Source organism: Pelmatolapia mariae, linkage group LG16_19 (genome assembly GCF_036321145.2).
Source record: "Pelmatolapia mariae isolate MD_Pm_ZW linkage group LG16_19, Pm_UMD_F_2, whole genome shotgun sequence".
NCBI classification, from domain to species: Eukaryota; Metazoa; Chordata; class Actinopteri; order Cichliformes; family Cichlidae; genus Pelmatolapia; species Pelmatolapia mariae.
In genome coordinates, this window is record NC_086241.1 from 27918272 (window position 1) to 27982500 (window position 64229).

At 39.5% G+C, this 64229-nt stretch overlaps 2 protein-coding genes across 2 annotated transcripts; one reads left to right on the plus strand and one right to left on the minus strand.

Annotated features, from left to right (window-relative positions):
* Nucleotides 1-6547: 6547 nt before the first annotated feature.
* wdr3 (WD repeat domain 3) lies at nt 6548-20922 on the minus strand. Its single transcript, XM_063498106.1, has 27 exons — nt 20862-20922; nt 19362-19563; nt 19045-19254; nt 18714-18832; nt 18537-18615; nt 17108-17203; nt 16651-16752; nt 16274-16375; nt 15601-15701; nt 15139-15243; nt 13935-14165; nt 13712-13805; nt 13377-13478; nt 13155-13237; nt 11610-11748; nt 11449-11505; nt 11240-11340; nt 10712-10823; nt 9449-9583; nt 9313-9363; nt 9167-9232; nt 8713-8805; nt 8106-8156; nt 7956-7999; nt 7699-7827; nt 6996-7089; nt 6548-6896 (listed from the first exon to the last, which is right to left on the minus strand). Exons 2-27 carry the CDS (start codon nt 19533-19535, stop codon nt 6741-6743), a joined length of 2826 nt encoding a protein of 941 aa, XP_063354176.1. The 5' UTR covers nt 19536-19563; nt 20862-20922; the 3' UTR covers nt 6548-6740.
* A 1147-nt stretch (nt 20923-22069) lies between these two features.
* gdap2 (ganglioside induced differentiation associated protein 2) lies at nt 22070-51377 on the plus strand. The gene is made up of 14 exons (XM_063499764.1): nt 22070-22291; nt 24030-24254; nt 28028-28167; nt 29101-29254; nt 31352-31440; nt 32136-32212; nt 32354-32513; nt 34075-34225; nt 34659-34735; nt 35670-35746; nt 36097-36236; nt 40409-40463; nt 41461-41604; nt 47912-51377. Exons 2-14 carry the CDS (start codon nt 24070-24072, stop codon nt 47951-47953), a joined length of 1491 nt encoding a protein of 496 aa, XP_063355834.1. The 5' UTR covers nt 22070-22291; nt 24030-24069; the 3' UTR covers nt 47954-51377.
* Nucleotides 51378-64229: the final 12852 nt, after the last annotated feature.

The following is a 64229-nucleotide window of genomic DNA, read 5'->3' on the forward strand; positions in this document are numbered from 1 at the left end:
ATGTGAACGGACATTATAATTGGCTGTGTGTTTGGGTTTCTGCTGAATTACCAAGGAATACAACATGTGGTCCACTCAGTGAAACAAAGAGTGATTTTTGTGGACAGGTGGGATTTTTAAAACAGGTGTATCAAGTGCTGAAAGAATGCTTGCACACAACGGCAACAGCGCCGACAGGCCGTTTATCCTCCCTGCCGTTAAATCGTTTCTCATTTTGTATTTTTAGCCTCCGGTTGTGTGTATGCACACGCTCAAACTGGTTGTTTGAAATGGATGCACTTCAGTGAGTTGTTCAAACGGCAGATAACTCTTGCTTGTGTTATACAGGAAGCTAAAAAAAGATTTATTGCCAGTTTTCCCTCGGGAAGAATAAGAAAGAAAATGTTGCCCGTGTTTGTTTGCACTCAAAACACCATTGTGGTTTTCTGAGATGCTAATGGCTCAGACCAGCCGCTCGCATCTTGGCTCATGCGATTTAAACCGTACTGCTTCAAACCTCATAAAGTATTTTGTAAAATTATTTTCTGGAAGAGCTCTGGAAGAGTATTTATGATGTGTGCCACCAGATTTGTGGAATTACATAAATTGAGTGAAGTTTGCGGGCTAATTGTGCTGTTGGTGTTTATGGATTTTTCTCAGGAAATACAGTAAAAGAATATAGTCAGAGTTTTCGTAGGAAAATATGAGCTGAAGCTCTTAAGTGCCCAGCGACAGACCCACACTGTCTCGTCTAGCATTCCCTGCTAGCGGTTTGACTGTTTTTCATGTACAAATAGTTTCTGTCCGTGGCTCTTTTTTTTTTTTTTTTACCTTATGGATTAAGTTAGTGTTTTCTCACACAGGAAATTGCATGTCTGTCGGGAGGATTGTGGGTCAGCGTCCTCTTCATAAATCATCTCTCTAACAGTGACCACATACTAACTTCAAGTTACACAAAATCACTCTGCTGCCCTCAATTTGTACCTAAACTCTCATTTTCAGCAAATGGTGCCATATTTGATTTAAAAACTCTCTGAACTTATTTCCAGCAACATTCACGGTTAGCCCGAGCTGCTTAGCTTACCTGCTGTTTACAGCTCTCCTGTGAATAGGACATGTTGGATTTTCACTGGATTTAGGCTTTTCGTGTGAAATTGAACAACAAAATTCCTCTAGGCCTTTCCGATTCAGCAGACAATCTGTGTTTTGCTTTGCTTTATCCACATTCATGCCACCGTATACTAAGATAATAACGCAGATTAAGCCTTCTGCAAACACTCTGCTCCGTGTCATTCCATCGATCAGCCAGCACCACCCCGTAAATCCCCCAGCAGAGTGAAAGTATTGTTAAACTATTTTTGGAGCGGAATCGGGGTAGAACGAGTTGGCTGGACTTTTTTTTTTCTTATTATTTATTTTCTGTGTTTAATTGGACAAATGAATAGCATTCCAGCCTAAAAGCATAGTAGCATTATTGTTCTCTGAGAATAAACACAGAGGGGTCCTGTGTGGACTATAAAACTCCAGAATAAACAGCACTCTCAAAGCCCAGTATTGAATGTCTGTTTATGACTTGTAATATGAAGTGCAGAGCTCTAAAATCACTAATTACATCAGCTATGTGGATTTCTGGGGAGAGTTCTTAAAGAGCGGCTGTGCACATGTGTGTGTGTGTGTGTGTGTGTGTGTGTGTGTGTGTGTGTGTGTGTGTGTGTGTGTGTGTGGGCGCTTAAAATTAAGTCCAATGAGTTCTGTGGGCCAATGGCTGCCTCGTGCCTTTAGTGAAAACTCTGGCCTTTTCTAAAAGACATAGATCCGTTTGTTGAGTTTCGGCTCTGTGCCTGTGTGTGCGCTCCAGTATTACGAGCTTGTTACGTGTGTTCTACAGAAGGTTGTGCGTTTGTGTGTGGTTTGGTAAGGGCATTCGGAGGGCTGACCTCGATGCAGGGTGGGAGGAAAAAAACGGTTTCCTTTCCCCTGATCTCTGCAGACTCTGGTTATTAAAACATGTTTCCCCCTTCCGCTGAGATGAAGGAAGGTGAGCTGCCGACCCCATCAACATGTGCAGCACCATTAAAACCTGGAGGCAGAAAGGAGAGCACACTTAAACAGGAATGGATAAAGCCATTTTTATTGATAACTTGATGGATTTATTATTGATCCCACTTTGTGGATTTGATTAGAAGTAGTTTTTTAAATCCTACAGTTGCATTTTTTTTATTTTTTAACTTTCTTGTTATTAATAATAATTATTAACAATATATCAATTACTTAATGCATTTTTTTTGCTACATATTACAGTTGTGCTGCACATATTAAAAGATCTGCTGCAAGAGAAGAGACACCCAGACATGCAAGCATCAAGGAAAGAAGTGTAGAGAGTCTGAGGACAGCTGAGGGATGAGGGGGGGAGCCGAGAGGATGCAAAGAAAGGAAACATTCATGGCTGTATGTGCACAGCTATGCAGTTAGTGGCCGGTTGGCCCTGTTGGCCACCTCTGCATGCACCATCACCTCATCACTCAGCAGCCTGCCTGGACGCTCAGCGGCCGCCGCCCAGTCCTCCCCTCCTGCTGCTGCTGCTGCTGAAGCAGCCACATTACAACTGCGTCCCAGCAGAATGAGCCGTCACCTCATATCTCAGTGCAGGTATGGGCTCATTCATGAGTGCTGGACACAGATTTAACACGAGGCCAGTCGCTGGGATGACTGGTGGCCTGGCAGGCTGATGGATGGCCTGTCTGTAAGGTTGAAGTTGTGCTGCTGTCTGACTGGACGCCACGATGACTGTGCTGAGGTCATTGCAGACGGATGAACCAAAACAGGCTGCGGGTGAATCGTTTTAGACAGCAGATATTATAATAATGAGCTAGCTGGCTTGTTTAATTAGAAACAAAACAAAATGAAATCACATTTGGAGTTGCAAAGTTTGTGTAAACGTTACATGGTCTGCAGGTCAGTAACTGCTCTATACCTCAGTGGTTCCACAAAATGCCTGGAGTGTTTCATGTATTCACTCACACACACACCTAACACAGCAGAGGGCAATGCAATGTGATTAACCTTTAAAGAAGCAGACCAAAGTGGCTTCAGACTGTAAATATTTTTAATAAAACAATAAACTGCTACTCAAAAACTTTTTGCAACCTATGTTTTTTTTTTTTTTTTAAATGTTACCTACTCTTGTCAGGTCTCATATCTCCAGAAGTACATTAGTTAGAGACTCTCAAAAATCTGCTATAAACATACTCAATAATAATCATCTAAAGGATAAAAAGGCCAGTGAAACAACTGAAACAATTCAGTTTTATTTATATAGCACCATATCACAACAACAGTCCCCTCAAGGTGCTCAAAATCCTACAATTAGATGATCCCCTATGAGCAAGGACTTGGAGACAGTGGGAAGGAAAATCTTCCTTTTAACAGGAAGAAACCTCGAGCAGAACCAGGCTTGGAGGTGGATATCTGCTATATCTGTGGAAATCATTTATGCCAAAAAATAACAAAAATTACTCTAAAAAATATTTGCAAACAGATTACAAATGTAAAAAAAAAAAATAAATAAATTAAAATCTCAGGAATTTCCTATTGAGCCGGCTACTGCAGTTTTTGAATTGTAGCTTTTGGTTTGGATTACTTTCAGCAGTGGATCATTATGTACTTGGTACCTTATGAGTACTTAGAATGAAAAATACACTTCTCCTTTAATATCTATAGAAGACTTTGTAATACATGGAAAATACATTTTAGCAACATCTTGCTGAAAAAGGTCTTTCCTGAAAAAGATGTCATCTGAGTGTCCTTCATACGTCGTGCCATCCACACCACATTCACCAGTGTATCATTGTCAGGTTTTCTAATAAGAATGTTAGATTGTGACTCTGTGTTCTGGATGTTGTGTTACTAATTTACCTGATTAGCTGTCAGTGACGTTGCACCAGGGTTTTATTTTCAGTGCATTTGTGGCATAAGATTTGCAATAATCATACAATTTTTTTAAATGTAGGCACACTTTATTTTTATCTATATTTTAACAATTTATTTTAATTAAATTCAGGGAGAAAATCCTTTGTAAATTATTTGTTTTGCTTTTTTGTTCATTTAAATTTTACACAGTCACACTCATTTACACTTTACTGTAGCACAGCATGTAATTACACTAGACAAAAATGTAATTTCTTTTCCTGGCTATGTTTCACTTTAAAAGCATTACCTGATCAAATTAAATACATTAATAAAGAACGGACACAAAGAAAACATTCAAGTGCCAACATTTCAAGCTTGTTATGCTCTTCTTCTTCAGTCACACTGTTCAAGAGTTGCTGTGTGAACTGTTCAATAGAGGAGCAGTGCTGCTGTAACAGGAGGCCTGTCACTGCCGACAGCACCTATCTCAACTATGGGTCATACACATTTATAGCTCATATCACATTCACTGGCTATAGACAGCAGCAGATCAAGTCAGCATTTGTGAGTAGATCGTATCCTGCTGTACATAATGTCATGCAGAGTATACAATGACAGACTATAGCAATGTAGACCGCATAAAGTAACAAAATCTCATGTCCATCAATTTCTAATGTAAATACAGACTATTAAAGAACACATAGTGTTAGAGAGCTAATACTCACTGCCTGGAAGAAAGGAAAAATAATAAGTTACAGAGGAAGAAACGCTGTTTAGACATCACTTTAGATTACAGAAGAACTAAGTAGAGAAGTGGATCACCTGAGAAAACTAAAGCTCAGCATCTAATCCAACACTAATCCAGAGTTTTTTGTGCTTCTTTCACTAACAGATGGGTGTCGCAAATGTGTACGAGGACCAATGAAGCTGCTTAGCCTGAATATCTCAGATCTGCGGCCACTGCTTTAGTTTTATTCAGCTATCTACCATTATGGCCTGAGCTGCAACAGGAGTTGTGAGATATCCTAACATGGACTAACGCATTAGATCAGACACCAAAACGGGCGCGCTAAAGCCAGTTTAAGCAAAGCCAAGACTGCCATCTAGTGAATGAAACATGTCATTCTGTTCCCTGGGCTTTCATCCATTAAAAAAGGAGTCACTGCTGCCTTTTTAGGGATATTCAAGGTTGTAAGGCAAAAAGAATACAAAAGTGACATCATAGTGGCAAAAAAGATTGATGTACCTTCTTGTTCCACACCAATGACAATAAACTTACAGATTATCGTGAGGGCAGGACCCAAATAAATCTTTGGATTAATTTTTTGGATCCTCCTGCAAACACTGTATACTGACTTTGAGATCACAAGGCTGAACATGAGCTTTGGAATAATCGGCTTGCAGGTACACGGGGATGCAAAGTGCTGTAATAAAGGCTCTAATAAACAATAAAGCCAGGCTTGCTTGCAGGAACAGTGAGGATGAGTGAAGAAAGAGGGAGAAAGTCAGCAGAACATTCTGTTACTGAGGAAGAAAAAAAGGAAAAATGGTGCTTTGGGGTTTCATATTCTGAACAGACCATTAAAACTCTATTTTATACTGTTACCTCACTGTAGGTTCAGTGAAATGTCACACACTTTGGCACAGTTTGAGGCGAAAGATGCTTGTAGATTTAAGGCCTTTGAATTTTTCCCATTTTAATCAGTCTGCGATGATTAATCTAAACCACAGTTGGGTGCTAATGCGCTGCCGGTGTCGTTTGAGTGCAGCCTGGGATTTTCCTGAAGAATTTTTAATTTTGGTAGGTGAGATATTTACAGCTTTGAGACCAAATCCAGACCCATAAAAACACACACACTTTTTTTTTTTTTTTTTTTTTACATGCCTCTAAATACAGAGTTAATTTGCTTTTTTTGTCCACTGTGACATTAGTACATGAACAGTGAGTGTGAGGTGTTTTAAAGGGTTCATTTCATTATTCCAAAAAGCACCCTACGGTCAGGAAATAAACACACTTGTGGAAAATGAAGTGTCTGATGTGGGTGTGAAACTTTTCTAAAGGCCAGAAGATTAGAAAGCATTCAACAAACCTACGCTGTTCACATTTGTGCAGCTCACAGAGCTGGAAACCAAGATTTTTCTCCCAATGCTATGAATTATACTTACCCCATCTACCAGGCATTGGGGTAATAAATCCAGGATAGGTTACTGGGGCTATAAAGTCAAGCCACATCTCCCTAATTTCAGTAGTGGCTGGCTGCACTGAGGCCAACTGGAATCAGGGGACTTGCTCTGTGGGGCAGGGTGGTAACACCCAGGTGGTCTAGAGCTCAGGTAGTCTCTGACATCTTTCAAACCGACTGCCACGTCCAGACAATCTTTGGCCTTGGTTTGGCTCCGGGCCTGAATTGCTCCCTTTGGGCTTGTAGATCAGAAACCAGCTTAAATCATACATGTCCTTTTGTGTTTGTGGCGAGCATGAATGGAGTACTAGTGCTACTTTAAACCTGTATCTATTTAAAGTTTAACTATATTTGAATGAATTTTATAGAAACCTGAGGAAACACAGGGAAATGCTGAGAATCCACGCTACATTTCTCTTTGCCACCAAGGATTTATTTGTTTTGAAAGCCCCCCCGCCCATAAAACTTCCAAGTACTGTGAGAAAACCTCAGACGCAGTTTATTTGGGAAAAGAAGCTTGCCACTGAATAACACTTTGTTACATTAGTTCAGGATTTAATAACATATAAAAAGCAACAGTGTGAGGCATCTGGTCCACTCCTGGAATAAAGCAGAATGGGGTGGAGAGTGGACGTTTATACGAAAACAATCCAAAATGTTCATTATAATTCAAGCAATGGTCAAGACGGCCCTCTCCCTCTTCCTCCTCTTTTTCTTCTTCTCCTCCAGGCGACCTGTAGCGTCGGCAAAGAACAAGACGTCCTCTTTGCTCTCGATCTCCCGCTGGAGGAACTGCAGGGCTGCACTGTTAAAACCCATCACATCCTGAAAGAAGGAAAGTAAAAGTGGAGAGAGAAGCAACAATTGGTTAAACACCAAAAAGCTTTGCTCGGTCCCGCTCCCTTCCCCTCAGATGTCACTTACTCTGATTTCCCGCACTTTTGAGAGTGTATTGGTCCGTAGCTCATCGATGACAGACAGCAGCATCTGGTTACTGGAGATCTGACCAAAATGGATCCTAGAAATAAACAACACTTTTATTAGGTGCACCTTGCTCATGTTATTCATGGTGTGTTATCCTGCTGGAAGCAGCCATCAGAAGATCATCACTTGCAGTCATAAAGTGATGCTAACGGTGAGCAACAATACTCAGGTAGGCTGTGCTTTTAAGTGTGCTATCCTCCATCCACTACCTGCAGCAACCTGAACTGTTGAAAAAAGGACATATCGATCCACGTTTTCATGTCCGTTTCACCAACTCTGACCCTGGCATCCAGAAGAAATCGATCCTCATCTCATCGGGCGATGTTTTCCAATCTTTAATTATTCATTTTTGTTGAGCCCATGCAATTTGTAGCCTCAGCTTCCTGTTCTTATAGCGCCTTTGAATAATCTGTATTTTCTCAACCTTTTAGTTTCGTTAAAACATTTGATCATTGAAATGAGCTTCATAACACCTAAAAAACCCACCATTCTTATGTTAATTAGTTTTTTAAATTTATGTTTTAAATCTTTTGTTGTTTAAATTTTTCATGCAGATCCCAGACTCCTGAGTCACCACTCAACTGCCCAAAGATTAAATCTGACTATAAAACAGACAACCCTTCCATAATAAAGCACGTCTTACTTGAGAAGGAAAAACAGGCAGCGGCAGACCAGCTCCACCTCCAGGCCCTGCTGGATGTAACTGTTGAAGAGTTTCAGGAGCTCGGGGACATAAGGAAAAGGAAGCACCAGCAGAGAAACCTCCAGCTCACTGATGATCACAAAAAAACGTAAAAAAGAAAAAAACCTGAGTGTATTTAAATGCACAGGACAGTGTAGGCAGATGGTAATCAGCTTCACAGGCAACTATTTGGTGAGTGCACTTTGCTTGAATCTTACCTCGATCTGACCTTCTTTATTACATCTAAAACGTAGCGGGAGGGCTTAAAGAGGGACAAACAGATTGAGTTTATAGCTTGAGCTGAAAACAAGGTTTATTTGTGATCTCAGTATGAAGACATTTATTGTTCATAACTCTGTTTCTCTTACCGAAACATTTCCAAAGGCCACAAGGATAGGGTTGGGTTGCGGTGGAGGAAGCTGCAAAAGAGGATGAACTGTTTAATGTGACCTGTGATGCTTTTTAAAAAACAAAAAACCTGATTTAAACTTCTCTGATGTGCCCTTTAATCTTCTTCTGCACATCTGGACCCAAGTCTGTGCTTCTGCCAGTATTTACATGACTCCCTGAAAGTCATTGTGGATCTGCCACAGGTGCCCGGTCACAACTAAGTTTACTCATCAATTTAAACTACACTCTGATAAGCGCACAGAGCTAAATTTAGCAAGTAGGGTAGTTTCCGTGGTGATTTTTCAAATGCCCTATTGTAAGTGAACAGAGCAGGACTTCCAGTGGAGCCTTCCAAAAACAGCATCACCACTCATGGTGGTCCAGAGGTGCACAGGAAGATGACCTTGAAGGGAAGAACTTAAAAACTAAGGTAATGGTGTTTGACCTTTGCCTCACATCAGTGCATTTGCAGCTGCTGGAAAAATTATTTCGGCTCAGAATCAGCTGAGTATTGATAAAACAAAAAATGCCTTTTTACTGCACTACCCCAGAGCAAAAGTAGATTAACTGAAATCATGACTCAACCTCTTTGCCTGCGCTCTCACAGGCATATCTGTGCTCTTCCATCTTCCTCGTTTCCCCTTTATAAAGCTCCAGAGCCTCCATGATTCGCTCTGCCTGCAAAAAAAAATATCGCACAAACAGGAAAAAGATCAATAAAGAAGGCTTCTGATTTTTGGCCCTCATAAATATGAAGAATAATTCTTAGTAAAAGGCAACTGAAATATAGAAAATCATCAAGGATTTATTCAATTAATTAATTATTAAAGAAAATATGCTTGATAAAAACTGAATGTGTACCAATCAAGTAAATTTCATTTGACCAAAGTCCATTAAATTGAACACTTTACAATCCTACTTATGAAATACAATTACACAGAAAATTTACATGTAATCAGATTACTTAAAGTTTTCATTTTGGCCATAAGTACTTTTTGAGTGCAGATAATAACTCAGCTAATTACTGAAGAGAACTCACAGCTTTGACTGTCTCCACAGTCTTCTTGCCAGCAGGTGCTGCCTCTCCTTGCGTTTCTCCCGGTACCTGAGAAGTAGAACGTATAAATGCATCACTCATCCAACATAACAGCAACTAGGTGTAGAAGCTGAAAACTAAGCACTCACCACAGGTGCATTTCCTTTAGCCAAGCTCTCCTCAAACTCTGCCTCTCGCTCCTATTGACACAAAAAGGAGGCGGTGTTTAGGTGTTTATGTCAGCCACTGTAACATCATCTATGTGGGCCCTGTCCTCCACCTCACCATCTCCCTTTCTTCCTCCAGGATGATGGGCTCCCTCGTCCTCTCCCAGAGACGTAGGGACTTGTCATGAGATGACGACACGAGGTGGTCACCGTTTGGGCTGATGGCCAGACACCAAACCTCCCGATGGTGGCCCTGTGATTTAAAGAGGACGTTCACAGTGTTAAAATGTAGCGAAGTGGCAATGTTCAAAATGTAAAATAAAGAAGCTGGGCAGTAAGAAATGTGGTGCAGCTACAAAAAAAAAAATCAAATAGGAAAGACCAAGTATCAACAGCTACTGGGTGGAGTGCTATAAAATTTAGATTATGAACTAATTCCTGATTTAAGATAAAACCCCTTTGAACCCTACGGCGTAACCTTCCAAGCCAATCAGTCGTCTGCGTTGCTGCATTGACCTGACGTGAAATTACACTTCTTGTCTGGTTACGGCGTAGGGTTATAACCAGTTTCCGGTTACAACGTAGGTTACAAATTAGATTTCCAGCTGAAGTCTAAATCAGGTATAAGAAGTGTGAACTTAATCTAAGAAGACAACTGATCACCCAGAATTGATCTGTGTGTTTCTGTGAGGAATAAATCCAATGACATTCTCTGCGTAGCTCATGAATGAGGTGTAGTTTGGATTAGTTACCCTAGTTACACAAGCACTCCCTACCATCCCAGCGCATCCTCTGTTTCCTCATGCACACCTTCTTCCAACCCCTACATCAGTTTACAGAATCATCTTCCCAATCAACCCATCTTCCCCAAACTGTATTTCTATCATTCATACAAACGTTACACTCAGCAGCACGACTGAGACATTGTTTTGCTGTCTCCTATTTCCCCACCAGATGTCACTGAAACAAAGCTTTGAATGAATTAACCCATTTTTAAAACAGCTGATGAAATGGTTAAACACTGCTTCATTTGCCACTCGATGTGGCATCCTGGAGGATCTGATAGGGTCCAGGTATCACCTCATGCTACCGGCAGTGACACTGACAACCAGCCAAATGCAAAACTAGTGAAAAAAAAACAGTCAGAAAAGATGAAAAGGGAAACATGTGAGCGGCCTCCACCTGCCAAACCATTCCTGTTTTGGGGACAGTCTCATTGTTACCCCTCTAGTCCATCTGTTGTTAATTTCATTAACACCAAAGGAGCTGAAACTAATTAACAATTAACTTAACTGACCAGATTAATATCGTAGAAGTTTAACTGACTTCACTCTGAATAAAAAATGTTCTTTTCATTTTTTGAGCGGTGGGCACTTGTTACCTCAAGTGTCTGGATGTGCTCAAACTTGTCTGCGTCCCACTGTTTGATCTTCTTGTCCTTCCCTGCTGTGAAGAACAGATGAGTCTTGGGAACAAACTGGAGGAACATGACGCTGCAAAGAGAAAACAGAGGAAAGAAAGAATGAGACAAAGCAGACTTAGATCAATTTCAAACAAGGAGACAAAAAAGAATATTACACAACGACACATTTAAAAGGAAATTAGAAAAAAAAGTGAAAGAAACATTACATTTAATCAAAAATTAATTAACGAAACAAAAGAAATCATCAAGGACAGAAACTGAGATGGTCCATGAGAAACCAGAGGAGCGTGCAGATGAAAGAGCAGCTGGTGTGAAATCACGGGTCAGTGTGAGTTAACAGGACACAGATCAGAGTCTCTAACCACAGAGATGAAGTCAGGGTTGGAAGCTAAACTGCCCAGTAGATGACTTCATCACTGAGTAAAAAACTCTTTTATTTCCAGTTAAACCTCTGACTGTTTGGTTTGGGTCTGTGCTGGGCAGTACCTGTCGTCATGAGCAAACATGGAGCGGTGACAGTCGCCAAAATCCAAACCCCAGATCTTCACGTTTCTGTCGGCGGAGCCGGTGGCAATAATTGTGCCATCCTGGTTAGGAGACACACAAGGTCAGAGTCAGGAAGACTGTGGGCTGAGGTGATTGTTCTTGAGTCTGAGGCTTGCAGCTAATTATTTTAATATCTCAACAGTACTCACGTGTGAGATGTCCAGACAAAGTACAGGCAGCTTATGTCCATACAGAGACAAGAAGAACTGGAGCAGCAAAAGGAAGAATGTGTAGATATGATGTAAACAGTGTCATAAAGCCAGTGTGCGGTAAATATAAATTTAAGTCGAATCTTATATGTCGAGCGTACCTTAAGTGTGTCTGTGTAGAAGATCTTGACTGTGCAGTCTAATAAAGAGGCTGCCAGCAGTCTGTGGTCAGGAGAAAACTTCACACAGAGAACGTCTTCCTCCAACTGCAGAGTGCGTTTGTGCTTCACTGTCAGCCGTCTGTGTCACAAACACACACACACACACACACACACACACACAAACACAAAAACAACTCTGCAGGTAAGTCGTGATGCAATATCAACACCATTTTCAACATTACTGCCTTCACCGTATTTAGCAATGTTTCATATTGCACCTACTGTGGGTAACAGGAATAGTAAATTAGGTAGTTAGGGCCAGATATTACTGGACACTGACACATTCTTATTGTTTTACATGCACACCGTCCAAAAGAGCATCTCCAGGTTACAGCAGGAGTCTTGAGTTGAAGAAAACTATTGCATTAACTGTGTGTCAGCTATGTTGACACACTGTTTAATGCAATTAGATAATTCACTCAAGAATACTTTGGGCTCTTCCCTTACTTTCCAAGGGCTCAACGCAGCAGATGGATCTGCGTACTTGAATTGAAACTGATTTAGACGGGACGCCTTTTCTGATACAACTCTTCCCATTTATCTGAGCCTGGGACCTCCTGAGTCTGCGAAACTATACATTCACTCATCCATCCCCTCTTCAGCTCCCAAATGTGAACTTTTTTTCCTCCTTTTAAAAACTGAAAATATTAATTTAATATACATGAACACAAATCAGACCTGATAAGAGTGGACATGACGAGAAGTCGTGTTCAGAGACATGAAAAAAAATGTAAAATTTGTGTCCAGCAACATTAAGCAGTAGCATGAAGGCCGTGGCTATGATACAAACTGCTGTGAGATTATGTTGATCTTCCACAAAGAGAAGACTTCATGAAAAAAAAGAAGAAAAACAAAACACACACACAGCACACAAAGTCTATTTAAATATTAAGATCAACCAGATTGACAATATAGAGAAGAGTGTGAGCGATGGTTTGATTGACACAGAGGCCGTGTAATGTATGGGAATATTTCCACTAGGACCGGGACTCTAGTGTACCGATCAGGTCTGCTCAGACTCAGTCTATTCCTACAAAGATGACTGGATAATGCATCACAGTATAGATGGAAATGACCTAAAATACACAGCGAAAGCATCCCAGGAGTTTTTGTGGAACACTTTACAATGACAGATTCAGTCTGATCTCAACCCAATCCAGCTGCATCTCAAAAGCCAAACACAACCACAGGCAGTTGTGTTAATAGCGCTGACAAAGTATTTCAAAGGGATAAACCAATTTTTGTTTGGTGAGTTTTGGCCATGAGGCAGTCACTGTCTGCAAACTCTTAAAAAATATAAAACTTAAGCATTTTATTTTTTTATGTTAATTGATCCTATATATACTATATACACAATTGGCTGTAGCTCCGTAGTAGTTTCAAGCTTATACTGAACCTGACCACTTTATCCCAGTTGTTAAGGGTCATATGAGATCATTGAAAATCTACCACATCGATCCTGAACATTGAACAAAATAAACTCACTTCTGGCTGGTCTCCTTGTCCTTTACCAGCTCAAACTCCCAGAACTTCACAGTCTTATCTGCACTTCCTGAGATAATCCCCCTCTACAGGAAACACACACAAATAAAAAACAAATCAAATCAGTCTTTGGACTTTGATTTTTTTTTAAAAATCCGTTTATGGAAAGGATAAGTTGGATGTGAAAAACACTCAGACACACAAGCTGAGTACAGTGAGGTTTACCTGATCTGGGGCCAGGCAAATTGACCACACAGCTCCATCATGGGCATCTACAGTTTCCAGAAGGCTTCCTGAGCCCAGCTCAAAGATCTGCAGCTTCCCACTCTAATAAGGACAAAACACATTCTTGACTACAAGAAAGTCTACAACTTTGTAAGGAGCGCTATTCTCTCTTCCAAATGGTTGCCATTAGATTACAGGATTCAGAAAGAAATACACTCTACACGCTCAAATCCACTAAATCACCGATGACATCAATAACTTATAGAGAACAGTGGTTGAAACTGACTGTAAGCCTTGGACAGAGTGTCTGAATGACTCAGTGTGTGTCCACATACCTTCGTTCCCAGGATTATCTGTCGGTCTCCAGGCACAAAGAGGGAGCAGAGGGCGTATTCGCAGGCCATGGTGCGAATCACCTGCAGAGTGGATCTGTCACAGTGGGCAGGACAGTTAGAAGACCAATGACTTTTTCACTGACAGAGCTTTTTCACTGAATGCAGCAAAATGAATCTAATTATAAGACCCTTTCAGGACCTGCTGCATCTAAACTGGTGTTACCTGTTCCAAACTTTGACGGTGTCTCCGGAGGCGGAGAGGACAGCCAGGTTGTCTGAGCTGAAGGCCAGTGTGCGCACATCTGTGCGGTGTCCACCGAGTGTGAGGCGAGCCGTTTTATCGGCTACGGGGGTCTTGAGTGAGGTCTTCAGGCTGTAGGTCTCAACTGTGTTATTCTGGAGCAGCAGAACCACCTTCAGCTCACCACCTGCACATGACAGGCAGTCCACCCACCTGAGAGGGAACAGAGGACATGGATGGGGAGTCAGAGAATGGTGTGTACATGTGAACAGACCCCTGATTCGGAAGAGTGTGGCTAGCGAAGATCCCTGACTTGTGACACAAGTACCTGGGAGGGATGCATCAGGTCAAATATGTGGTTCCATTTATTGTGGCGCCCCCTTGTGTAAATAAGAGAGGAGCCAGACACAACCTTTCTAATTCTGGAAAGTGCCATCCTACATAATAGGCACAATTTCAGGTACTTCAGATATATTTAGATCAACAACTTGTACACAATTTGAGCTATTTACATATAAGGACAAAATTATGTTGATGTTTGAAAAAGCTATGTTAAATACTCCTTGCCCTGTTTAACTTAAAAACTTGCTGTTTTCATAGGGGGGTTATAATTGTGTCCTGATCTGTACTTACTTGAATAAGAAGTCTAAATGTTATTTTTTTTTCCTCTTTGCAAAATTTATATTTTATATTTATTTCTATTTGTAAATCTTGTGCAGCACCACTATTCTCAGGTGGTAAGAACTTGTGCTTTTAAATGACATGAATCTTCACTTTGTTATTTTTCTACATGAATTTGCCTTATTTCATCCTATGAAATTATTCAAGGAACTAAAGACTGTTAGTTGTCTGGAATTGTACTGCAATGTAAGGCGGATTAGAGCAGTTTATAATACTTCACTCCTGCATGCTCCACTTTTAGTTCAATGTCCAGCAGGTGGTGACAATGCACACAACAACCATGACCAGAGGAAATTCATGATCTCCTACAGGTAATTGTGGCTTAATGTTTAGAAATAGGGTCACTGGATCAACACTGATAAAGAGACAAGCAGCGGCAGCAAAGTGAATTCAAAATGTCTGAAAAGTTAGATTTGAAACAAGAAAATTCATTTTAACATTTATTCGGATGCTATCTGGACCTAAGTTTCAGAATTTTCGGGAGAGCATAATTCGCTGCACTGACCTGATCTTGGAAGATGCCTTGATGTTTGTTAGTCTGATGATCTCGTCCTTCAGCATCCTCTTCACCACGGGCTCCTCTGTCTCCTCACCTGAAGCTTCCTGAGCTCTGCAGAGAGCAGGGATAATAATCATCAGTTCAAAGGGAGTGCAACAATAACAAAAAGCTGAAACTAATCATTTAGGCAGCAGCACTAGCACTTGTCCTTCCACCTCCACTGACATCAATGTGTTAGAAGTAGTCAAGATAGGTGGTGTCAGTACTAGAGTTATATTAGCGACATTCATATGAAGCTTTCTCAGAAGAGAGCAGAAATACACGGGTTTAATTGTCATTGGTAAATTTGTCCACCTCAGTATCTGAATGTCTATACATCTGGCTAACAAAACTAGCGCTGGTTGTGTGGTGGTAACAGTAACAGTCAATGTGCAAATATTCCAAAGAACAGAATACATGTGTGCTTACTTGGTGGCCTTCTTTTTGGCTTTCTTCAGCTTCTTTGTCATTTTTTTCTGCACTTCTTCCTCTGACAGTACAGTGAAGAGCTCCAGGACTGAGTCGTTGCCCTGAAAGACATAGAAGGAATAATGTGTATCATCAATCGCTTTTAGCTAGAAAATTAGTTTACAAACACAAAGGAAATGGAAGGCATTTAAAACTAGTATGTGTAATGTTTAAATTACAGCTGTTTGTCAGGCGAATGCTGACAGGCAGTGTGACTGTACAGGAGGAAATAACTCAGCAATCAGTCTGTGTTCCTGTTGAAGGAAAGACCAACAAAACAAAACCATTTAAACTATTCTTAATCGCATTTAACCATCAGGTCATGTGGTCAGAAGACAAATGAATATACAGACAATTACAGCAGGGTGTGAACTGACATACATTAGTGATGTCAGACTGATCTCTTTCATATTACATTAGCGACACTGACTAAAAGCCACAAGACTACCTTACTACTGATGAGTGCCTAAAAGCTACCAGTGAAAGAAGAAACACATACTACAGCATGACTACAGCAAATCTCAGTGGGCTCAAACTGCACCGAGCAAGCATTACATTCAACCCAGATATAAATACTGTGTATTCCAGACATCATGCCGAGTCACAAGGGGCTGTAAGATGCTTCAGTACTAACGTGGCAGGCGATGACTCTGGTGTGGCGGTCTGTTGTCAGTGAGACGACGCGATCTCTAGCTTCTCTCAGGATGGAGCCGGCCTTTTCACAAGATAGGATGCGCTGCCCAAAAAGAAAAAGAAAGAATAAAGGTTAAAGAGAGAATTTGGTTTAATTTACAAACATACTCTAGTTGAAGATGGTGTTGAATAATTGGAACTATTAACAACTGTGAAACATTAGAAAAAAAAGAATCAACAGCACAAAAATGAGGCAGTGCACTGACTTTATCCTTCTGAGACATACACTGCTTAATAAAGAATGACGTTCCACTACAAAGTTGATACATGGAGAGCATTTGAATCATTTTACCCTCACTGTAATGAATGCTACTTTACCTCTTCAAGGCTTTCATCCACTTCTTCTTTATTGTCTTCTTCATCATCATCAACCAACAGAGTTTTTCCCTTCTTCACCTTAGGCTCACCCTCAGCTTTTGCCTGCGCAGAACGCGAGCAGACAGAGTTTTACAACCTTACAACAACTCCATTAATATCATTTTTAGAGCCAAAAACTACAGTTAATAAGGATCTGATTAACTTCAATAACAAATTTAATGTAATTGAAAAAAAGTGCCCGTGTTGTGTAAAATTGCAGGCAAAATAATGCAAAAGGGAAATGAAAGACTACTAAAAACAAAACATGACATCTTCATAGAAAGTAAAGCATCGCACATTAGGGGAGAGACTCCAGGATCTCAAGAAAACCTGTTTGCTTTCTCTCTGATTGTCTTTTTTCAGTAAAGGGCAGTTGGGGGAGGAAGAGAAAAAAGTGCTCAGCTGTGTCCTTTCTCACCTCCTCCAGGTAGTTGATGTCCCAGGCTCGAAGCTCACTGTCTGCAGAGCCCGTCAACAGCCTACTCTCCTGGCTCAGCAACACCATACCCCAAACCTAACATACACACACACATTTAAAAAATAAAAAACATTGAGTCATCTTAATAATCCAGGAAAAACATTAAAATTCCAGTGGAAAGTCTCTTATAATCCCCATTTCCTTCCAGTGAAAGCAGCTAGTCACAACAGCTCCACTATATGGACCAAAGTACTGCACAGTACACCAACAGGAACTGCTTGGCCATGGAAAATCCTGCCATGAAGCTCCCAGTGCACAGTTTTTGTCCTGAGGTTAATGCCAGGGCAGGTTTGGAACTACACTGTGCGCTTCAGCTTCAGTGTGGATGATATTACCTCAAAATTCTATCACAAGATGTCAAGGAAATGTGCAATAATGATATTTCTGACAAGAAAGAACAAAAAACACTCAATAAATGCTGTATCAATGAGTGCAGCTTACAGCCAGCAGTGTTTATTAGTGCAAACAAAATAAAAGGTATTAAACATGCTGTTCTTGTGATGAGTTACTGTCATTAGAGATAGACTACCCAATTGAAAATGTGAATCTACTGCCAGCAGCAGCCACATTATAGTCCAATAGCAGTGACACAGCATTACATGCACACAGCATAAGTCAAATGTAAGCACAAAAGCAGGCCAGCTAGTGTTTTCTCTGGTACTATGTGGTCGACCTTTTTAACCAGTTACTTAAATTCCTCCTTTACCACCATGAGATTGCATCAGTAATTTCCATCCACTGTTTGTGCTTCTTGTTATATGGAGTGTAAGTAGCGAGTGCTCCAGTGTTGCTCAGGTGAGTCATTTGTTTAATGTTGGGTTGCACATCATCGGCTGTTAGCATCTCCTCCTTCGTAGCCTGGTTGTACTTGATGGTGTGTTTTTGCCTCAAGGGGTGAAACAAGTTTGTTGTTTCCATCGTCACCAGGAAGCGTTTTCTTGCATATTTTGTAAAGCATCACACTTTGTTGAAGGTTGCTGAAGTAGCTCCCTTTTACTAAATCTTAATTGTGGCAGAAGGCTATCCCTCCCTGAATATGATTCTGCTGCAACCTTCTTCCTATTAAAAGGGAGTTTTTTCTTTCCATTCTCGCCAAGTTTATAGGAGGTTTTCTGATTGTTGGGGTTCTCTATCTAATATTGTAGGGTTTTTACCCTCTCACTGTCAGACATGTCTGGGCTTGTCTTGTTGTTGTGTGCGCTAAAGAAGTGAATACATGATATGATACTTTTATATCGCTGAAAAATTTCTACCGGTATTATTGTGAACAATATCTGGCCCAGCCCTAGCCATACATGTGTGGAATATCTAGAAGGGAAGAAATTCCACAAACGGACTTGGACTAAATGCAGAGAAAGAAGCATCTCACCTCACTGCGATGGCCCACCATAGTCTTAAAGCAGTGCTGTGTGTCCAAGTCCCACCACTTGACAAAACTGTCTTTGGAGCTATACAGTGGGCAGAGCACACAATTAGCTTTTCAAACCTCCATTTCAAATATACAATCCAGTAGACAAGACACAATGTAAACATCACGGTGTCCTACCAAGTGACAAGGAGGTTCTTGTCTCTCAGGAACAGGGCCTGCGTGATGACATCTTTATGGCCTCTCAGCCTGTACAGCCCACACTCATTGATGATGTCCCACACGATCACATCTGTGTCCTAAGAGAGGAGTAAACAGTTAATTGAGGTGATTCCTTGCAACTCACAGTCCATCTTGTAAAATAAAAAAGCATTTTTAAAGTAAACCACTCAACAAACAAACCTCCAATTTATCTTCCACCTTTATTTTCATGTAACTGTTGTCACTTTGAAGTTGAGTTTAGAATCATGTCAACACTTAACAAAACCAAGGAACAACCTGCCACACTCACCTTTGAGCCAGTAACAAGTCTCGCCCCGAGTGCATCATAGTGTATGACGCTGACTGCAGACTTGTGGCCGTTGAAGGAGACGTTGCTCTCACCGTTCAGCAGGCTGAAGATTCTTACTGCACCATCTTCGTAACCCACGGCAATATGAACTCCATCAGGTGAAGGGCAGAGAAAGGTCACCTCATGTTTCTGACCCTGCAGGATCAGGACCTACACACACAGAGATGACAAGAATAAAGATAAGAACAGATAGAATCTGAAGGGAAATGTACCTGGATATGAGTTGTCGCATTGTTATAATCACACTTGAACCTCACCTTCTCTCCTTTTCGAACATCCCAGATGAAAACATGTTCACATGCAGCCACAGCCACATAGCGCCCCTTCTCCCCTCCTCGAAGGGTCACATACGTGATGTTGGCTTTTTGGCTGCCAATGACCCCAAAAACGGCGCTGGCAACATAGCGCAGGTACTGCTTGGTCAAACCCATGACCAGCAGCCTAAGGTGATGCTGAATCCTGTTTCACACCAGAGCACAGGAGAAAAATTTACTGCGCACACCTTTTACGGAAGAAAAACAAAGACTCAGTCCTTGATTGGCTCCACCTGATTCTACATAATGTCTGAAGAAATTTAAGACAAGTTCAGAGTTCAGTATGTTCTGCTAGATATTGAAGTCTACATTTTCATACAGAAAACTGTCTTCATTCTTTTTATAACACTGTTTGAAAAGTTGAACATTACACCCACATGTTATTAGTTATCATGTCATCCTAAAGTGGCTTTGATGCCTCCTGTGCTAAATGTTCCAATATAGTGTGGGGAAGATCGTGAATAGTTTTTGTATGAAAAACCAGTTTCCCTGATACAACAGAAGGCATAAACACATAAACACTGCTGAAAACATTAACCACTTTAAACTTTGGTACTAAACCGCATTGGCACAATCAGGGCATCCCTCTCTTTTTTAACGCCTGGCTTTCTGGTTGTGCAACTGTTGGCAAATGTTGCCACAAAAATGGAAACATCATTGACAATGCATGTTTTCCATCATGACAACAAAGATGAAATACACTGTATATCAAATGCACCCAAGTGTCCACATATTAATAGATATTTATAGGAATAAAAGGACGAATCTTTATCTATATAGCATAGTTTCATTTGTGCTGTAATTTGTCCCTGCTATCTAGAATCTACCACGTATATTATGATGCGTATTAAATATATCACAGTTTTAAAAAGTAAGCTTTTCTGCTTTATACCAGCACAAGAAACTACATACTTAATACATGTCTGATCTTAGTGTGCTATTCCGTATTAATGAGGTGTAAAGTATTTTCGAATTGTTTATAATGTGTCGAACTACGGCCTTTATTTCTGCAGTGTCGATTCAATGTTGTTGGTCTATTCCTTCATTTTATGTTCTTTCCTCATAATTTGCAAACCCTGCTTTAATATAATACGCCAAAAATACGTTCTACTTAGTAAACGTGTAGCAAAGTATAGCATATTAGTTCTCGCAGATACGGGTACGTTCGTTTTAGTACACAAAACTGCAGGCAGAGTTGGCGGTTTACCCTCTGGCATTTGACTCAACATGACAACGTTAATCTCCGCCCGCCCGGAGACAAATTTGACCCAAATCGAGTGTGCCTAAGCACGACAACCCTGTTACTAGACCCACGTGGTAAAACAATTCTTGGATAATTGCACTTAATAAAAGTAACCATAACATAAATTTATATCTCTAAACGTTATATACAACATTTGCGTTTGTTTCGTCAATGTAAAGCGTCTATGTTGGTCCTCTTACCTCTGAAGTGTGGCAACTAGCAACTACCTTGAAGTGCCTGACTTCGGCTGCTATTTCAGACCCAACCAATCTATCACAAATCGTTACTAAAAAAATACCATGCAGTGCTAGTTTGCCTATAAAACTATGCACACAGCTACAGTCTATTGGAAATATATATTTTTTTAAATATTTAGATAGGATTTTAGCAGTGAAGTGCGAGTCAAGGAAACTTTTCTGTTTCTTTGTTTTCTCGATTGCGCTCCTTCTATTGCTTTTGACTGCAATACCAAAAAATACATTTTATACATTTTTGAATGTACAGTCCAAAATAAAATAATATATTAGCACTTTACAGATACTCGTTTTTGTTTGTTTTATTTTTGGCCAGAGACGTCTGGCTTAGAGCCAATGACTTTTGCGGTTTACAACAATAAAGTGATTCCACAGTGATCCCTAAGCAATCATACCGGAAGTGTTTTTTTAAGTCAGCTGACTAGTACCGGAAAAATAAAATGATCTCGTGAATAGAACCGGAAAGGTGTTTGTCTAACCTATACAAAACAAAAGCGTGTGCTATTTTAATAGGAGAGTATGGACATGACAGAAAACTATAAAGGACAGAGTAAAAGTACATTAAACATACTCTAAAAATAGTTGAAAGGCCAGAATAATCATACTCACATGGCATTGTATTTCGTTTGTAATTCCAACATGTAACACATACATGGGACCGCCACTGTAGAGAGAGGGAGAACAGACTTTCACTAACTACTTGATAATGATAAAATTAATGAAACACATAATTAATGGAGTCCTAACTGGCTTTTTCTAAAGGAGGGACTAAAACAGAAGAAATTCTTTAACAAGGTGCATTTGTACCCTATTAAAGGAAAGGTACATGTATATGTTTTGGGTGTTTTTTAAATGCAGGAGGTCACTCGATTCGTTTAATCCAAGCACCTAGCAGAAACGTTTTTTAATCATCCACAGCACTTTATTAATGAAACTTGAGAAATAAATGTAATAAGTGAGATCAAAAAGATGCAAGCAGACAGGTTTATGTTTAGAAATGAACGAATTAGGTCAAAGAAAATGGGAAAATGTAGTTGTCATATTTATATGAAATGTAGTTTTTGAAATGTAGTTAAATGAAAAAAATTCTAGAAGTTTATTTTGAAATGCTTAACGGGATGTTGATTTTTTTAATACTCCAGACTTTACGCCGCAACAATCAGCTCTTAGCATGGTTGCTAAATGTGGAAATCCTTGTAATTGGCACTTTGAAACTTACTTTTTGACTGCATTTGCAGTATTTGTGCTTGTTAGTATGAGGACCCTGAGGATGAACATCACGTCTTGATTTTATATGGTGTCGTGTCAAGATTTATTAATTGTTCCTTTTATAATTTTGGCGTGACATCACCCCTGTAAAGGAAATACATTGCTAGGTGGGTAACTGTCTGTTTGGTTTCCGAAACACTCTGAACAAAGTGCACTATTTATCGATTTATAAAGAGACTATTGCTTTTCTGGCCTGACATAGAAATGCTTCGGAAGAGAAAGAAGTTTACCTAGTAAGAGACAGATGATTAATTTCTTGTGACGGATGCTTATCACACATGTGTTTGATTATTTTAATGAAATGCAGCTGTTACAGAGCTAATGGAGTAGTAACATGCCAAATGCCATGTCTTCAAACTGCTTATTTAATTTACAAAGCTCTAAAAAGTAAGTAAAAGTATCCAATTTGCCACAATTTAACACCAAGAAAAGCAGACAATTACAAACAAAACCAGCTCAACCAGCTTACTAAAAATAACTTTCTGCGTTACACTGAACTTATTTAAGGCTTACGAGTTTTGTCGTGCTCATGACATGGTTTTATCTCGAGCTGGGGTTTATATGGTGTTACATGTGTGAACAAAGGGACTACTGTCATACGTGTATTCAATGAAGCGCCCAGCTTTTATCTGGTGATAATGTTATTACATGAAGGTTTCTTGTTGAGTCTGCCGCTGTAAATCAGAGACAGTCTGATATGTGTGGCTGGAATCAGACTGGTGGCAGCCGTGCATGTAGTTTGAAAGGTCCGTCTTTACTCTAGGTCGTTATTAGGAATGGGAATCGACAGCTGGTTTTCTACTCTCTAATCCGTAGACCTGCTTCATGACAAACATCTTGACTTTTCATTAAAGCTTATTTGTAATAATGATTCCTGAGTTCCTTTAAGTGTTTCAGTAAGCCAGGCTGAAATGTGTGCCGTTAAAAAGGCTGGCCGAGCTCATCAGTGCTGTCTGTCTGACAGTTGTGTATTGCAAACGGTGAGGCTGAACTCAGAGTCACGTTAATATTTTGCACTTCTTCCAAACTGTCTGAAGACTTGGAGATAAGTAAAATCTATGTAGGTCACTGACATAGTAAAAATATGGCTCCATTACAGACTCCTACAGATCAGTTTATTAGATAGATTAACAGGATGCATGTTACATATGTATTTGCATAGAAAAAAAAAACATCTCAGTCCTATAGGTTTGAATTTTTAAACACTTCTTTATTCTAAACAGTTTATTTCAGACCTGAATTTATTTTTCATATGCTAAGTAACTGCTCTGTTAAGTGATCTTATTAGGTCTTCTTGATGCTGTAATGTCCTCTTCATAGCCACCAAACAGGTCTCTGGAGGCTAGAGCCACCTCCAGGAGACTGGAACACCCTTGAATTGGGTTTTGCACAAAGATCCAATCCTTGAAACATGTTTAACAAAATCATAGGTTTTGTTTTTACCCTTCAAGTTTTCAAAGATAATGTCTTTTTTGCCAGTTAGTTCTCCCTGCCTGCACCTTTCTGTACATGTTCTCCTTATGTTTGTGTGGGTGCTCCAGCTTCCTCCCTGAGTCATTTATGGGGTTAAGGCCAATCAGTGATTCTAACATTGCCATAGGTGTGAATGTGAACATAAATGGGTTGTCAGGTTTTCTGTGTTAGCCTTGCAACATTCTGGTGACCTGTGGCCCAATCACAGCTAGGATAGACTGATTACCTGTAAAAATAAACCAAAATGCAGATCTTCTCAAAAGCACAGCAAATGAGCACTGTTCATTTCCACAATCATTTAGATTTTTTTTTTTTGTCAAAGCCACAGGGAGACACTGGAAATAGGCAAATGACTTTATCTTGTACTTGCAGCCCAGCTAGTTGGTGATCCTCTCGAGGCTTGTAGTGCCAGATGGGGATGGATCCTCTGGGTGCTCGCTCCCAGTTTGTGGATATCCAGACTCTTCCCACATGGCAGCAGCAGCTGGACAATGATGGCGAGGAGAAACGGCTGGTCCGAAGCAACAGCATGCTCAGCCAGAGTTTCCCCTCACCCTTCCCCTACAGACCGGATATCAACCGCAAGATCATCCTCTTGTGAGTCACGCTGTTTCTTCACATTGTTGCTGCTCTGTAGAAATCTGTCGTCTTCAAACTGTTAACTTTATAAGAGGTCACAACGTCAGCCACAGTTTCTTCCTACACATTTAGTGAGTGCTTAACAAAGATAGACACAGAATCATATAGTCATTCAAGTAAAAATGTCACAATGAAATAACTAAAGTTTGAAAGTATATTTACCTTGTAGCTTTAACTGGTTTTGGTGGTCTATATGGTGTATTTTTTGTAACTATTTCATACTAAATTTCTTCTTTTTTTTAACACAGTGATGAAAATCTGCTCTTTGCAGTAAGATAAAGCTGCTGTGTGTGTCATTGCTTTTGAGAAAGTGACCAATCATACCGAAACTATCAGTAAATCAGATCAATGCCCACAAAAGTTTCACTTTGAGTGGGAGTTACCTGTCAGAGTGTGTATTCCCACCGACCTTAACCAAAGAGAACCCCACTCACAGTGGTTGACTTTGAGCACTTGGCTGCTTAATCCACACACACTTTTGGATGAGCAGAAGAAAGAAATAAAAGGCAGGGTTTATTTTTACTTTGCATATTTGTGTATTCTGGTAATCGCTATCAATCATCTGTCATTTAAGCAAAGCGTGGGATCCTAGATACATCCTAAAAAAGGGCAGTAATATTAATGTATTGATATTAGCAGTATCATATAGTAGTAGTAGTAAATGCTGCTTGTGTGTCCATGTGCTCATACAAACCTGTTCAGAGTCCATAACCTTGTAAATCTTCTTTGTAGAGAAACGCATGACTATGTGGAGCCTGACTTGGCAGCAGTTTTTCTTTAGGAGCCTTGTTGTGGTACCAGTCTTCCCCTGAGCAGTCATCAAGAGCACGCACATTCCTGCCACAATAGCATGACCAGGATTTGAGAGCAATTGACCCTCGAGCAGTGGTGCTTTTAAACCTTCCAGCAGCTAGAATGACAAAGGGGTCTATTTTTGAGCTAATATCAGAGGTTCCATATGACTATAGCTTAGATTTTCATTCTTTCACTACTTTCTCAGACTTACTTTTAAACCCATGGTGGTTAAAAAGTAAAGTCCAAGAAAGGTATCTGAAGGTATTGAAAGTCTTAATAGTGTCTAATTAAATAGATAAAGAGCTGTTGGGTCATTTCTTTTGACAGAAAGTCATTTATAGAATAATTAAATACAAATAATTAAATTTTATTTACTTTATGGTTGTTTTAAATGTCAGAGTCAATGTCATTGGACCTCAAAGCATCATCACACTGAAGTTCTTCACAGAATCTTGTAGCAATGTTACTCTTCCTGTAAGTAATGTTTGTTGATTTATGTCATAGTCATGATATAACTCTGTCAATGTGTTGCTATTTTTATTGTTTTAAAATGAACTTGTGCTTTTCATGGATACTCTGATAGCGCACACCTGGTACTATATGTTGTTAAATGACTTTGTTCATAAATGGGGAGAGGCTGTTTCATTAGTTTAGGATATATCTGCTCTACGACTTAATACAGAAGCTAGCATTTGATAAAACAGGAACAGGGAATTCGCACGAGATCTGTTTCACTGTTGTTTGCAGGCATCCTGCTTGACTTTATTTCGTGACTCATCTGTAATTGAGCTAGGAGGAATGAGCTGAACAAAAAAATACACAACTCTTCCTCCGTGGTCCTGGCTGCTGATTATGTCTTGTGATCAAACACTGTCAACACATGCATTTCCTCGTTGTTTTTTCCTAACACAACCTGAAGGGCTTCTGAACAAACAGTTGGCTTCAGGTATTAAAATAAGCATTAAAGTTTCGCCAAATGTCTTCAAGGTCTAAATGTTTGCAGTATGTTTGATCCCTCGATCACTGTTACTGTTAGAGGTAAAGAAAAAGTCTTTGGTTACCACTGGGCTTTTACTGGAGACTGGGGCCTGGTGATGACTGTGAATAAAAGTCACATAAAGCAACTTGGATAATGAACATCAGTAGAAGTACAATTGGGTGTGGAAATGTTTGGGTAGTGGCACAGTTTTCATAATTTTAACTCTCTGTGCCAACACAATAGTTTTTAAAATGCAACAATAAAGTGCAGATTTTTAGCTTCTATTTCCAAGTGACTGTGCAAAAACATCATTCTCACAGTACTCAAATGGATGAGTTACCCAAATAATACTTTTTAAAAAACCCCAGTGAATTCGTTTTTTTCTTTTTATTCTTTGTAAAAAGTTTCAAACCCACAGACATTACCAAATAGCAGATTTCCTCTTTCTGATCCTTTGATGTTGGCACCTCTGGAGCCTGTAGTGTGAAACACTTTCAACATACCCAGGATATCTTTGTTTCACTTACACTAATTCAGACCAAAAACAATGATAGACGAGCCTTCTGTTTAACCATGTAGCTACAACTGTGTTCCCAAAAGGGGTGATGTTGGAAACGTATGGTAACTCAAACATGATTGTCCATAATAAATATTGTTAGAGAGAGATGAGATTAAAAATATAATACATGCTATAGTCCAATATACCTGCTCCAGTTATGTGTATGTGTAGGACATACATACTGTACGGTGCTTTTATCCGATATTCATAAAAGAAACCCTTCGGTGAATGTGGGCACATTAAACACTTTGACTGAAAATGCGTTATGTTATAAAAGTCTATCAAAAGCCTGGAAGGAAGAAATCAGACTCTGTAAGTAAAAAGGCTTAATCGCTGTAATTAAGACATGGTAAATCTGACTTTAAATAGTTTTTTAGATGGTTTCTTATAGATTATGAGGTAATTTTATCCCCATTCTTTCAGCCGCACACCTTCTGTTGTTATACTGTTTGAGAGCAAGTAAAGAGGAAAAAAAAACTATTTCAAACAGACAGTTTGGCTTTTTTGTAACTTTTATGTAAGTTTAACAAGTAATCGTCCTGTGTGACCTCTTGTAGAATCGCTCTATTAGAAATTGTAAGACAGTAAAATAGCTTGAAGACAGAATGGGAAATCTATAGACCATCTAATAGCATGCACATTAGAGTTTTTATGAATGATGGCGGTGATGCAATTTTCCAGTCAGCTGACTGGTCAGCACGCTGTGGTTTTTGTACATGTTGATCTGCTGTCACAGAGCAGGTTATGCCTGCAGCATAAGTTATTGTTGCACTGTACTCCAGTAAGAAGTGAACTGAAGCCCTAAGAAGTCATGGTTAAATCTGACCTTATCTCGCTTGGCTCTAAATTGGCCTTTGATGTTCCCGTGAACTTTCTAATGGATTTATTTTGTTTTCACCCCCTTGTTCCACTTGTTTTGAGAGCGCCTTAGAATACTGCTAAACTCAAGACAGTTTACCCACTTAATTTTCAATAAATAAAGACGAAATAGCCCAGCTCTGTGAAATAGCTTTTGTTTAGGAGCTGGGAGGCAGTGATATATAATAATAATAATAATAATAATAATAGGAGACACTGTTATTCCTCAATGGTTAGTCCAGTATTTTTCTTCAGCCACATGAATTGAAGCTCAAAGTTTGCATTTAGATTGCATCTTTATTGTTTCATTGTAAATCTGTTGTAGCTGCGTACAGCGTCAAACTATTCAAAAATTGCGTCCCTGTCCAAAACATTTCCACACCTAGAAAATACAGAATAACAAACTTATGCAAAACATTGTTTTATCGCAAAAAAAAGTGTACAACATCTTTGGCAAAATGACATCACATTTTTTTTATACGCCATATCATTCATATTTACTCTGTATAGTTTTAATAGATTTCTTTTCTTTCCCCACAGTGTTGGTGACATTGCTCTGCTGAATTGCACCGCCGTCGTGAACACCAGCAACGAGTCGCTAAACGACAAGAACCCCACGTCTGACGGCATCCATCAGCTGGCAGGACCCGAGCTCCGAGACGAGCTGCTTAAACTCAAAGGTAGACATGGAAGGTTAAACTGCTGAAATGAGCTCTCTCCCAGGAAAAAAGGCTTGAGTTCACTTTGATCTTCTCAGAGATATCACTGGGAGTGTTAAATATAACCAGTCACCTGATGTCACGCTGGCACTACCGCTGGCACTCTAATACAGAGTGAACGTTTATCAAGTCTCTACAGCTGCTGAAAGTACTGATAACACACAAATAAGTATGTTCTGGCTTCTTGATCGTGCAAATGAGATTGTTAGATCTGAGATGAGATCTCTGATTCTGACTTTTCACCACCATTGTGCATTTTTTTTAAACTAAAACTTGCCAAAGTCATCTAAAACATTGTTTCCAGAAACAGAGCCATTGTTGTTAAAGACGGTCTACTTAGAAGCAGGAGCCCAGTTTTCACTGGAACTACTTTCTGCAGAATTGCTTCCAGTAATATGCTTTGAACTTTGAGCTCCAATTTCAAGGAACAAATCCAAATTTGAACCCTGCAAAGATGTCTGGGTTTGTTATTCAATTATCTGCATCACTGTGGATGTACAATATGTGCCAATGTTTTTGAGATTGGCTTTTCAGACCTCCCAAGTACAAAAAAAGGTCTAGTTACTGGTGTTCACCCCGACATACTGGAAGTGTCTTTTCATCAAAAAACGGCACCTAGAAATATATACATTATTATATATATATTGATGCTTTAAGACGCAGTATTTCAAGAAGCTGGTGCTCAAAATAAAAACCTCTGTGTGGTTAGCATACCAGAAAATTTAATCAGAAAATTTAATTGTCAAAAGAAAACAGTTTTCCCTTTCATGAACTCAGTTGTCGGCTCTCTGATTCACATGTGTATTTGCTGGATCAACAGCCTTTACAGTCTTGAGAGTTTATTTTTAACATGTAATAATAAATATAATAATCTTTTTGTGTGTTTGTGTCCAGGATGTCGCACCGGGGAGGCAAAGCTGACCAAGGGCTTCAACCTAGCAGCGCGGTTCATCATCCACACCGTGGGGCCAAAGTACAAAGCCAAATACAGGACGGCAGCAGAGAGTTCGCTGTACAGCTGCTACAGAAACATCATGCAGCTGGCTGCGTAAGAAACAGCAACTTATAATTCAGCCCACGTCCTAAAGTTGGCAGTAATCTGACTTTCACAAATTTCATCTGTTTCATTCTCTGTCAGAAGGCACCAGTAAACAGTCACTGAATGAAAGTGACCTTGAGCTTTCCAGTGCTTTTTCAAAGATTTGTAAGACAAGATGAACTCTTCAGATTACAGAAACACTGATTTCAGAAAAGTTGGATCCGTTTTAAAGGTTGATGGAAAAACATGAAATCCATCTGTAAAATATGAACTCATTGGATAAATTAAAAACAAACCCCCCCAAAAAAAGTGTTTCAGAATAAAATCCACAATTTCCTAATCAATATTTCACAGACCAGATTGTGCAGTTTCTGTCCTGATCTACTTGGTGATATAGATGTTTGCAGTATATGATGAAGTGGAGAGAGCAGTGATGATGATTTAAGGGAGAAGGCTGAACCCACTAAGACAAAAAAAAGAAAGGAAAAAGTCAGACTGGCAAAATTTAAATAGTAGTATTGGAGGTATTTAGTATTTTGTTTTTACCCCTCAGCTGTAAAAAGGCTGGTCAGAGGTTGTTATCACGCCTCCCTCAGGTGGGCAGGCAGCATGGACACCTGAGTTTGTGAATGTGATAAATCAAGAACATGGCAACGTAGGAGTTTTAAATGAATACCATACATGTATCTACTAAAAATCTTGGAGGAATTCGAATCTCAAACTCAAGGTCAGAGGACAAGTTTTCTGAAAATCTTGCAAATGCGATAATACCATAGGTTTGTCTACTAGAAAACTGAGGGGTAGCACTGGCGGTTGCCAGCATTTTCTTTACATGGAATTACATTTTTACCTCCATCAAGGATGTTATGTTTTTGGTAGTGTATGTGTTGAGTCTGTGTTTCCACAGGCCCCGCTAGTTTAGAGACTTATTCCTCATGAAGAACGAAAAACAAGACGGAACATTTTCAACCGGTCTTTTACTTGCTAGCGAGGAAAGGCTTGGTCAGAACCAGGCTGTGAAGCTAAATGCTCCTCACCTGTCTCCAGACCAACTCCTTCAAAGAGCAGCTCTCCTCGCAGCTATTTATTCCCATGAGAGTTAGTTTACACAATACAACACAACACAAGCACCTCCCACCGTAAAACCCCCCAATGGTTCTAAGACAAGGCACTGTGTGTGTGTGTGTGTGTGTGTGTGTGTGTGTGTGTGTGTGTGTGTGTGTGTGTGTGTGTGTGTGTGTGTGTGTGTGTGTGTGTGTGCACGCACGTGTAAGCACGTGTGCAAGAGTGTGTGTGTGTGTGTGTGTGTGTGTGTCCTCCTGATCACAACATCCTGGGTCATAAGGGGGTAATCTCCCCCACACCCAATATATGGTTCAATTCCTGTATTGGTTCACCATGCACAACACAGGTGAAGCCATAAAAGGGCAGGAAGCTTACCAAACAACAAACAGAATCTTCACATGGGATGTGTCTGTGATAAAACACTACAGCCTCCTCCCAGAACCTCGAGAGGCTGGGGAGGGGGTCAGACAAAGGAATGTCTTTGATCCTATAGTTTGAACTAAGACTTTACAAATTTAAGAAACACAATGACAACATTCAACAATCTGACAGTATGCGTACGTGTCATTCTGTTTATAAACACAACAGCTCAATAAGTTCTGAATGAACTCTGAAAACTTTATAGGGATGTAGAGTGGGGTCCATAATAATCCCTTCAAATTTCTCTTAAATTTGTCTCCACCAAGATCTTCAAGGTCAACTCAATGACTTATTGGTCAAAAACTGATGAAAAGCCTGAGAACTTCAGAACTATGATTGTTACAAGTTGGTGTGTATTGTCAGCATATAGAAAGTGGCATATGAAGGTTTAAAATTTCATGTCACATTTGACCTCTGACCTTTCTTCAAGGTTAATAGAGGGATCTGAAGGTGCTATATTGAACTGTTTATTACAACTTCTTTCTTACTGCCATTGTTTGTATTGACAACATGTAGACATATTGGGAATGATATATGTCACATTTGACATTGTATAGTCAGTGTGTACTGTAAATGTGATGTGCAGTATGTGAGACTGTATTTCTTAATTTTTCACCACAGAGAGCAGTCAATGGCATCAGTTGGCTTCTGTGTGGTGACCACAACCAAAAGAGGTTATCCTCTGGAGGATGCAACACACATTGCTTTGAGTAAGACACACACACACACACACACACACACAGGTTTTTATTGGTGTGACACTCAGTCACTTAGTCACATATTCCATACAAGGTCAAATAATTGTACAAGCACGTACTATACCGGCAGTGGGTGATTTTTCCCATGGGGTCACATGTTGTGGAGAGCCCCACCAGTGAACTCAGTTCTGCTCAATATTAATTTCATCTCTCTTTGTAAGTTTATCGGTGCAGCCCTCCACCAAAATCCCAGTTTCTCATGTGACCCCTTTGGAAAATTGAACTCCCCAAGCTTGTAATAGGCCCAAATTCAAAACAGTGGAATTTAATCTAAGAGGTGAGATTGCCACCCTGAAATCACTCAGATCCACTCGAACAGAAGTCTTACACACCTCTGGAGTTAAAGCTACTACTGGCTGTAAAATAACCACAAAAACTGAACTGAATGTAAGACTGGATATACAGGGGTCATAGTTGAGTGTATTAGTTCAGTGAATTCCTACACCCAAAGAGAACCATATGTGGTAATTATTCTGCTAGTTTGCAAAATGTTTGTTCAGGTTTGTTCACTTAAATACACAACTACAGGTCCACACCACAGAACAGGACCCATCTCAGTTAGTTTCATCCTCTTCTTAGTCATAGAAAAATTGCAGTTCTGTTTGTCTGTGTTATCTTGTAATAAACCAAAACAAATGTGTTTGTAGGGACAGTGCGGCGGTTCCTGGAGAATCATGGAAACAGCATAGAAACGGTGGTGTTTGCAGTTTCAGACACAGAGGAGGTTTGTGTGACTTCTTGTCTTTAGATTAGACCAACAGGAAACACTGAACCTGCATGTTCCTCTTATTTAAAACCAGCTGTATTAAGTTATCCATGTGCATATTAATCACTAATATATTTATTAATATATGTGCTCTTTCAGTCTGTGTTCAAGAAGTTACTCCCTCTGTACTACCCACGCTCTGAGGGAGAAGAAAAGGCTTGCCTACCTCTCATCCCAGCTGACATCGGCAATTCTGAGGGTGAACCAGTGGTTCCAGAAAGACAGATCCGCATCACAGAGAAACCAGGAAGCATTGAAGGTACACAGCCTTCTTTTTTTTTTTTTTCTTTCAATAATGTGATGAACAATTTCCTGAAATCAGAAAGGGACACACTGCATGCTTCACTTTCATTTCAGTCGAAAAGAAACAAAACATTTCTTCCCTGTAGTTTGATTTTGTAGAATAAAAGCTTTTCTTTTCATTTGAAGGACTTAATTGTCAAGTTGAAATAGTCTGTTTCTCTGTGGGAGGAGGTGAGATTAAATGACTGAGCAGTCAGCCGTTTGGCTTTTTAGGCTGTCAGTCATTCATGTTGTTTCTCACTCACTCACCAACCGAACCATAAAACATCTGAGCTGAATCATTAAATACAGTGTGAAGATGACACTCTGGATAATGATTAACTTAGAGCTCAGGTTGTTTTTGTGAGTCAATCAGACTGCATCTGCCTTCAGGCTCCTGAGGTGTCAGGACATGATTGTTTTATTTGTAGTAAAGCACTGACAGGACATGAGAATGGAGACGCTGTATAACCTGACGTAGAAGTATCGCAGACAGATTTTAACCAGCATAATGCCTCGTCACGATGATTGTCTCAAAGCCCTTGAACAAAAGTGTTCTCCTAAAAGAAAGAGTTTGATGTGATCAGCATACTACTATCAAAGGAAGATGTGTCTGGCAGTATTCGAGAAACTTTCGGAATTCTAAATAGGGAAACTATTTTGAAGCACATCAAAGCTTTTCTAGTCTCCCAACATTTTTTTGTCCTCTAGCTAAATGCAGACCAAGTAGTTTTTATTGAAACTAATCAAGGCCCAACAGTTCTGTAGAAATAGAAAAATAATAAAAACAAAAAGGACAAACAGAAATTTTGACAGCGTCGGTCCAAACTCGCGCTGAGTTTTTAAACCCTCCACATAAACTGAATTTTGTGTGACCTCTTTAGTTTACCTCAACTAAATCTTTGCTTGCACCCTAAATGTTAGGTTTTGGTGAAGAGGCCTGTGAAAGTAACACCAGCCCATGTGTTAGTGAGTGTTTGTGGTTTCCATTTTGAGCCTCTTGCCTCCATTGACCTCAAGTGTGGTGCCTGCTGGCCTGATGCTTCAAAGCATCGACATGTGGCTTTGGGGTGTTGATCCAAAGCAAGCAGGCTGCCTGCGAGTGAAACCCAATAACAACAGGCTGATGTATACACACTGACAGATGCACATGTCCATTTGGATGTTGATAAAATGCACAGACATGCATGCAGCAGTGCATGCGGTCTTGGAGAAACAAGGAATGAAACAGACTTGAACCCGAGCCTGGAATCTGTCAGCTGAGTTTATGACTTCATAGCAGCGCTTTCACACACACGTGTAACAGCGTCCTTGCAGATAAATTGGAATCTGTGTAATAAAATAAATACAGACAAACAAGCAAACCCATGAGAATGTTACTGCATTTATAATTTGCTAAAACTTGTACACAGATAGTGTTTTGAGGGGAAACGATCATATAAAAACGCCAGAGTTAACTGGATTAATTATTTTTTGTAAGTAGTATCGGATACAAGTTCAGCATTTCATCACAATGTCTTATCTGTTGGCTTGTCTAGATGAATGTGAAGAGGACAGCCTGGAGTTGGATCTGGGTCAGGTTGGGACTCACGCATTCGCCCGGATGGAAGGCGATGTCGACAAACAGCGGAAACAGATTTTACAGGGACAGATGTCTGAGGCAGCCATGCAGAAGCAACACCAGAGAAAGTAAGAGTCCAACCAAACTGTGAGATAACTTGACGATGCTTTCAAATGTTTTTCTTTAAACAAATGTAATAACATAATACTTCAAGTGTCTTCCACTTGTATTAACATTGAGTGCAGTATTTTATTCAGTTACTAAACTGTAAATAAGTACAATTTAAATTACTCTATTTATTAAGTATTTCTATCTAATGTTGTTTCAGTTTGCACTGTAAGTGTTTGTCACTAAAAATTTAACTGAAACATTTCTGAACGGCTATGTTTTGGCTGCTTTCATGATCACACTTAAAAAGTTCTTTTTAGTTTTTTGTTTTTTTTATAGCATTTTACTAGATGTTTTGGCAGTAATTTATAGAGGCAGTAGTTATAGCATGTGTGTAACCGCTAATTGTTGCATATATTTAAGATATTTTCTCTTTCTCTTTTAATCCTGCAGCTACGGTCGCTGGCTGTGTCGAGCGAGAGCAGAGGACCTGTCAGACATCGCCGCGCTGAAAGCGTTGTACCAAACTGGTAGGTGTTTGAGCATGGGACGTGCATATTAGATCTTTGAAGGAGTCTTTTAACGTCTGAATGTAGATGTGAAACAAAACCAGGAACCAAAAGACAGTTTTCAGACATGTGTATTGTAAGGGTGCTCGCCTGAGTGGTGGGTGACCTTTAATCCGCTGAGAGTTTGTTTTGCCTCTGCATGAAGAGCGAAGGCAATTCATCCTCTCTAAGGCACAATTGACTGTCATCACCAGTAGGAGGCAGTGTTGTTGCACACAGTCCAGGACAAGGTTGAGCACCAATAGGCTCAGCTGATGTCAAGTGAGGAAAAGGTTGAACCTATTTGAACTTTCAGGCCGTGTTTTGAGGTGGGTCGATTTAAGCTTTAACATTAAATATATTGTTTTAAATTAAAGAATATTTAATTTAAAACTATATATTTAATGTATTTTACTTGTATCACAAGAAAAGTCTTTCCAGAAAAAAATGTTCTTTATGTTGTTAACTGTCTTAGGGAAATATGCAAAAGAAACATTTTACATTTTGTAGTGATGCTACACAAGTAGAAGGTCTGTATGCATTCAAGTAAGAAACAAAGGCTGTCATACAGCCACTAATGCACATTACAGTTGGAGAACATGCACTTAAAAATGTGTGTTTTATCCAAAAGTCAGCCTTCCAAAGAATTTCACTGCAGATTACAAGCAAAAAGTCCAGATCATAATCACAGACACAGAGGCTGAACTGCTGTAAAACTAACTATTACTCAGTGTTGGCCAGATGACCTCTGTAGGCAGAGGGCCAGATTTTGATTTGCAACCGAAACACAGACTGTATCTCCACACTTCTCACTTACTACATCTGCATCTCTGTTTCCATACTGTGATACTGTATTTAAATTAATAAAAAATTGCAGGGTCTGAGTGTCTTTACACTTTATTGTGTGTTTGTCCAGGCGTGGATATATGTGGCAGGACAGTGATGGTCGTGGTTGGACGAAACATCCCTGTGACCCTCATTGACCTTGAAAAGGTAACGTGTGCCAATATGTCAAAGTAAAACACTTTTAGTGATCTTAGTCATGTCGGACTTCACCATAACAGATGGTGCCGATTTATTTTGTTTTTGTGTACTCGTAATAATGCAATATGTGTGAGCAAGTACAGGTCACATTGATCTGCTTTTAACCTTGTTCACTGCACGTTTGATTTTACTCCTCAGTACCTGTTGCAAAATGCAATATGTCTGTTTTTAAATAGGAAAAGCTGCAACTATAAAAGAAAATGTATCAGATCTGGGTGATCTGGTTTTTAACAGAACTGTAAGAAAATAAATACTTACAGTAATCCTGTATGTTTGTTTCCTCTGCCTGTGTGCTGTAGGCCCTGTTGTACTTCATCCATGTAATGGACCACATCACAGTGAAGGAGTATGTTATGGTTTACTTTCACACGCTGACCGGAGAGCATAACCATCTGGACACCGACTTCCTGAAAAAACTCTACGACATCGTTGACGTCAAGTCAGTCTGACATTTTACTCACCTGATTACACTGAGCCTGTGGCTAATCTAAACCTTGAGCTAAAGGCATGACTGCAATTTTTTTTAAGCTTTTGCCTTCCATCTTTTAAATTAAAACATGTCAAGTATATTGGAAAACCAACATTAAATCAGATATGAAGTGGAAGAGAACATTGAATAGATAAGGCATTAGCTTAGTTCCAGTTTTTGTCTTATTCCTCTGGCACTGAGTAAGAACAGTCTGAGGTTGTTATTGCTTCAGCTTTCCATTTATCCAGAACTGTTGTCATCTGGGTTTACAATATATATTTAAAGTAGAATTAGATTTGGCTAACATTGTTGGACAACTACTTCTCCAGTCTTAACTAACCAAAACTTAGAAAAGAATCAGACAGAGAGAGGTTGTGTAAAAAAGACAGTCTTTGGGAATTCCCCTCTCATTCACTCCTTTTCTCTCTCAAAGGCCATGATGATACTATGATTAAGTCATTATAGTAGCCGCTTTCATATTTTTTCCATACAGCATAGTGCTTACTGGATTTTAAATCAATCTAACGGTCATTTTGTATCAATAACATGACAAAGGGTCCACTTTTCGAACTAAATCAAGGTGTTTAACATTTTGTATATTAGACAATACAAACATTTAGAGTTGACTTTCATTTGACCTATTTGGTATTCGTTTGGCTCTTGCTCTTAGCCTCTGCAGCTGCTTTAAAGTTGAGATACATTGTTCGTGCCACAGTACGATACCACCAAGGTTACAGTGTTTAGATTATTGGAAAAGCCAAACAAGCTGTGAAACACATTTTGTTTCATTGTTGGCGTTGGCGCGAAGTCTCGCGGTGACTTGAGGCCAAGCGACTTGACCTCATTCAAAGAGTTCAACGTTTGCAAAGCAGATCTTTATTCTAAACTGAGACCGGATAAGCCTTTCAAAGACAGCGCTCTGAAAAGTTGTTGTCAGACATGACTTTGTGATAACTGAGGGTGCAGAATGGATTTGGACCTGAATCAGTCATTCTGTTGAGCAATGTGAAGTGTCAAACGTGTACCATCACATTTAGAACTCAATACACATGGAGTCAGATGCTGTTTGATCTCTTTTGTAATCTCCTGAAAAGTTCACCATTGATGAATATTTTCATCGGGCTTAATCGTAGCCACATCTTCCAAATGAAAACCAGAAAAATCTACACTTCAATTCAGAGATCAGAGTAGACCTACAGCTTCACTGATCTGAAGTGATTCCTCTATCCACGCAGACTCCCCTGATTGTGAGTTTGTTTTCAGGCTGTATTCAGTCAAACGAGTTAGATCCATTTACTTCCATGTTTAACTATAACGTGGTCTTCTGTTATGTGTCCAAAATTAATAAAGACAGACATGAGTGGTCATACAGTGGATATTATTAGTTAGGTTTTAAGTGTATTTCTTAATCATCCTATTTATTCTACTGATTTAAAACTAGCACTTGAAACTAGATTAAATAAATTTCTAGTGTCCATAAACATCAACACAAGGGCTTGAAACCCACACAATATCTAAATGTAACTGTGGAAAAAAATGAGGGGTTGAAATTTTGTTAACTGGAAGCCACCAAAGGAAAAACCTAGAGAAACTCAGGTACTCGGTGGGTAGGAGAAGCGTTTATAGTTGTCATCTCTTTTTAGTTTTGGTTACTAGAAACCAAACTTGCTTCCTGTGTCAGTGGGAAACTCCATGCAGTTAAGACGTACCTTTCCACACTTGTGTTTCTCAGGTTTCATTGTTTTCTGACTGTCCATTCTGTTGGTTTCACAACACCTTTCTTAACCTTTATAAAGAAAACTGAAACTGAAGCACATTCCTGATGTTTATCCTTTATGTTGTGTCATAAATTTACCCTAAGGGTGTCAGATGCAGGTTACGTGATATATTTCAGTGAGGCAGGAAAAGGGAATTTAAAAAAAGCGAACCTTGCTTTCACAGAGTCTTTAAATGCGATTGAAGACACCTTCATTCAGCTTCCCCTTTCATCGGAACAGGAAACCCCCATTCAGTCATAAGTGACGAAGGTGAACGTTTGTGTTCTGCTGATTCATCAGTGCGTGCTGCAGCCTTAAAATGTTAGGGATGTTTAAGGCTCCACCACCTCTGCAAACATTTAGCTGGACCTAACAAAACCCAGACAACTGTCTGGCCTAAAGGCTCATTTAATGTAAAACAAAAAACGCTGAGGTTATCTGTTTGCTTGTACACTTTCTGACTTGGATATTGTACTTTGGCTGCAATAGAAAAGGATTACTGCTAAAAAGTTTGTCATTTAGCAGGGACTTGGGTCTGGCAGTGCTAAGTGTTTAAAGCACAAGAACTGTGCTGCCTGTCAGTCACAGAGACAATCAAAGCCTTTTTTTAGGGAACTTTGTGTCCTCATTCTTCTGCAGGGCGAGGAACACAGTGTTTCACATGACGTTCAGGGATCACTTTACTTCTAAACAGTTACAGTTTCTGTTCATGTTCTAGCTATTTTGTCAGGATGTGTAGCTAATTTAGGAGTATTTTTCTTTCTCTGGTACATTTCTCAAGCAGTTGCTTTGTTTTGGGTTTTTTTGGTTTGGCATGGTGATATTGAACCCTGGTCTGGCTATTTAGCTATTGATTGACTGCAGATGCATTTTAGCTTCAAATTACCTAACCAACAGACTCTTGCCAGATTTCAACATAAACGCTTCCAAAACTGTGGATATGTTGTCTGCATTTAGCAGGAGACCGATGGACTCGAGAGTGATTATTTTTAAATATCCTCGGGTCCGGCTCTGGACCAGTGCAGAAGGCCACAAGTCACGGTTTTGTACGTTTGAATTATTTGGATAACTAAAAGTTCCTGTGTGTTCCTCTGATGGACAAATGTTTTGGTTTTTCTTAACACAAGCAAATTTAGTATGGATTGAAGTTCAGGTCAGCACTATTTCCAGAGTTTTCCAGAATGCAAGAACTTTTTGGCAGCATCCAAAGGGGCCAGGGTCAAAGGTTAAAGGGAAAGAGCTTACTATTAAAATAAAACACATAAATTAAATAATAAGAGTAAAGTGGAAATGTTGAGTGTAAAGTTAAAGTGCATGGACTGTGTGGACAAATGTGTTCTTTCTGGATAAAGCTGACAGCTCAGGGAGAGCGCAGGGTTTATCCAGAGAGAGGCTCCCTTATTCCAAACCATTTCACCCTGAAGACTCAACATCTGTGTGTGATGGTTGATTCCTACAATATCAAGAAGAACTTCCAGATGCAGCACATTAATTTAAAATATCATCTGAATTAGTGAATATCAGAAATACGGGGAATTTGGCTCTAAACACATGTAACTGACCCACAGTTTTAGTTGGCGCTCTCTTACTCTGGGATATACCCCTGATTTGTTTGTTAGTCTCACAGTCTGTTTGTTTGCTTCTGTCTTGAAAACAGAGAAGCGGAAGTTGACTCCAGCAACTTAGGAATGGCAGACATAACAGGCTTATACCGGTTTGGTAACCTCAAGTTTACATGTTGTGTTTTTGCCAGTGATGTGGCTCTGTTGCTTCATTGGAGCATGGTCTGTAGTTAAATAATGGTGATTGAAATAGAGTTCCTCCCAAATGTAGATGCCTCTTGGGCCCCTCTTCCATCAGGGAGAGTTGGTTGCGTGAGACTGACAGACTGGTGAGCCATCTGTGGTTTTGGCTGCTTTGACTGAGCTTCAGATACGAGTAGATGGAGACAAGTGTCTAAAATTAGCTTCCTTCTGTAGACAGTTTGGCACAGTTTTATGGCTAAAGTTGTCTGATCAAAGCGGCGTAAAGCAGCATTGTACTATGACAGCTGCTGTAGCTGACACTGTCGATTAATTGTCTAATTACCTGTCTGTTCAATCAAATAAATAACCAAGCATTGGAAAAACATTTGGCACTTCTATGTGGTAAATGTGTCCATGCTAATGTACAGGATGGAGCTGATTGTAAAGTGGTGTTTTTGTGGGACAGCAAATCTGTGGCTTTGGAAACGGCCACAGAAACATTGTGTCTCCTCTTTCAGAAGATCAATCATTTTCATTTCATAATACAGGTTTTTTAATTTTATGTTTGATTTCCAGAATAATGAGTCATAGGGTTGCTGAGAAGTATTATTCCACTAATGTTCTGCTTTATTTCTTGCAGGTATAAAAAAAATTTGATGGCTTTCTACTTTGTACATCCAACATTTCGCTCGAAGGTAAGGGATGGTTTTATTTACAGTTCCTGCAAAGCTTATTTAATATACAGGCCTGTGTAAAACATTTTTACTAAGTATCAGATATTTATATTTCAGTTGATAATGTATAAATGTATGAAAACAAACCTTGTCTGTGTAGTTTATTGTATTTCAGATGATTTTGATCAAGTTTTTATCCTTTTTTGTAAGAAAAAGAGTGGGCACAAGACATTAAAAAGCCATATTTATACATTTAAGATTAAAATGCTGTGCCATACACCCTTCAGTGGAAACTTATTTCCACTGCTTGTCTCAGTCTTTTGTTCACTAGCCGGGGCTTGTGACCACAGGTGATAGTAAGAATGTAGACAGGCCTGTAGATTGATAGCGTTGCTTTCATGCTCAGCTCTTTCTTCACTACAGCACACTGACACGTCATACGCACCAGTCTGCCTGTCAGTCTCCTGCTCCCCTCACCCCTCATTCACAAACAACACCATGAGATACTTAAACTCCTCCACTTGGATCGGCAACTCATCCTGACACAAAGTTGGCACTCCACCGTTTTACCGTCAAAAAAAAAACATGGCCTCAGATTTGGAGATTTGTGCTAGTTTTCATCCCAGCTGCTTCACACTCAGCTGTAAACCACTAAAGTGCAAGCTCCAGGTCACTGCCTGATGAAGTCAACAGAACCACACATCTGTAAAAGGCAGACAACCAGGAGCTTTTTGTTTTTGTTATTCATCTAAGTCCTTACATTCCTACCACACTGATCCAGAAAATATTTTCCTCATTAAGTAACTTCTGGTTTATCTGGTTTCTTGATAACTTTTTCTTTATTCATTAAAGTTCAGTCTTGCTCAGTTTTCTTTTTTTACAAAGTTGTGTTCAGTTATTCTTTGATTATTGCATGACTGGTGTCCTGGCAATGCAAAATCAAGCTTGAATGTTTTTAAAAACTGATGAACGGTTCTTTACACACATCCATTCTCTTTCTTCATTTGTCTCAATCAAGGTTTCAACATGGTTCTTCACCACTTTCAGTGTATCTGGCATGAAGGAAAAGGTCCGCTACCTTGACAATCTGCAACAGCTCTTCACCTGCATCAAGCCTGAGCAGATCGATATCCCTCCATTTGTCTTGGAGTACGATGCACGAGTAAGAACACAATAACAGAGAGATCCATAACTCGGTCCTATGTTGTTTGCACCTGATCCACGGATATCTTTCAAAGTGATTTGAATCATTTTGCAAAGGTAACTGCTAAAATACATAAAGGATTTGATAAAGCTCTCAAAACTGGCCCAAAAGTTTGTTCCAAAAACCCCACACAGGTTGGAACTTGTATATTTATTCTAACATAATCAAGCTGACGTCCATCCAATTATTACTCATCTAATTAGCTCTCCTTCACCAGCAGCAATGCATCTGAAGTATAAAGCAGCAGGTGTTCTGCCTTTGCCACACAGTATGATATTGCAGATGGATAGAGCTACATTTTTTCTGGTTTTTTTCCAAATCTAATATCAACTTGTGTGTCTTTCCCTAAATTGAATCTGTGTAATCAAATCTTGCATATTCACTAACAGCACTAGAAATTGCTGACCTTACATCTGCAATAAACCAGTATCCTGTTACCTTGTTGTGGCTTGCTAAAATATGCAACGTACAGCACTTTTGCTTTCCCCCAGTAGCAAGAAGGAGTAACTGCACAGAAGGTCAACCATTAAAAAGACAGGAACTGAAAGTAGCACGTCAGATAATGTTGTAGGCTGATTCACTCAGTGGTGGGAGCTCAACGATTTGCAGAGGTTCAGAAGTGACATTCAGTTATTATTTTCCCTAATTATTCTCATTTTTACTACCTGCCTACCTAATATGATATTAGAACAGAGTGTTTTAATACTGGAAAGTGGTTCAGCTTTTGCCACTTTAAAAACTTTTTAACATTTTATAGTTAAAGCCATATGTGGTTATAGTCCGACCATTACTAAAGTACTTTTTAAACCATCTAATTTGGGCCAGTTGTTCTTTTTTTTTTTAGCTTTCTGACTTTACTGTGACAGGCAAAGTATGTCAGTTGGGTGCAGCTGTGGTAACCCCTCCGCCTTCCTCTATAAGACTTAGGGTTCATTTGAAGCAGTGGCTAGAAATTCTAATGTAGACACCAGAAAGTCGGTCCCACTTTCTCTAGATGACTAAAATATAGCTCAGGTGCTGAAGCATGTGGTTTAAAGTTACAAGTGCCCTGCCAAAATAATTATTTGATGTGTCAGAAACATCTGGAAGTTGCAGCAGATTATCCCAGTTAATATATTTTAACTTGGAAAATATGTCACTACATTTGGAGCGCTGATGTTTGGAGCCAGTAACTGACTTCCTTTGATAAATTAGAGTTTGTGTGTCTCTACCTCCCTGTAAGCATCGGTTTTGCATTTTCAGATGGCGAAGGACGGACCGTAACCCTGTTTAGCCTCACGTCAGCTCTCTGGCTGATGGTGTTTTAGTAGAAATATTGGTAGGCTAGGTTCCTGTTGATGTCTCTGATAAACCTGAAATCACACAAACCCATGTGTGTTTCTATTCACGTTCTTTTCCATCAGTTGTAATTGAGGGAACAACAGACGAGACAAATCTCTAGACTTTCCCTTTCCTATTCTCCTCTTCCTGATGTAAACCAGAGGTGGTGGAAATGATTTCTCTATTGTTCTTTGTCTTTTATTTTCATCTGTTTTCTCCCCAAGTTTAATTTCACCTGTTAAACCGTTGACTATAACCTCAATTAAAATGCCCAGGATGCTTTGTGATTACTAAATGAACGAAATAATTATCAATAACTTTGATTAATCAAGATTTTTATCGTTTTAAGAAAAGTTAACTGATTTTTTTTTTTTACTGGCATGTTTGAAGAAAAGCAGGTGACTAAAGTTCTGAGTTTTTGATTATCCACTGATAACTCTGTTGTCACACCTTCCCCTCAGGTTAAGAGTCTTGGTGTCATCCTCGAGAGTACTCTTTCCTTCACAACACACATAAATAATATCAGTTGGTCTTCTTATTTTCATCTTGGTAACATTATCCGCCTTCATCCTTCACTTACTCCAAACAGCACCGCCATACTTGTCAGTGCTCTTGTCACATCTCGTTTAGATTACTGCAGTTCTGTGGTCTACCTCATAAATCTCTTCATAAACTGCAGTTAGTTCAAAATCCAGCTGCTTGTATTGTATCCAGAATTGGATCTAATGAACGTATATCACCTGTTATTAACACCACTGGCTTCCAGTTCACCTACGTGTCAATTTCAAGATCCTTCTTCTTGCTTTCAAAGCCCTTCATAACCTCGCTCCTCTGTATCATGGGACTCACAGCCTTTAGCTGTTCTGTCCCAAGACTTTGAAGTGCACTTCCACCTGATCTCGGGACTACAATCTCTCTCTCTACTTTCAAATCGCGTCTTAAAACCCATCTATTCAGAACTGCATACCCTTCATTATGACTTGGTCTTGTCGATGTTTACCTTGATTAGCTTTTATAGTTGTTTTTTTATTTGTTTACCTTATAATAAATAAAATGTGTTATTAATAATATTTTTATTATTAACTGTGGATGTCTGTTTATACTTGGAGCTAAAATATGGTAAAACATGACAAATTGATGGCACATGTTTAAGCGTGTTTCCTTTTGGCATTCACTGAGTTGCCATGAAACGACATAAACATTTGGATGTTCTTTAGTGGCATCAGCTAAAACAGACTGTCAGAGCAGAACGTCAGCATTGCCCCTATTTTGAGTACTGAGGAAATGTCAAACCCTGAGGAAGCATAGTTAGAATCAAAAACAGTGTCTAGTTTGTTAGTTTGATGCAGTTTGAACTTAAAAAACGTTCTTGCATCATCCGTTTCTTTGGAATAATTCACTTTTTTTTTCTTTTCTTTTTTTTGAATAGCTGATATGTTTGTAAACCACTGTGGATATCCACTTACTGATGTTGTATCCACTTACTGATGTTGAATTGCAGAAGTAACAAGCTTGTTTTCATATTTTGTTACTCGGGGTAGTTATGAATAAAAAGACACGAGGTCACAGAGCTGTAATAATTACTGGTAGAACAGAAAATGCACTTGTACATTAGGTTACCTGTACAATAAAGTATCATTGTTTCAGATTCAGTGTTTTGCAGGGAATGTAACTCCAACAGTGTGTCCTGATGCATCAAGACACAGAATCAATTTTTTGGAACAACAATGTATTTTCCACTTTCAGCACAGCAGACGGCCAACAACCTGGGCAACATTGTTTATATTGACACCTACCCAGAAATACTTGTCCTGCTGAGCTTAATTACAGTGCTGATGGAGTCCAGGAAGTAATTGCTCTCTTTGTTTGCTGAAATTGAACCTAACCAGGAGGTACCTTCTTAAAATGAATCTCTTTGGAAACCTCGGCCAGTTTGAACAGTCGTTAACTCTCACAGCACACACGTCAAACACAAGACTCTGTATAACAGTTTGTTGTACATGCAGTGTGAGAGATGACTTCAGAATTGTCATTCGTTTATACCTAAAAGTAGGAACCAGGGCTTTCACTAAAACTCTATTTCCGCTGTTACTAACTACAGAGGTTGTGACCTTAAACTCATAAGATGATGCTACAGTTTTTTTTCGTAACAGTCAAATAAACCCCGTATTGCAGGTTTGAAGCTTCTTAGGGGCGAAATGGGGGTTAAAGTGCACCGTGTTCAGGAGCGTACACCAGAATGGTAAGGATGATATGACATGTGAAAGAAAGTTGGCTAGAGTTACCACTGAGCTTAGATAATTGTAGATTTTCTCAAAAGGGAAATTGAGATGGTATCGCTCATGTAACCACTCACCAGCCATCCATTTTCCTTTATTAGAAAACAAAAAAGTGAAACTTGCCTCATTCTTTGTTGGTAGAGACTTATTTCATTTCACAACACCGTTCAGCCTACTGGCATTTCACCATTGCCTCTCAAAATGGCCTCGGATCGACTTTGTCTTTAGTACTGTAGGCTGTTTTCACATTTCTCACAATTGGCCACATTTATTTTAGCTTTGCTTGTCAGAGTTTGACTAAAGTTGAATCTGTTATTTCTTTTTAATGTTCTAATAAACCTTTTCAAGGCACACTGCCCACAATAGATGAGCTGTTGTGTAAATGTAATTATGTAAGTATTCTTGCACAGAACTTGTTTGATGGCAAGTTTAAATGGCGTATTTTCACAACCAAAAGGAGTTTTTTGTTTTTGTTTTTTTCTCAAATTTTTTTATTACTTTTTTTGACAATCTGTGTGGAAATTTGTGGGGTTGGGGGCTTTTTCCCCACTGGTCTACAGCTAAAATCCTTCTGAGTAAACATAATCTAACATTATTCATTTTTGGCCTTTTTATGCTTTAATTTGTTTTCTGGCTCTTGTTGTCATGAGATGCTGTTAGTTCTTAGACAGCTACTTTGGTAAAAATGGCTCAGATGTGGATATGTGCTCATTTTATATGCTTGGGATCATTGTCCTGTTGTATGATCCATTTTCAGCCATGCTGTAGCTGTCAGACAGATGGGCTCTATCATATTTCTGTATACAGAGGAGTCCATAATCCACTCAGTGACTGTAAGGTGCTCAGGTCCTGAAGGCCAAATCATCATCCAAATCGATACCTCTCTACAACCATCCTTGACAGTTGGTATGAGAGGTTTTGGCTGATATTCTGTTTTCGTCAAATGTTTCGCTGTCCATTATGGCCAAACATCTCCACTTTAGTTTTGCTCTGTTTACAGCTTTGCAAATCTAAGCTGTGCTGCCGTGGTCTTTTTAGAGAGAAGAGGCTGTCTCCCAGCATCTCCCCAAACAAGCTATAGTAGTTTAGTCTTTTTCTAACTGTACCATCATCAACTTTTACATTATAGAGTCTGAGATGCATCTCTCTGTTATTTCTCTGAGCATTGCACAGTTTGACTTTAGACCGAATGCTGCGATGTTCATTCCTGAGATGCACAACTGAACGCTCCGGAACAGCAAACTGCCAGAATGTCTTCATTTACAAGGTGCTCACAGTTACTGCTAATCAACTCATCAAAAGCGTTTGATTAGCACCATCTGGCTGCTGCTTATTCTCTTAATTCCTATGGAAGCAGTAAAGGTTTTTCACAGAACTACATAGTCCTGTGAAAACTTTCTTTTACACATGAATATCTATTGACCACTACTCTGAGCTTGGATTTGAGCTACCTAGAAGCAGAAACTAAATCTAAAGCTGCATGTTTTGTTTTGTTTTTTGTTTGGTTTTTTTTGGTTTTTTTAAAGTGGATCAAAATGTGCCTCAAAAACACTTTTAATTTTCTTTCTCAATATGCTGTCGACATGTAGCCGAGGGATGAACCAACACGTCTACATGGCGTAATATTCTGGTCAATTGATGAAACAGATGTTTTTCCCTATTACAACACCCCACATAGACACAACATCTTGACCTGGTCTGACAGGCTGGACTCTAAATAAATGTATTATTTTTTTTTAATCATCATTAACATTCAATAACCGTGCTGTCCTTTTTATATGATGTTTCTAATTAAATCTTCTCTTTATAGGCGTTTTTGTGAAAAGTTTACAAGCTCAGCATTTAACAATAACACATAAATGTAAAATGTAAAAAAAAATAAAAAACTTAAAAACGGTAGCCAATCAGCTATTTCACTGTCATACATGGAGCCAGAATATAAAAATTCAAAGCAGACACATTCTGAAAAACCAGTATCCTTTACTTAACTCGGCTGCACACCCACACCTTTATTCAGACTCATTGTTTCTATTTGTCTGTTTTTGTGCTTGTATATTCAGTAAGAAGATCTTTTGCTTCACTAAAACTTGAATCTTTCTTAATATTAGTGTGTTGACATAATCTTTAGCTTATCAGTGTAATTATTCTACCAGCAGAACAAAGCAGTCACGCCACACCCAACACTGCTGCTCTCTTCTGACAGTAGAACACTTTGAAGTTGTGAAAGGCTCTGATGGGTGTAGTCAGATTACTGCCCACAAATTTTTCTCTGCATTATTAAAACACATGCAGCAGCTAATAGGACAGCCTGCCCCTCCTGATACTAGGAATACAGCTTCCTGACACTTTGCTATATCAAGAAAAGAGCACAATAGACCTGAATGAAAGCGAGGGGGGGGGGGGGGTTGTGATTCATGAATAATTTACTTACTGTTAGCATGTCCCTTCTGCAGCTGCTCCATCACATTATTGTCTCCCCAAAAACACTTCTGTTGTGTTTTGTAAGGGTTTGTTTATTTCTTTGTTGCAGTGCATTTGATGTCTCAGGGCCACCGTAGTATAAGTCAAATTCTCTTTGTGTTGGCAATAATCACTTTAGTGTTACCAGCTTTGGCTCAAGTGATCTGTGCTAACCCAGGTGTTTGTTTTATTCTCATCTATAACAGGTGAACGGACCCTACCATCATTCAGAGGCTTCCGGTCTGTGACACCAGTCCATTTGAATCTTTCTGTCCAAGTGGCGAAGTGGTGGATGTCTTTTCTGGACATGAAGTTTTCTGTGTGGTCTGACCTCCAACCTCCTCTTTAAGGCTTTGAACCTCAGTTGAGGAAACTCTTCTTTTGTTCTGTTCCTGCCAAAAAAGACCAAATTAAGAGTCGCAGGCAACATATAGCACGGCGCGGTCTGGTGAGCAATCATTGTTACTCACCACAGACTATTTTTGGATCTGGTATGGCTCCTGGATTATGCCTTATACTGAGAGACTTACTCAGCAGTTTTCTCATACTGCCCAAAATATGAAGTATCACATCATAGCTGGCACGTAACTCAAAGGCTTTCCTGTGATGTGGTTGTATCAGACATCCTCGCCCATGTCTCAGAAGACAGCCAGGCTTTTCAAATGCTGGAGTGATACGGGGAGTGCCTGTTTGGATTTCTACACCACATGGAGCGGCAGAAAGTCTGCAGTAAAGACAAACATTGGGTTTTGCTCAGCCGGAAGTTTTTCTCCACCTGTTTCAGCGTAATATGAGACCGTGAGCGCCAGCAGTCCAAACCGGAAAATTCCAGACAAACATTAATGCCGGGGAGATTTTCTTTGATTAAAAGCACACGTCAGCCAGCTAACATTCAATTTACATCACAAGGTCATCTTCATATTGTGTGAACATGTGAAGTTAGCTTAGCTTGGCACAGAGACTGAAAGAGGAAGCAGAAAGACTCAGCTTAAGGTGTCAGAGTCACTTCAGCTGTAGCGTCATACATTAGGTTAAATTCACAAATATTAGAGGGAGATGCCTCTTATCGTCTAACTCCAATAAATAAACCATTTCCCAGATGTGTAGATCTGTTACTAGAAGCAGTGCTGAAGTACTTCTGCTTAGCATTAACAATGTAAAAAGCCCTGTTTGTTTTCCAGTTAGCTTTATGGTGGGCCTGAAAGGCAGCAGGGCATGTGTGCCTCTACCAAACTTGTTAGCACCGTGTCACTGAAGCGCGTATTTAACCTCACACATTTAACAACATATGCCTAACATTAACTGCTTCCAATCTTTGTTTCACTGTTCTAACTTAAATACTATAAAACACGTTAATTTCCCTATTTCTGGAAATGGAACATTTGTAACTGTTTCTTGAAGCAGTAACTGGAATCATTAAAAGAAATTGGCCACTAAACAGTGATACAGTTCTAATAAGGCAGTGCCTCTGTAACCCACAACAGTGGAAACATGATGTGCAAGTCTAAATTACACAAGTCAAAAGTCATGAGGAGGAGTCCTCACTCTCACAAGCCGCCGTGAAGGAAAGTTATTAACTTTTTTTTTTTTTTTTTTTTGTGCTTTCGTGTCAAATCGCTCTGTTACTCAGTCACTAATTCCTTTGTTTGCACAGCTAGCTCCACTTTACGTTGCCGTCTGTAGTTTGATTTCTCTTGGACTGCCACATGTGTGGGTTTCCAGACCAAATGGAGTGAGGTAAACTCTGAAAGCATTTCCCTGATTGTCTGAACCTTCGATCAGTCATGATGTAGCAGGACCCCCGCATGTCTGGTAGCCCAACACTGACACTATCACCATAAATCTGGGGGGAGGGGGGGGATTTCACCTGTGTGTAGCTCTGCGTTCATCCAGGCCAAACATCAGGAACTCTGCATGCTTGCATTTGAACTGTGTTGGCTGCATGGAAACTCTTTAACCTTCAAATGAAAACGGGGATGTTATTTAACACTAGCGCACAGAGTTCAGCTTCTAACTTTTGAGGTTTCAGAAAATGTGATGTGCACACTGGTGGGGGGTATATATCCCGTGTCACTTACTCCAGGGGCTTCTGTTTACTGTGTTTATAGGGCTCCTAAAATCAATAATAAATGGCCTCATGAGGAAAGCATGCACAGTCAGATTGAGCTATTTAATGTCTTTTGTTGTTTTCCTCAGTGAAATGAGGTTAGTGTCCCCTCCTTTGACAAAATGAAATGTACTGTCACTGTTTTACCTTCAGTTGTGTCAATAAAAAAAAAAAATCCCAGAGATCACTGAATCAGTCAGCACAGACTTGCTGTTAGAACTGTGATTATATCAGAATGTGCATAAATGAGCCAAATTATCTGTGTGTAGATGTATCCTGTTTGGGGGAGTTTTTTATCATTTTAAAGTGATATGTGGAGGGCCTGGTGGTTGACATCCTCTGAGCTTTACAGGAAATGACTTCATTCATATTTAAATTTCCTGTTCTTTTTTTTTTTTTTTCTTTTTTTTTTTTAAACACTTTGATCATAAGAAGTTTTTTTTCTTGATAATAACAGGCTTAGACTATCCTTTTAGAAAAGAGCTGGTTGTATTGTGGAAAGTATTTAATACCTGATGAAGAATAAAGATTGATTTTGGTGCTGTAGAAAGATTTATGTTTTCAAACTGACTTTTCTGCTTAGTCTCAATTTTCTTAATGAGCGCCTCAAAGTTTTGCTCCAATTTGAAAAAAAAAAACTTCCTTAAAGTGTAATTTCTAATGCAACTCTGAATTCTTACAATCATTATTATTATTATTCAAGTGCATCATAATATTCCATTTACCTCGCAGCTAATGGATGAGGAGCGATTTGGTGCTAAGCTTGTGATGTGTGCTCTGCAGCAACTTAGTTCTGCGAAATGAAAATTCCTCACGTGGTTTACATGAAGGGTATTTATGCAACTCTTAGCATTTCAGAGAATTCCATGTTGCTTTGAGTTCAAGCAGTTTAAACCCACATTCCAACACACATGGTTTGGCTTGACTAAACAGGTGGTCATGTGATTGTTGGGGTTTTCTCAGGTTTCTCTGTATTATTGTAGGGTCTTAACCTGACAATATAAAGCACTTTGATGCAGCTGTTTTAATTTGACGTTATTTAAATGAAGTTGAATTGAACTGCGAGAAATCAGAGAAAATTGCAAGACTGTTGACATCTCCACAAACGGAAATTCACATCCATTATACTTACATTCAGAGTCCAGCCAGAGCTGCACTGCTTAAAAATAGAAATTCTTTCACAAAATGACGTAGGCCCTCGGCAGCCCTGCTTTCATATAGGAATATAACCACAATATAATCAGTTGAGTCATGTCCCCTATTACAGAGAGACGCACCGCAGGTGATTTGTACTCATCAGCACAGACTGTTAGGAGTCTGTCTCTGTGTATAAATTAGATGGCAATTGTTTGCTAACCTTAGCCAATCTGTGGGCGTTTGCATGGATGTGCAACACCTTCAACCTCTAGCTGGCAAGCTAGTTGCTGTAAACACTTACAGTCAGTCTCCAACAGCAGAAAAAAAAACTACTATCACCAGTAAACCAACAATTTTTCCTGGCTGCAAGGAGTTTGATTTTGACTCTTATATTCTTGTACTCTTTGTAATAAAGAGATTAAATAGCACTGATGTCTGTGTTGTGTTTATTTATTTCAAATTGTCCAGTAAACAACTCATGAATTTAATATGGCTTTAAGTTTTAGGTAATTAGCTGAAACAGCTGTTTGCACAAACAAGAAAGAAGTCTCATTTTCAGAGGCTGTTTCCAGATATGTGCGCTAATACAGATTTGGTACTCTAGTGGCAGCCAGAAAATAAACTCTTGTGGGCATGTTTGTGATAATGGAGCCACACAGATAGCACTGTAATTTGGCTCATTTATATTTTAACACAGTGTAAAGATCTTATAGTCAAATAATTATCTTAAAATAAAGGGATTCATCATTAAATCCCAGTCCATGGCTTAGATCCTCCAGGACGGCACATTAAAATTGCCAGAAGGTTTGCTGTGTCTCTCAGCTCGGTCTCAAAAGCATTGAGGAGATTCCAGGAGACAGCAGTAACTCTAGGAGAGCTGGAGAGGACCATAGAAGGTCCTTACGAAATCAGCAGAACCGGTATCTACTCCTATGTCTGAAGAGGAACATGGTAAGCACTGCCAGAGTTACAAATTGATCTCCAGCAGGCCACTGGTGTGAATGTCTCTGACCAAACAATCAGAAACAGATTTCATTATGGTGGCCTGAGGGCCCCACATGGGCTTGTGGGTCCTGTACTCACTGCACAGTGCTGTGGAGCCTAACTGGCATTTGTAGTTAGAGAAGTCACATCATCAAAGAAGATGTACTGTTAAAAAGAACTACGCACCTTGGCTAGATAATGAACTTAAGGCTGCAATGTCAGAAAGGGATATAGCAAAAGTAAAAGCACATAAGTCCACAAGAGTAACTTTCTTATCGTAAGTTAAGAAATCAAGTAACTAAATTGAAGAGGTGCAAGAAGAAAGGATATTATCAACTTAAGCTCAAGAAGGCCAATAAGGACAGCAAGAAGGTGTGGAAAGTTTTAAATAATATAATGGGTAGAGATCTTGCTCCGGTGTCACACATCTACACGGATGGAACGTTTATAAGTAAAGCTAAGGATATAGCCAATTATTTCGTGAATTTAAAATCTAATATGAGCAGAGGCGATCCCACCCTATCACGCCATCTTATACAGGATGTTACCATGAATAATAAGCAATGCCAATTTAAGTTTGAGACAGTAAATGTTGAGATGGTGGAGCGTTTATTAATATCACTTCCTGACGGTACATGCTCCGGCTTTGATAAGATAGACAGTAAACTGCTCAAAGCTGCAGCCAAGTTTGTGTCCCTTCCTATATACATATTTAATAGATCTCTGGCATGCAGCTTATTTCCATTGCAGTGGAAAGAATCGAAAATAATCCCTATTCCTAAAGACAAGGATGACGTTTTTAATGGTGTCAGTAGCAGACCTATTAGTCTGCTCCCTGTTCTAAGTAAAATTATGGAGAGGATTGTCTATGAACAAATTCAACATTACTTAACAGAAAATCATCTACTCACTCAGTTTCAACATGCTTACAAACCGGGTCACTCCACCAGCTCAGCTCTCATTCACATGACAGATAACTGGTATAAACATCTAGATGATGGGAATTTGGTCAGGGTGGTATTCTTGGATTTTAGTGCTGCATTTGATTTGATAGCTGGATCGGTATTAGAACAGGTCACCCAGATTAAATTACTTGGTGTTACCATAAACCTCCACCTTTCATGGTTTCAGTACATCAACTATGTTATTAAGAAAATGGGACAGGACATAGCTATGTCTAGGAAATGCTCCTTTTATATTACTTCTTCAATTGTGAAAGGTGTCATTAATGCACTAGTATTATCTCGTCTAGAGTACTGTTCAATCTTTTGGTCAGCAGCTAATAAGACAGCTCTGAACAGACTTCAGTTAGTCCAGAACAAAGCGGCCAGATTAGTGTTAAGGTGTTCATAAAATACAAATATTGATAAAATACATGATAAACTTTCTTGGCTTTCTGTACAAGCTAAATTACACTATGGCTTACTTGTATTTTTAAAGAAAGCAATACTGTTAAACACACCATATTTTTTTTCTGCTCAGTTGCAGTAATCAGATGAAATACATAATCATACTACACGATTTTCAACAAACTGCAATTTAGTAACTCCTTGAGTTAAAAGCAACTTTTTGAAAAACTCTGTTATATTTAGAGCATCTCTTCAGTGGAATAAGTTGCCTTGTGCAATTAGAGAACTGGCTTCTATTCATAATTTTAAAAATCACTTAAAAGCCTATTTAGGCAGCTTTTAATTTATTGTAAATATTGTAAGAGGGCAATATCATTTGTAATGGAAATTTGTGTATTTTGTCTTAGTGTTATTGATATTTATATGCTTATATTTTCACAAAATATTGTAAAACCTTACTGTGGATGTAAGAGCCAAATTATGCGGATATTTTGCATCCACTTTATTGTGTAATATTTTATATCATTGTATTTGATGGTTTGGGCCCCAGGAAGACTAGCAACCACTGTTGTGGAAGCTAATGGGGTTCCTTATAAATAAACAAATAAACAAATAAACATTACATCAAACAAAAGTCGTTTTATAGAGAGCTGTCAGCATAAGGCAGACGAGACGAGGCGATGCTTATCATGAGGATATTTTTTCCCCCCTTCCTTTTTTTCTATCAACAGTGTCGTGTAATAACCAGGATACTGTCTTGCACACAGTTCTGTTTTTTTGAGGAATGGAAAAGGAAACTGGACCAACATGTCAGCCATGTGTTAGGTTTGTATAGTCCAATACATTTTATTATTATTTCATAGCTCACGTGTACATACTGCTGCGAGTGACTTACCTGCAGGAGATGTCAAAGCCCTCTGGTGTGTTTCTCTTTAAGAAAACAGGAAAGATGGAGACCCATAAGTGGCTGAATAAGATGGATAAACAGCAGGTGTTGCAGTCAGTGTGGCTTTTTCCACCGTCTCATCTTCCCTTTGCAGAAAACAGCATCATTTTCCAGGAAGTGAAGAAGAAGTGGCCCTGTCCTGATTACCCCCCCCCACACACACACACACGCACACACACACCCACCCTACCTCCAACCTGCACGTTGCCCTCAGCACCTCCCATCCCCTCACCTGCCAACATCCTCACCACGGTGACCCTCTTTCATCACATCTCTTTTTCAGTTTTTTTTAAAGTCTCTCTATTCGTTCTGGCTGGATTAAAGTGCTGGAGGGAGGGGGGGTGGGGGGTGGGGGGTATGGAAGGATGTTGCTGTCTGTTCTGTAAATGAAGAGCTGCGGAGAGCACAGGACCAAATCTATCTTTTGTAGGCCTCTCTCCGTGACAGGCTGGGGATTAGCCGGCCAAAACACAGACAAAGAGAAGAGCAGGAAAACACAGGAAAGCATCAGTTGCTTCTGACAGTACACCGAGGACTAAAACGTGTTACTTTAACTGCAATTTAAAGAGATATCACAGTTAACCTGGCAATTTAGCCTGTCATTGACACACATAGTGAATAAAGCACTATTTAAAGGTGTTATTTCACCTCAACTGCTGTGAGACATTAGGCTGCTTTTGATTTCACTAGTTGAGTTTCATGACATCCTGTCACTGTTAAAGTCTAGTGTTTATAAAGTGTGTGAAAAAAGTGAAGCTCAACAGGTTTGAGCGCTGTTATTACTCATTATAAAAAAATAGTAATTTTCATTTGAAAATATTTGCTTGCTGCTTTCTCATCTAAGTTTTTACTGAGATGAGAAAGCAGTAAGCAGTTTGTCACATAGACTATAGCAGCAGCAAGTAATCATATGCGTACCAGCACCTCTGTGGTTTTAACTTGCCTGCGAGTTTCATACCAGGAAAGACAAAGAGACTTCCTGAGGGGTGTCCAATGAAGTGAGATTGATTGGTGGGTGATATATGTTTAGCCTAAAGTCAGAGTTTTGATTGTCATGAAGGTAGTTCTCTTGCACACAGGCTAGATAACTATGTGTAATTTCTGCTCCAACGTAAGAGCAGGTTATATACACAGTTTGGGTTTAAAAGTGACTTTAACTGCCATATTTTCTATTAATTCTAACAATAGAATAACAATAAAATAACAACAACATGCTCTACAGAAAATATTTTATTCTCACAACCTGTTGAGCCTTGCTAACCCCACAAATTAAGCTCTTTTATAAAGTCACAGCCAAGCTGTGTGTGTGGGTGGACTTTTGCATTCAGCAGGCAATGCAGAAAATATATAATTGAACATATTTTTATGCTTGGTCATGATTTTGCTGCCAAGTCTGTTTGAAATTGCAAAGAATGAAAAAACATCGCTTTTGCATATTTGTCACATTTCAAGTCATCAAACAAATTTTAATATTGCACAAGTATAAGCAGCGTAAATACAAAATGTTTTAAATGATTTCGTTTATTAGGGGAAGAAGTTATACAAACCTACCTGGACCTGATGTTTCACCTCTTGACCTCATGATAGGGTGGGGCTAGGCTTCACAATGAGCTCACCCAAAACCTTGGCTGATTGTGACCCACACCCGTTTTCACACCTTGGCTCGTGTGATTAGGTAGAGGATCAACAAGGGGTCCATGACCCTCTTGGAGGCACTCCTTGGACTCCACCAGTTGCTCTTAGGGTTAGGAGGTGAAACGTCCTCGAGGTAACTTAAAGAAGTCCAGATGCTTTTCTTTCCAAGTTCCATAGACTACGATGACCTGGATGGCTGAGAACCTTCACACACAATTAGGCTCCAGCACCCCACGACCCTGACAAGGATAAGCAGAAGAGGATGGATGGATATCTTATGTTTTTATGATAATGCCTCTGGATGAAATAAGTGGCACTCAGTCCATTGTATGAGTGCACTTAAAGCGGAACGCTTGTGTTAACAAAGCAAGATGACAAGTTAAGTTGTGACAGCCATTATTTCTGATTGGGGCTATGCTGAACTTTTCTACCCATTTTATTAAAATCTCACCAAGCACGCTTAGTGCAGATGCCACCACACAACCTGATGACTCATCTCAGCTTTGAGGCCCACTGTAGCACAGATTGGTGTGAATCTGTTTTACATGACAACAAGTGAAACCCATTATTAAAATCCACTGTTACTTCTCACACCAGGGGAATATGACAGAAAATAAAAAGCTGTGAATCAGAAGGACTTGTCTTCAGGTTTGGAAGATACATGCCGATACGCAAAAAAGACGAACTATTGACAGATGAGCTAAACCCGCAGAATTAAATGACGTTTAGACTTCGATGAGGTGCAATGAGGCTACAATGTAACAAATTCAGCATCCATGTGTGGCTGGAAATATGCGTTTGATCAGAATCACAGCCAGACTACCAGAGAGTGTGAAGGCAGTGCAATGCTAAATAGAGAAAGCTGAATATTTTAACTCGTTTCCAGTGTCATTACCTCCAGTCATACTGATAGATTTCTCTGCTTTATAATAAGATTTGATCAAGGAGCATTTTCTTAGATTGTGGATTTTATTTTCCATCCCCATGCCAGTGTGGTTTGTCCCTTTTAACTACTTGCAACCACACTGCAAACATTTCTGACCCCAAGTTGAGTCTGCACTGCTGGAACATGTCTGGTCCTCAGTATAATAAAAGGGACAAAGAATGCAAAGTTAGAAGAAAAAACAGAAAAAACACGACATGTTCACAGAGGGATGAAAACCAAAGGAAAATCTGATGCACGGAACGCTGACATGATACCAGAGTGCAAGAAAACAAAAAAACAAGACGTCGAGTCTGCAGCCATGTTAGTGGCTCTGTGAGGCAGCGCTAAACAGAACAGATGCTGAATGAGTCAAATGTGAAAAAGGGTTCCTGGATTAGTTACCACACACGTCGTTCAGCTGAAATTAAACATTTCAAAATTTTGACTCATCCCATTCGAGGGCTTCGAAAATCTTTGAAAACATTCATAGCATGGTAAAAAAGTAAAATTAAAAAAAAAAAAACAGTAAAGTAAAATTTTGCAGGCCTAATTGCAATATGCTAAAGATAATGTGCTTATATTGTAAGATAAAGACCCTACAACAATACAGAGAAAACCTCCACAATCAGACAACCCCCTATGAGCAAGCACTGGGCAACAGTGGGAAGGAAAAACTCCCTGTTAACAGGAAGATCCAGCCTAGGGAGGGGCGGCCATCTGCCCCGACCGATTGGGGGATGATGCGTGTATGTCTAATCAGGACAGGAGATCAAACTCAGTTGTGGTACGTGGATCCATCTTTTTCATTGGACAGTAAACGAGGATGATAGCTGCACATCTAATTTTGCTTTTTCCTTAATGTCTACCTTTCTCTGCAGGTCTCACAGACTGTATATAAAGACGGATGTAGCCACCGTGATATCACCGGCTGGCTAATGAGTTTCTTTGTGATCCACTGAGCTGATAGAGCATGCACTGAACCTGTATTATCATCCCTTTTTTGATTCGAATGAGGAGTAAAATCTAGAAAATTAGCATCATGTTGTTTCAATAAGGTTTGACGCTTTTTTTCACGCAAGCCTTTGTTAATTAGTGCTAAACACAACGTGGCAGATAAGGATCTTGTTTGATTTTTATATGTTTGATCCCCAAAATAAGAACTGGATGAAAGACCTGTTATTGATGCTGCGAAAGATAATTGACCTTTGAAGAGTTTTCAACAGAAACAAACACATCCCTATCGTGCACATCGATGAGTAGAAAAGTCCGGGGATAACCAGAAACAGAAGGATTCTTTCTAGCACATGAATATCTGCATAGAATTTTCAATGTGGATGCATCAAAAAGCTGGTGAGATACAGTACTTCATCCTAAACCACAAAACCACAGACAGACCATAAATGTGTTTGCCAGCTTTTGCGATAATTCATCCACAACTTGTTGAGACGTTTCAGTCTAGACTAAAACAGAGGAGCTGATAAGCTGGCTGCACTTCCATGGCAGGAAAACAGTGACATAGCAGAAGCAGCACGTCCAACGTGCCCTTACATCTCAGTTCAGCCTCCAAAGGCACAATATACTGCACAACTCATATCATCTTGTATATCAATCATGGCAAAATAAAGTAAACCAGATGGCTGTTTTTCAGCTGCATTTATCAAAGAAAATAACTTCATTTAGGCATCCCTTTGTGTCAGCGCGCTTCAGTCAACAGAGTTGTCCGGTCTGTCTTATATCACGACCCAGACTTGTGGCGATGTTTCAAAATGAGCATGTGCTCACTTGATTAAAACTGTACGCGGGTCCTTGGGTCTGCCTTTCTCAAATCTCTGGGACAAGGGGGCAAGAGGAGGACAGAGTGCAGTGAAGGGATTAGGCCACTAGGGGGGACAAGTCAGGCTGAGGTACTGTGAGAAGGGCTGGTTTGAGCTTCAGATCAGGGAAAAGGATGTTTACTAACCCCTGCTTCATTTTGTCTTGTCTAACTTTGTATATTCCACTAAGTTAGTGTCATTTCAAAGCATTATGCCTACCACTTTAAAGTGTCATTATTAGCCTATTTATTGTGTTTGCTTTGCTTTTATGTAGCATTTGTTGCCTGAATCCAGAGGTCTTTCTCTGTGTCAGGATACCCAGGCATGCTCTATCTGGATGCAGCACACATACAGTAACAGTATCAGTGGTGCAGATAAGCTCTTGTGTTGGTTATAAGAAACTCGGTCCAACATCTGGGGTGTATTGATACTAGCTGAGACACTGAGTTATGTAAACACATTATCCCAGTTAATGCACCCTGGTGTTAAGAAAGTAACTCCTCGCAGTTATATTTGGAACATTTAAATGATGCATTTGTTTAGAGCTTGCATGTTTCTCAGGGAGGAATAACAGCTTGTTCCATCTAACAAGCACAACCTTCACAAACAGAGGTTCAGACTGTAAACAGTCTGTCTGTGGCCCAAAGTCACGGGTCTTCTTAATGTTGTCGTATTGCAGCCCATGCATTATGGAAGACAAAGAATGTCAAAATTTAAAAAATAAAACACATTTAAAACCAATTTCAAATACATTAATTACAAATACAACAAGATGCACAATTTCTTTTTATTTCTGAATGTATTTTTCTTTTTTTACATTTATTTTATTTATTTCTTTTTTATTATTTATTTTATTCTGTCTCTCCTTTGCATTTTTATCCAAACTGATTTTGGTAATTTCCATTTGATGCTTCTTCATACCTCAGCTTTACAACATTTAAATGGGAAGTATAGTACGTTTTACTACATAACAATCATACTTGTTTTCACTTTACGATTTAGTATGTTTGTGTGAAATGCTCTGTACTTTTCACCAGAAGTACAGTCTGTGTGGATTTTGCATGTTCTTCCCGTGTTTGCGTGGGTTATCCCTGGGTACTCCAGCTTCCTCCCAAAAATACACAGTTGTAGGGTTAGGTTAATTGGTAATTCTTATTTGCCCATAGGTGAGAATGTGAGTGTGAATTGCTGTCTGCCTCTCTGTGTTAGCCTGGTGACGTGCATTAGACTATGGAGACCCTGAGCTCCTTCAGCAGGAGAAGTGCAATGGCAGGTCCTTCATCCCAAGAGCAGTCAAACTGTACCTGTATATGTGCACAGGGTAAATACCTGCTTAAAAAATGTAAATGTCCATGTGTGCCCAGGCGCACCAAGCTTAGGTCCAGTCCTTTTGGGGTCCTTTGCTGTTCCTAGGACTGCGCTCTTCTGAACAGAGCTCTTGTCTGTTGTCCTTGTATCTGCTGGAGCCACTTGCCCACTTTGAGTGCTTCAGTTACCAGGGGGATCGTTGTTGCTTTCAGCTTCCACATCTTTTCGAACGCCTCTCTCAGTCATTGGTATTTCTCAAGCTACTAGTGTCCCTTCTTCCTGATGTTGCCATCACTTGGTATCGCCACACTGATCACTACGGCCATCTTCCTCTGCTTGTCCAACACAACTACGTCCGGTTGGTTAGCCATCAGTGTTGGGAAGGTTATTTTGGAAATGTATTCCACTACAGATTACAGATTACATGCCCCAAAATGTATTTTGTAACGTATTCCGTTACATTACTCAATGAGAGTAACGTATTCTGAATACTTTGGATTACTTAATATATTATCATGCTTTTTACTGAAAAAGGACAATCTTGACAAGACACAAATGAACAACTACAGGCCGATCTCAGATCTCCCATTTTTAAGTAAGATCATTGAAAAAGCAGTTTCTCAACAGCTCAATTACTTATTAAAACAGAATAACTGCTATGATGCCTTTCAGTCAGGTTTTAGACAGAACCACAGCACTGAAACTGCTCTGATCAAAGTGTTTAATGACATATGTCTGAATACAGACAGTGGAAAAATGTCAGTCTTAGTTTTACTGGATCTCACTGCAGCATTTGATACAGTTGACCACAACATATTACTCAAACGACTGGAGAACTGGGCAGGACTTTCAGGAACTGTACTAAACTGGTTCAAAACATACTTAGAAAACAGGAAATACTTTGTATCAATAGGTAACTTCACATCTGAGCAGACAAGTATCACATGTGGAGTTCCCCAAGGTTCCATCTTGGGACCCCTTCTGTTTAACATTTATATGCTCCCACTGGCACGGATTACAAAGAACAACAAAATAAACTATCATAGCTATGCAGATGACACAAAAATATATATCACAATGTCACCAGGAGACCGAGGCCCTGTACAGGCTCTTGGTAAATGCATTGAGGAAATTAATGACTGGTTGTGCCACAATTTTCTCCAGCTAAACAAAAACAAAACTGAAGTAATAGTCTTTGGTGCCAAAGAAAAACGATTACAGGTCACCAGAGAACTTCAATCTATACACCTAAAAGCCACAAACCAGGCGGTTTGGGTGTAGTGATGGATGCAGACCTAAACTTAGAAAAACACATTAACCTCTTAAGCCCCAACGCCCCCTGATACGGGCGCAAAAGGCAGGAGATCAGTTAGGCTTGGGGCTTAAGAGGTTAAGACAATAACAAAATCAGCTTACTATCACCTCAAGAATATATCAAGGATAAAAGATCTGATGTCTCAACAGGACCTGGAAAAACTAGTCCATGCATTCATCTTTAGTAGGCTTGATTACTGTAACAGCATCTTTACAGGTCTACCTAAAAAATCAGTCAGACAACTACAGCTCATTCAGAACTCTGCTGCTCGAGTCCTCACTAAGACCAAAAAAGTGGACCACATCAGTCCAGCTCTGAGGTCTTTACACTGGCTGCCTGTCCGTCAGAGGATAGACTTTAAAGTTCTGATGCTGGTCTATAAAGCTCTGAATGGTTTAGGACCAAAATACATCAGTGACCTCCTGACCCAGTATGAACCTTCCAGATCCCTCAGGTCATCTGGATCCGTTTTTTTATCAGTTCCCAGAGTCAGAACCAGACACGGAGAAGCTGCATTCAGCTTTTATGCTCCATATATCTGGAACAAACTCCCAGAAAGCCTCAGATCAGCTGAAACACTCAGTTTATTTAAATCCAGGTTGAAGACTCACCTGTTCTCAGCTGCATTTGAATAAAGCACCAAATCCACACTTTTAAGCTTAAATTTCAAAACTTACATTTTAACTACTGATTTTATCTACTGTTCTGATTTTATCTACTGTTTTTTTAAATCAATTTTAAATCATGCTTTTTATTTGTTTTTGTTTTTTAATGTCTCTCTAAAGCACTTTGAATCACCTTGTTGCTGAATTGTGCTATATAAATAAACTTGCCTTGCCTTGCCTTCCCTTGCCTTACAACTACATGAATGTACTATTGCTGTGTGATTTATTACTATTACTGAAGGTTACTCACCATACCAATAGCAACTAGATTTTTAAATCTTAATATAAAATGAGTAACAGTAGGGTGGACATTAGGCGAGGCTGCACTTTTTTGCAGCGATCTCGTATAGAAAACTATTCAGCGCATATATAAAACAGGTCCGCGGCTCCGAACCGTAGTACAGGGACCTCTGGCTAATACGTCGGGTTCGTGTCGGGCTCGTAGCCGAAAACTAGCTTTACTTTGTTGTCTGGGTCAACTTTGCTAGCGAGAGACAGAGAGATGCGTTGAAAGGCTGCTCCAACAGGACTTATTGTTTCGGAGGAAAACAGGAACACAGTGTACAGCCGACTCTTAATAGCTTACTTACAAATGGGCTCGTCAGGCACTCTTCTTGGCTGCAGTGGTTATTATTATATTTACATGCTTCCAGATCCCGTTTCTCCTCGGTGACAAGTCGTACTTTTCCACTTTCCTTTTTCTCCCTTCTCGCGCTCACAGACACATAACGGGTATGGCAGTCCATTCTCCCCGCAGCACGGACTACACTGCCCATGAGGCTACATTATTTAGGGCTATGCCTCTAACACTCTGCTATTGCCTTCATATTAAATCATTTTAAAAAATATTTCTTCACGTCATTATGAGATGCGAGATTGAGACACAGGCATTAGGGCCTCTTAATGCGTGTTTTGTTTGGGTTTCCACCGGCGTGGAATTACCAAAAATAGAGAGGGCATAGCCTAACATATGAAACAGGAAAAGACCACCGTGTAATCCATTTATTTCAACAAAGTAACTGTATTCTAAATACCACCCTTTTAAACAGTAACTCTAATGGAATACAGTTACTCATATTTTGTATTTTAAATACGTAACGGCGGTACATGTATTACGTTACTCCCCAACACTGTTAGCCATCACCAGTTTATCCGTCTGTATCTGGAAGATCCAACAGGATCTCAGCTTGGTTGTTCTCAACCACTCTTGGCGTCGTATCCCACTTTGACCTTGGGACTTCGGGGCCATACCATGCCAGCCATTTGGTTATGACACTCCATGTATGCCCTGCCTGCTAGCATCTTGCATCCTGCTTTTTTGTGCTGGATATTACCATTCCCAGTGAACTTTAAAACATAAAGTGATGTGTCTTATATGTATTTGAGTGTATATAGTACAAATATACACAGATTCACGTTTTCATTTTGACCCCTGTGCTCATGTAACAGGTACATTTCTGGGACCCAATGTGAGATTAAATAAAGTTATGTTAACTTCAATACAGTCTATAGACCTTCGGTTTGCGTGTTACATGTTTGCAGTTGTTTGTGTGATTTATAAAATCTGTTGCATAGAATTAAACAGCTTGGGCTAAAAATGTGTCTATATTCAACGCTATGATCGGGTCTAGTCTTTAGTGGGTCCGTTCCTTGTTCCATTCCTGAAACAGATGGTTCTTTAGCTTTAACGCACCGCTGCTCTCAAAATTGAAAATCTTTTCAGAGATTGTCGAGACACATTTAAAACAGCCAACACCACTCGAAATGAATGCCAATAAAAAGAGGTGAGCCTCCAGCAGCAACTTTAAAGTTTCTCAGGTTACAGATGTTCTCATATAAAAGGCAATGAATCGCTACATTTGTGTGTGGATGTCAGATCAGAACACCCAGCATTTGTTGATTGTAACATGAGAATCTTGAAAAAGATCTGAACCACAGACATGCTCTAAATAGCCTCAATAGTTGTTTAAGTCATGGCCAACAAAAAAAAACATAAACATGATTTAAAGGACACATTCCTCTAAAATTATAATCTGCATATCTGAAAGATGACAACTGTAATTATAGGAGCACAGGCGCACAGACGCTGTTCCCCTGACAAGCGGACGCTGAGCAGGAGAAACAGGGGCGGCTGGGGAAAGACATTTTGGTGCCGATCCTCATCACTTGCTCAAGTTGTTTGAGCGTTGACCTTGGCAGACGACAGCGCCATAGACGTGCCCTTCTAAAGTCCTGTTTTCATTTGAATCCATCCTTCCTCAGAAGAACAAAAAGCAGGAACTCAAATGTAGGATTAAAACAGTGTGGCTTTAGCAAGAGAAGGTTTTCAGAACTCCAGT

Bases quoted from the DNA above. Each gene is read 5' to 3' on its own strand.
- gdap2 (XM_063499764.1), top strand. From the start codon at position 24,070: ATGGGGATGGATCCTCTGGGTGCTCGCTCCCAGTTTGTGGATATCCAG. The intron at 34,226-34,658 runs GTAAGAGTCCAA...TTAATCCTGCAG, and splicing joins CAGAAGCAACACCAGAGAAA to CTACGGTCGCTGGCTGTGTC. The intron at 34,736-35,669 runs GTAGGTGTTTGA...GTGTTTGTCCAG, and splicing joins GAAAGCGTTGTACCAAACTG to GCGTGGATATATGTGGCAGG.
- wdr3 (XM_063498106.1), bottom strand. From the start codon at position 19,535: ATGGGTTTGACCAAGCAGTACCTGCGCTATGTTGCCAGCGCCGTTTTT. The intron at 9,584-10,711 runs GTAACAAGTGCC...TTTAAATCACAG, and splicing joins AGCACATCCAGACACTTGAG to GGCCACCATCGGGAGGTTTG. The intron at 9,233-9,312 runs GTGAGTGCTTAG...TCTACTTCTCAG, and splicing joins CTAAAGGAAATGCACCTGTG to GTACCGGGAGAAACGCAAGG.